Source organism: Pseudophryne corroboree, chromosome 7, assembly GCF_028390025.1.
Source record: "Pseudophryne corroboree isolate aPseCor3 chromosome 7, aPseCor3.hap2, whole genome shotgun sequence".
In the NCBI taxonomy this organism is placed as follows: Eukaryota; Metazoa; Chordata; class Amphibia; order Anura; family Myobatrachidae; genus Pseudophryne; species Pseudophryne corroboree.
In genome coordinates this window covers 295376382-295448470 of record NC_086450.1, presented here as the reverse complement: position 1 = coordinate 295448470, position 72089 = coordinate 295376382, and positions in this window count along the sequence as shown.

Below are 72089 nucleotides of genomic sequence, written 5' to 3'. Positions count from 1 at the left end.
AAAGTTATTATAGCAATGAACATGGGTTTGTACAAAACTTGTAGAAAACTGTTAGACTAACCAACAATACTAAGCATAGAGATCCTTTTTAAAGGTACCTGATAATTATTATAGGTTGGTGGTGCTCCCAGAGTCAGTAATAAATTGAATGGGAAAGAGAAAAAAGAAAGACTCTGTGTTGGGGCACACTTTGACATTTATAAATGTATTAAAACTTAACTTTTAATTTAGTTCCGCATAAGAAAAGGAGGTTTGATACAGAGAAATGTTCAAATACACAAAATATACATATATTGGTAACAATCTTCACAGAAAATGTGTTCAAATGTATAAAGTATATAAATAAATAAAGTAGTAGATAAATTCCACACAGGGAAAGAAGAATCTGATTCAAAATTAATTAGCAAAAATCAGGATAAGCCTGATAACAAATTAGAAGCACCAATGGTGAAAAATATATGGAAAACAAATATATGCCTGGTTGATCAAGGTAAAGGGCACAAATAGATGAAAATGAAATGAAATCACAATTGTAGTGACAATAGGTTATTAGAAATCTATTGGCCTAATTGATCAAGATAGAGGACACAGGTAAGTATAATTATAAGTATAATTCACAAATGAAATGATAATTAACTGATGGTAATCCCCTGGTCGAAGCTATGTTTGCTACCGAGAAGATCCTTGTTAGAATTTGATTCCAAACGACATTCATAAGAAAACAAAACCAAGATTGCCAAAATAGTGGTGATCTAAGGTTATTGGGGAGTAGCCAAGAAATAGGTACAGACTTTGAAAATTCGGAAGTTGCTCTAACACTTCTGCTGTTTGTGATCAGAGGTTAAATCTTTACTGCACCTGATATTCCCAAGTGGTCACCCAGCTAGGTACTAATCAGGCTTATCAACGCTTAACCACTATTTTAGCAATCTTGGTTTTGTTTTCTTATGAATGTCGTTTGGAATCAAATTCTTACAAGGATCTTCTCGGTAGCAAACATAGCTTCGACCAGGGGAAAACCATCAGTTAATTATCATTTCATTTGTGAATTATACTTATAATTATATTTACCTGTGCCCTCTATCTTGATCAATTAGGCCAATAGATTTCTAATAACCTATTGTCACTACAATTGTGATTTCATTTCATTTTCATCTATTTGTGCCCTTTACCTTGATCAACCAGGCATATATTTGTTTTCCATATATTTTTCACCATTGGTGCTTCTAATTTGTTATCAGGCTTATCCTGATTTTTGGTAATTAATTTTGAATCAGATTCTTCTTTCCCTGTGTGGAATTTATCTACTACTTTATTTATTTATATACTTTATACATTTGAACACATTTTCTGTGAAGATTGTTACCAATATATGTATATTTTGTGTATTTCAACATTTCTCTGTATCAAACCTCCTTTTCTTATGCGGAACTAAATTAAAAGTTAAGTTTTAATACATTTATAAATGTCAAAGTGTGCCCCAACACAGGGGTAAATTTACTAAGGTCCCGATTTTGACCGAGATGCCGTTTTTTCATCAAAGTGTCATCTCGGTAATTTACTAAGCAATAATCACGGCAGTGATGAGGGCATTCGTAATATTTTGGAAGTAGTTGTAAAAAAATACGAATGAATACACCATCGGTCAAAACGCGGCTGTTTAAGTATGAATCTCGGTAATTTACTAAGAAGTGCAAAGCAAAAAACAAACAAACACTGCCGTGAAAAATTACAACTCGTAAAAAAGTGCTAAAAAAAAACAGACCTGCTTTTTTAATCCGTGATTGTATAGGCATGCAGGGATCCATGAGATCCGTGCATGTATATCAGTGGGAAGGGGTGGGAAAGTGGTTATTTTATTTAAAAAAATTGCGTGGGGTCCCCCCTCCTAAGCATAACCAGCCTCGGGCTCTTTGAGCCGATCCTGGTTGCAGAAATATGGGGGAAAAATTGACAGGGGTTCCCCCATATTTAAGCAACCAGCATCGGGCTCTGCGCCTGGTCCTGGTTCCAAAAATACGGGGGACAAAAAGAGTAGGGGTCCCCCGTATTTTTAAAACCAGCACCGGGCTCCACTACCTGGACAGATAATGCCACAGCCGGGGGTCACTTTGATATAGTGCCCTGCGGCCGTGGCATCAAAAATCCAACTAGTCACCCCTGGCCGGGGTACCCTGGGGGAGTGGGGACCCCTTCAATCAAGGGGTCCCCCCCCACAGCCACCCAAGGGCCAGGGGTGAAGCCCGAGGCTGTCCCCCCCCATCCAATGGGCTGCGGATGGGGAGGCTGATAGCCTTTTGTGATAATGAAAAGATATTGTTTTTATTAGCAGTACTACAAGGGCCAGCAAGCCTCCCCCGCATGCTGGTACTTGGAGAACCACAAGTACCAGCATGCGGCGAAAAAATGGGCCCGCTGGTACCTGTAGTACTACTACTAAAAAAATACCCAAAAAAAGACAAGACACACACACCGTGAAAGTAAAGATTTATTACATACATGCACACAAACATACATACATACTTACCTTATGTTCACACGAGGGTCTGTCCTCTTCTCCAGTAGAATCCAAGGGGTACCTGTTGAATAAATTCTACTCACCAGATCCCGGGTCCCAGGGTCCTCGGGGCAACCATTTGTAATCCAGGTACTTGCATAAAATAACAAAACGGAAAGCCGAGCCACGAACTGAAAGGGGCTCCATGTTTTCACATGGGACTCCTTTCCCCGAATGCCAGAAACCCACTCTGACTGATGTCTAAGTGGGTTTCTTCAGCCAATCAGGGAGCGCTACGTTGTAGCACCCTCCTGATCGGCTGTGTGCTCCTGTACTGTCTGACAGGCGGCACACGGCAGTGTTACAATGTAGCGCCTATGCGCTCCATTGTAACCAATGGTGGGAACTTTCTGCCCTGCGGTTGACCTAAAGTGACGTCACCGCTGAGCAGAAAGTTCCCACCATTGGTTACAATGGAGCGCATAGGCGCTACATTGTAACACTGCCGCGTGCTGCCTGTCAGTCAGTACAGGAGCACACAGCCGATCAGGAGAGTGCCACAACGTGGTGTTCCCTGATTGGCTGAAGAAACCCACTTAGACAGAAGTCAGAGTGGGTTTCTGGCATTCGGGGAAAGGAGTCCCATGTGAAAACATGGAGCCCCTTTCAGTTCGTGGCTCGGCTTTCCGTTTTGTTATTTTATGCAAGTACCTGGATTACAAATGGTTGCCCCGAGGACCCTGGGACCCGGGATCTGGTGAGTGTAATTTATTCAACAGGTACCCCTTGGATTCTACTGGAGAAGAGGACCGACCTGCGTGTGAACATAAGGTAAGTATGTATGTATGTTTGTGTGCATGTATGTAATAAATCTTTACTTTCACGGTGTGTGTGTCTTGTGTTTATCTGGGTATTTTTTTAGTAATAGTACTACAGGTACCAGCGGGCCCGTTTTTCCGCCGCATGCCTTTACTTGTGGTTCTCCAAGTACCAGCATGCGGGGGAGGCTTGCTGGGCCTTGTAGTACTGCTACTAAAAACAATATCTTTTCATTATCACAAAAGGCTATCAGCCTCCCCACCCGCAGCCCATTGGATGGGGGGGGACAGCCTCGGGCTTCACCCCTGGCCCTTGGGTGGCTGGGGGGGGGACCCCTTGATTGAAGGGGTCCCCACTCCCCCAGGGTACCCCGGCCAGGGGTGACTAGTTGGATTTTTGATGCCACGGCCGCAGGGCACTATATCAAAGTGACCCCCGGCTGTGGCATTATCTGTCCAGCTAGTGGAGCCCGGTGCTGGTTTTAGAAATACGGGGGACCCCTACTCTTTTTGTCCCCCGTATTTTTGGAACCAGGACCAGGCGCAGAGCCCGATGCTGGTTGCTTAAATATGGGGGAACCCCTGTCATTTTTCCCCCCATATTTTTGCAACCAGGATCGGCTCAAAGAGCCCGAGGCTGGTTATGCTTAGGAGAGGGGACCCCACGCAATTTTTTTTTGGGATTTTACAGTGTTTAAATTAAAAAAAAAAAAAAAAGAACCCCAGCACGGATCACACAGATCCGGCCGAGATTCATTGTAAAAAAAAGTCGGCAGTGTTTTGCTAATCACTGCCGTAAAAAACAGAAAAAAAAAACGAATGACATCGACATCGGAAAACCCGAAAAGGCTAAATACGGCAGCTTAGTAAATTAGACGTAATCAATTCAAAAAGTTGCAATTTTACACTGTCAATGTCATTCGTGATTGAACTTTGACCTGAAACGGGAAAATACGAATCTTAGTAAATTTACCCCACAGAGTCTTTCTTTTTTCTCTTTCCTATCCAGGGTGCATGCGCAAGATCTCACTACTCTTATGAGATGTCACATGCTGCCTGGAGCCGGCACCTGCCTCAGTCAGTGAAAGTACAGTCTCTGCTGTGGAGATAGGGCATCGACACCTGCAGCTGTCGAAATCAATAGCTGCAGGTGTCAGAATGGGTGTCAGAACTGTTCATACATTTCCCCACAATGTCAGCATGCAATCTTTTAAATAGCAGTGCTGATATGGACAGGGGCCAAGGGCATAGCTACCGTAGGTGCAAGGAGTGCAGTTGCTATGGGGCAACTTCTGCAGAAAAGTGTCTCTTTAGAAGCACTGGGATGGAGGCCGCTTCAAAATGTTGCTGTGGGGCCCACAAAGTTCTGGCTATGCCCCTGAGAGGGGCGCACACTGCTGCTGTCATACATGGTGAAGAAGCGGTATCAGTGTACATAATGTGTGCTGATACCATTTCTACATCATAATGAAGTTTAATACATATACCCCTTAATTCTTTGTAGTATGGATTCAGCAAGGTGGTGGACACACTGAACAAAACATCATCATCTAGAGATGGTTCCACACACACAGCAACAAGTTCACTGTAAACCTATAGTGGAACACGGAATGAATTAATATAAGAAGTTTAAGTGTGTTTAAGTGAATTATCACAGGCCCAATGTTACCGATTGTTGGCCGGATCCAGTCTTGCTCCGGCACTCTGTCCTTGTTAGCACTGTTGCTTCTTCCATCTCTCACGTCGCAGCAGAGAGGCAAGGAAAAATGTATGCAGAAGGATTTTGGAATTTATTTCCCTATAAAAGCTAAAATATGTCCCTTCCATTAAATGAACAGATGGCAAGAATTTCTTACTAGCATCAAATACAGCATTCACTCATGCCTACTTAATGGTTCATTATCATATCTACACAGCAGTTATTATTATTATTTCTTTATATGGTGCCACAATGTTCTGCAGCATGTAACAAAGTACATAGACAAATGAGCAAAACAAGAAAACAGTGACCTACAGTACAAGACAGTGTAAGAGAAAGATGAGGGCTAGGTGCTGCTATAGGAAGAATGGAGTAGAAGATAGTCTAAGGGTGGGATGTACTAAAGGGTTTTTACCCTATTTTCATATGTACTAAGGGGGTAATTCAGAGTTGATCGCAGCAGCAAATTTGTTAGCAGTTGGGCAAAACCATGTGCACTGCAGGTGTGGCAGATATAACATTTGTAGAGAGAGTTAGATTTGGGTGGGTTATTTTGTTTCTGTACAGGGTAAATACTGGCTGCTTTACTTTTACACTGCAATTTAGATTTCAGTTTGAACACACCCCACCCAAATCTAACTCTCTCCGCACATGTTATATCAGCACCCCCCCTGCAGTGCACATGGTTTTGCCCAACTGCTAAAAAATTTGCTGCTGCGATCAACTCTGAATTAGGCCCATAGCCCTTGACACCCACTTACTGATGCCAAGGGTAATGCCTGCTTCTGCTGATAGTGAGAGGTAGAGAATTCTAGAGATAGGGAGCAGCATGTGCAAAATTTTGGAAATGGAAATGGGAGGAAGTAATCAGTAGGCAGGAGAGGCGCCGTCAATTTGTGGAGTGAGGAGAGTGGGTGGGGGTGTAAAAGAAGATAAGGCCAGATATGTAAATGGGAGAGATATGGATGAGGGTTTGGCAAGTGAGTATGAGTAGTTTGAATTGGATTCTGAAGGGCAAGGGGAGCCAGTGTACAGTTTGTGTAAGAGGGGAGGAAGATGTAGCACCTTTGGAGTGGAAAATGCAGCAGCATTGAGGATAGATTGAAGTGGAGAGAGGTGGTAGTCACGGAGGCCAGATAGGAGGAGATTACAGTATTCCAATCTGGAGATGACCAGTGAGTAGATGAGGGTCTTAGTAGCATCCAGGGTGAGAAAGGGTCTTATCCTAGAAGATCTTTAAGATGGAAATGTTAGGACTGCGAGAAGTACTGAATGTGTGGTTTGAAGCAGAGGGAAAAGTCAAGGATAACTCCAAGACAGCGTACTTGGGTGCTAATGGAGATAGTTGTGCCGGCAATATATGATGACATTGTGGGAGGTGAGCTTATGCGGGAGGGTGGGAAGATGACCAGCTCAGTCTTAGACATATTATGTTTAGAACGTGCTGAGACATCCAAGAAGCGATACAGATGGAGCCGCGCTCATCTGAGGCGGCTCCATCACAGGCATGCACTCCCGGTGTGACTAGGCGATCCATCCGCATAGTTACGCCGGGAGTACACAGAGATGCTCCCCATTCTATGAATGGGAGAGCGTCTCTGTCCAGGCGTGCATGCCCACCCAGACGGAGACACTCTCCCATTTTAGCAAATGCGGCATGTCACCGTCACGGGCGTGTACGCCCGCCCAGATGGAGATGCTCTCGTCGATAGTCATGCCTGGGTGGGCGTGTCCAGGCACAGATGGAACCACGACTAGCGTGGCTCCATCTGTAGCAGAGAAACAGTTGGAGATATGAGTGTGGAGAGACGGGGAGAGGTCAAGGGAGGAAAGGTAGATTTGAGAATTATCAGCATAGAGATGATATTAGAAGTCAAAATAACTAATTAGCTCACCTAGGCCGGGATGTACTAACACTGATTGCGGGTCATCGCCGGTCATGGCAATGATGCCAATCGCATATGTACTAATATATGCGATTAGTATCGCAGTGCGATGCCGGGGGTGCCCTGAGATAAGTGTTAAGGGCCCCATACACTAGGACGATAATGCCCGATTTCATTCGCTTTCGGGCTTTCGGCCCGATATATCGGATGAAATCAGGCATTTTGGAGGTGTTTCCGATCCGATGCGTGTTCCCTTGAGCATCGGATCAGATCCTCCAAATTGAATGCGCTACACATTCAATCATGTCCAACCCCGCAGGCATGGCTGGGATCACCCATGATCGCCCAAGATACATCGTATGCAAAAGGACAGCATACAATGTATCTTGGGCAATCCTGCCCCCGCGGGAGGCTGCCCGGGTGATCACCTGCGACATGTCAGACGGACATGTTGGATAAGTGTATGGGGCCCTTTACTGCCGAGGAGAGGCTTTTTCCTGGCCTCCGTCACCTCCACGCAGCGGGAGGTGACGTGTGCTGGGAGTCCCTGGGCTCCTCCCCCCTGCAGCCGGAAGGAGACAAGGCTGTGCAGTGGGGGAGAAGGAGGAGGGGAGCCACACCAGCTTACTGCACATAGGTATGCTGGGGGGTGGGAGGTCATCGTGAGTGGCGCAGGGCGACGGCGAAGAATGCGGCGGCATTGGCAGCGGTAAGAAGCCCATAGGCTTCTATAGGGTATCGCCATCAAAAGATGGCGATAACCTCGGCGGCGTAAACCCAGCAGCGTGGTCTTAGTACATTTGAAAATGCGCAAAATCACCAGAAAACGGGGAGTTTATCGCATTTTTCCCTTTAGTACATTCCGGCCCTAAAGAGGTTGTAAAGAGAGAGAAAAAGAAAGGTCCAAGAACAGAGCCTTGGGGGACACCAACTGTTAGTGAGTTCACAGTAATTTCTACTCAAGCAATTAACAATTTAGGGATCTATTTACTATGCCTTGTATGGAGATAAAGTGGACGGAGATAAAGTGTCAATTTTCAAACCCAGCCGGTGACATGGTTGTTATGAGCTCATTGGGTGGTCATTTATCGCAATCCACTTTATCTCCATCCAAGGCTTAGTAAATAGACCCCTATAGTCACATAGATTCCTATACACTTCATTACTGTTTGGTTTAGAGAATGTACTCCTTAAAAAAAATTAAAATCTCTCATTCTTGATGTCAAAGCTGGATGTATGCATACAATAAGATTTGTATTTAAATGATTTAGTTGTAGCACTGTTATATGTATTAGAAGCGATGTCTATAACAAATCAATGTAACTTCCAGGCAGTGGCTTACCCTATGTTGCTGGGCTACTGGGGCTGGTGGTAGCACCACAGGTACCAGGATCTGAGCACGTCTCTCCATGGCACTTTGCTGCTGGATCACTGGAGCTGCAGTCTCTGTAGTGTTCTTTCTATGGCATTCTGCTGCTGGATCACTGAAGCTGCAGTCTCTGTGGTGTTCTCTGCATGGTATTCTGATGCTGGATCACTGGAGCTGCAGTCTCTGTGGTGTTCTCTGCATGGTATTCTGATGCTGGATCACTGGAGCTGCAGTCTCTGTGGTGTTCTCTGCATGGCATTCTGCTGCTGGATCACTGGAGCTGCAGTCTCTGTGGTGTTCTCTGCATGGCATTCTGCTGCTGGATCACTGGAGCTGCAGTCTCTGTGGTGTTCTCTGCATGGCATTCTGCTGCTGGATCACTGGAGCTGCAGTCTCTGTGGTGTTCTCTGCATGGTATTCTGCTGCTGGATCACTGAAGCTGCAGTCTCTGTGGTGTTCTCTGCATGGTATTCTGATGCTGGATCACTGGAGCTGCTTTCTCTGTAGTGTTCTTTCTATGGCATTCTGCTGCTGGATCACTGGAGCTGCAGTCTCTGTGGTGTTCTCTGCATGGCATTCTGCTGCTGGATCACTGAAGCTGCAGTCTCTGTGGTGTTCTCTGCATGGTATTCTGATGCTGCATCACTGGAGCTGCAGTCTCTGTGGTGTTCCCTGCATGGCATTCTGCTGCTGGATCACTGAAGCTGCAGTCTCTGTGGTGTTCTCTGCATGGTATTCTGCTGCTGGATCACTGAAGCTGCAGTCTCTGTGGTGTTCTCTGCATGGCATTCTGCTGCTGGATCACTGAAGCTGCAGTCTCTGTGGTGTTCTCTGCATGGTATTCTGATGCTGGATCACTGAAGCTGCAGTCTCTGTGGTGTTCTCTGCATGGTATTCTGCTGCTGGATCACTGAAGCTGCAGTCTCTGTGGTGTTCTCTGCATGGTATTCTGCTGCAGGATCACTGGAGCTATTTCTGTGGGGTTCAATGCATGGCACTCTGCTGCTGGATTACTCTAGCTGCTGTTGCTTTGGGATTCTCTGTGGCTGGGTAACTGTAGTTGGCTGCTACTCAGTCCCCAGCAGAGGGAAAGCCACTGGTGCGGCACAACTTTCACATCATACTGTACAATACATGGGAAATGCCTGATCAGTGCATATGCTTGTCCCAATGGCACAGATTAAAGACTATGCTTTTTTTTTAAAGTGTCCCTGCACTAATGGAGCAGTACTTGTTCTGGGTGCTTTAAGAGGTGGCCGGTCAAGGCACCTGGTCCAGCATCATAGACATGATGTAATGACATTATGATGCTCTCGGTCAGAGAGATCAGGAGAGGACCACATTACAGAACATACAGGTTTTTTGGTGGGGGATCTAGAACATAATACAAAACAAACTGCTGAAGGGGGGGAGAGCAGAATACATGATATACAGATGTGGGGGAGCACATCACAGGTAAGGGGGCACAATACTGGACACCCGATGAGTGGGGATGTGCGGGCCATATAAAGGACACATGGGAAACACCTTTTTTCATGTTCGATCCCTCTCACGTCAAAGGCCTACTCCTGCAAGCTTTTGACATGAGGGGGAGAAAGACCTTATCAGGAGGGCCCAGACTTGTCGATAACCCTAAAATGAAGTAACATAATGAAACTTTGATGTTTCGCTGCAAAATTTTCTGTGTATATCTTACCACGGTTCTTCAAGCTCATTATATTGACCTGTATATGCTTATTGTATCTTATTTCCCTCACAGTAATTGATTTCTTACTGAAGCCACAAAACCTATATAGAAAGAAATGTTTGCATTCTGGGTAATACTGAATAATAAATGAAAAACTGTTCAGTATGTGCAAATTCCAAATAACTTATGACATCTATCTGTATTAACAAAGTGCTTTTCAGACTTGTTTGAAGCAGAAAGGCTTTTAAGACACTGCAATGAAATGTAATCAGCAAATACAGTCACAAACTAACTTGAAATACACTGATACAAAGGTAGTTAGAGCAATCATAGAGTAAGACAATGTATTACAAATAAATATTACACTATTAAAACAATGTCTGCCTTTCTATGTTGGATGAAATTCAGTTTGTTGACTGATGACATAATACTGACAATTTTTACTTGAGAACAATTCTTGTAATGTAAAATTAAGGAAACAATCATTTCTATTTTAAGCTGTTTTAGAATGTGTCTGTACTTTATTGCAATACATTCTTTTCAGCATTCTTAAAATCTAGTTATAACTTTGGCTGCAAGGGAAAATTGTTCATTGTAGACTGCTAAATTAAGTTTTGTTACTGTGAAAAAAAATACAAATTCAATTTCTTTGATATTTAGATATTCTTGGTTACTGCAAATCTTAGCTAACAGAATAAAAGAGGAAATTGTTTCTTATTATCATACAATTAATAATTTATGAAAAAAATGCATAAACAACTAAACATTAGTTTATCACAAAAGTTTTTGGACTATATTGTATTTAGAACCATAATAGTCTATGGGTTGTTTTTTTGCATCTAAGTTGAAATACTGTACTTTGTAGATTTGCTCTAAGATAAAAAAAATTAAAAAAAAGGTAGCAAGTGCATCGCCGCCCAAATATTAAAGGTATTCTTACTTCTGGAAATAACCGCAGCATCTTAACTCAAATTCATCATCACTGATTCACAACACTATAACTGGACTGGAAAGGTTTACATGGCCTTTGGGTTTATACCTCTATAGCAGACTTATAGTCAAGTGGAGCAACAGCAGTGAAACTGACTTACTAATAATTATTTGTCTCCTTCTGCATTTCAATGACCTACTGTACTTGTATTTATGTATTTCCAACACACTACAAAGCAGAAAAGAACTCATTACAGAATAAACTAATCAAATGTTAAATAGATGAATTTATATTTGAATAATTCATTTAAAACCAGCCTAATGCAAAGAAAAGAGATGTCTACTTTTGGAAAGATACTAACCACTTTAGCTCACATCCAATGTTGACATTGCTGAACATTAAAGTAATGCTGCAGATAAAAAAAAAAACTATTTTTATTTTCAGACACCACTATTTAGTATTGTGAAGTGCTTTATAAACAGGAATTTAATTGCTTTAATGTTATTGTTTCATATTAGCCATTTTCTGACAGGATTACACTCTTTGAAGTTGCTAATGTGTGTGGAAAACAGTGTTAATAATTGAATGTATTTATATTTGTAAGCAAAAGATGTCTCCTTTGTGATTGTAGGTAGAGGGGAGACTTTATTATATTTTAGCAGAAAGCCATTTATTTTGTAAACCAGTTTATATCAAAGGGACATATATATGTTCCTCAGTGTCCCAGCATTCCCCTCTCTCCTCTGTATCTTAAGTAGTACTTCAGCCAATCACCTCACTTCTCATACACTGACTGCAAAAAGCAGTGCTAATGATTTGTCTGGAATGAACCAGATGTTTCAATCTGTAGCAAGTGGTCCATTTTGCGTTAAACAGGGCTTTCTCTGCTTCCTGCTATTAACAGAGCAATTTACTGCAGTTAAGTTCCTGACTTCTCCAGCGGCACCACCACTCCGTGCCTGAATCGCATCACCATACTTTAGTATGGTGAGCGTGATTCATGAAGAAACGGAAAGCTCAGCTTACCGCTTCTCCATGGAGTTCAGGTTCACCATCTTAGGAAGGCATAACCTGAACTTTGGTGCGGAAACTGCAGGGAATCTTAATGCTTTCCTGCTCTCTGTCTGGCACCCATGCTGGCTCTTCCCTCCTGACCTCCCAGCAGCCACTGCGGCCTGCCGATGGGTCATCAGGAAGCGCATGCACAGAAGGACCCACCAGCTTACTTCAAGACCACAGGGCAGGGCTCCAGCGGCGCTGTCTGGTGTAGGCACATTGCTTTGCCGGAAGGGAGAGTATACATAAATTGATACTTATAACATCTGTATATCACATCAGACTAATGCGATATATAGGGTTACAGTAAGTTTCAATTCATTTTTCGATTCCTACATGAATAGACCCCATATGGAGGGAAGGGGGAGGGGTTGTAAATTGAATGTGAGGGCATATCATAGCCTGCTATAAAATATGGCCTATTTTCAGTGACCAAAATAAGTGATGTTTAGAGATACCAATGACTGAAGAAGTACAGTTATTCTGGGAGGAAGGTAGGGAGATGAGGGGTAATAATGATAGGACAAAGATGCTGTAAAGTATATTTTAGTAAATAGAGCACTGTGAGTAGTATGTAGTGAAGAATGTCTGATCTCTTTTGACAGATTCTTAATTTATTTAGCTAATAATTGGTATAGATAGCTCCCAGGTGCATTTCCCACGCTAATTAATAAGGGCTCTTGTCAGGGCCATCTTAACATATAAGCATACTGGGCAGTGCCCAGGGCTCCATGATTTTAGGCTCCTTTGAGCAGGGGTGGGCTGGCCCATGGGGAATCTGGTGCTTACGGACTAGGATTACCACCTCATCCCTTTATTTCTGGACACATTAATTACACAGGTTCTGTTGCTGATTAAAACCAGGTGAAATGGAGTCTTGAAGTCAGCCAGCCACAGAACCTGTGTAATTAATATGTGTGCAGAATTAAAGGGATGAGGTGGTAACCCTACTATGGACCTTCATGGAGGCAGGTAGAGAATGCTTTGGTTGTGAATTGCACGCAATCAGAGGACAGTGAACGGCTATAAGCAAGCTGATTGATGGATGGCTGAAGATATCCAGCAATCAAATGCTTACAGCCATTCACTGTATAGAAGCATGTGGAGATATGGCATGAGACAGTAGGAGGGGCAATTTATGTTTGTTTTTGTTTTAATTCATTCCTGTGAATCGAATGATAGGGGCCCCATTGCATCACTTTGCCCAGGACCCACAATGCTGTTAAGATGACCCTGGTTTCTGTGAACTGGAGCTATAGGTCAAGGATTGTTGTAGAATCAAAGATCCCCAAGGGTTAAGATGTCTGCGCATTAAGCGCTGCTTAGTAACACTATTATTAGGTTTTAATTAAAGGAATTGATAGAAACACTATCATAAAAATATGGAGTTTCTCTTGCAATTTTGAAAATGTAGCCAGTGAGTGATATTATTTAGAAATTTTAACCACATCTCAGCCAGGACGCAGTGATAAAAAAGAATGTACTGGCGAACAATACGGATTGTTAAAAATGGCATGAGAGGACTTGGAAAGGGAGCTGCAATAAGTTGAAGCATTGAATAACAAAGTACCATATAGCTAAAGCATGTCAAAAATTCTGGAGTGTGCTAACTGACTTTGTATGTATGATATCAAGGAATCCACAGAAATGCTCACAGCCTTTACAGGAAAAACACTGAATTGATCCACTATCTAGACGCGATATGAATAGTGTAAAGAGATGAGCGTAATTGAAATGAAGTAGTTTCTGATGATGATTGGTAATTTGAATGCCAATTTATGCAATCTTAGATCAATGCCATTGAACCAGCAATGTGTGTGAAGAGTGAATTGGGATTGAATCCTAAACAATCTCAAGAAGTGGGGGCGGGGAGTTAATTACTTGGATCTGTGATTTCTAAGAGAATAGTATCTGCACAAAGAATAATCTTGTGAGTCTCAGTACAAACAGAGACTCCATAAATGTTTTGGTTAGCACAGATTGTAAGATTGTAAGTGGTTCAATTATTCAGAGAAAAATAAAGTGCAAGAGGAGGTTTACCTGCTGAGTGTTATTAAAAATGTTGAACAGAAAAATGTAACATAGCTAGTGGTCAAGACAAGTAACAGGTAGCATACAGTATTCCAGCAAACCTAGCCATGGTCAGGACAAGGCAGAAATCAGCAGCAAATCATAACAACAGTTTTGCTTAGTGTGTAGGAGTAAGGCGGCATGAATGCCTTCACCGGCAGTGAGGCTCTGCACTCCGTTCTATTTGAACCCCAATTTACTAATCTGAATGCTCCTTTGGAGGTGGGTGAAGCTGGAGCTGCAAGGTCCCCATCAAAGAGTAGGGTTACTTGGCAGCTCTTATCCCAATCTGTGGTATCCAGCTATGGGTTTCCTGGTTAGCGGCAGCAGAGTGAACCTCGTGGTGAAGGTTGGCAGTGTGACAAGTCCGGCTGGCAGCAGGAGTCGGCAGAGCCATTGGTAGGCAATGCTACCTGACAGCACACTTCAGCTGCTAAAATGAGAAAGAAACACTTGTCTCTTCGTCTAGACAGGATCCATTGGTCAACAATAGCAGCTGAGTAAAGAGACAGGGCTGTGACAAATTTCTAAAGGGCTCAGAGCATCAGCCATAGACTGACAGTTGAGAGAAGGTAGAGTGCAGCCCCGGCAGTTGGAGACCTGGCTATGGTGAGAAAGCTTTCCCTGCACACACATGCAGTACACCACAGCTGAGGGAGGAATAGCGGGAGAGAGCATCCACTGACTACCAATAGGAGCTTAAGGGGTTGGGTCAGGGGAGTGGCCAGCCTTTTATTTCTAAAGCTGGGCAATGTTTAAAGACAGCAGTAGGAGCTTTAACTGAGCACATTACAGCAGGCACAGGCATGGTAACTGGTAGGAGAGGAATGCAACCGCTGCAGCTGTCATAACACACTAACTCAGTATGCTTTGTAACGTGGAGGGATTGCTATATCATTTAAGCACAAAGCCACAGCTGCATTAATTATTTACGCCATTTATCTCATTAAGCGGGCAGTAATTAAAGTTGGTGCACTGAATTACTAGCACCAGTTTCATGGACTACTGCATATCTCCCAACATGATCCTCTCCAGGAGGGACAGATTGCTCTGATTCAGGACTTTTCTCTTAATCTATGATTGGTGGCACCTGTTTTAAACAGGTTAATAGATGAGAAAGGTGTTTCAGCACAGGTGATGACAATCATAAATTAAGAGGGAAGTCCAGGAGCAGAGCAATCTGTCCCTCCTGAAAAGGATCATGTTGGGAGGTATACTACTGTACTAAAAAGAAGCACCATGTGGTGGTGATGATAGAGGTGTGTAGGTGTAAGTCAACTAAAAAGTCCAGGAGTAAGGAGGAGAAACTGAGTATTGTATATTAAAGCTGAAGTATGGAGCAACAAAATACATGTATTTCTGAGAAGACTATTGCAAAACAGGAGTTAACTTCCTTTATTCAAGCCTGCAACAAGACACCATAGGCATGTGATGGGGACACTAAAGGGCCCCATACACTACAATGATATATCCTGAGGCTGAAGTCGGAGGTGATTTCCCTTGAACTCTCCCGGGAGCTTCCCAGGAGTGGTTTTGTACGATTCCGTACGATTTGGTACATTTTGCATGTGATACATCGTATGCGATCCCAGCCATGCCTTGCGGGAACTGAAATATCACAAGTGCAGCACTAACGATCTAGGGGAGCCGATCCGACCCTCACGGGAACTCGGATCAGAAACACCTCCAAAATGCCCGATTTCACTCGATATATTGGCACGAATGCCCGAAATTGGATGAAGTCGGGCATTATCGTTCTAGTGTATGAGGCCCTTTAAAGTTCTGTGACCATATGCATCCTAGTGACTCAAAGCAGCAGATATTTACAGATGATGGAGGAGTTTTCACTATTCTTATAAATACTTTGGAGCCATAGGAATCTTGTTCTCTGTCACAGCAGAATCACCTTATCAGCCTGTCTATTAACTGGAGCTCTACCATAACTTTGTACATTATATAAAGTATATTATAACAAGACATCACATATACAGGATGAAAAGTCTGACACTCGTTATTACCAGCACAGTCAGATTACAGCTTCATACACCAGGCTTGCAGTTCAGGTTGTTAGGCAGTTCTCCATACAGTATATGTTACAGTAGTACAGGTTCATATCAGCATAGCAACACAGGATCATATCACAGGATCAGTATAGCAGTACAGGATCATATCACATGATCAGTGGCCTTGACATCCCTACACCCCCTTCTGGATGCTAGTCACCATCAGAAGCCCAGTCCCTGTGCCCTGAACACATATTTAAAGGCTGATCACAGGTGCAGTTTAATTAACTATCCTAGCTCCTGGCTGACAACTGATTGAGGCAACACCTGAACTGGACCCCTCAGTCCTGCTGATTTTGCTCTGCTAAACCTGGACATTCCACAGTAACTTAATGTGGAAAAACATTGTCCCTGCCACAATATGCATATTCTGTATATTCACATTAGTGATGAGCGGGTTCGGATCCTCGGAAACCGAACCCCCCCGAACTTCACACTTTTTACACGGGTCCGAGGCAGATTCGAACCTTCCCGCCTTGCTCGGTAAACCCGAGCGCGCCCGAACGTCATCATCCCGCGGTCGGATTCTCGCGAGATTTGTATTCTATATAAGGAGCCGCGCGTCGCCGTCATTTTTCACTCGTGCATTGGAAATGATAGTGAGAGGACGTGGCTGGCGTCCTCTCAGTTTTATTCAGGTGGCTGCAAATATCTGTGCTCACTGCTTTGTGGGCCTGGGGACCACCAGTATTATATAGGAGGAGTACAGTGCAGAGTTTTGCTGACCAGTGACCACCAGTATTATACGTTCTCTGCCTGAAAAACGCTCCATATCTGTGCTCAGTGTGCTGCATATATCTGTGCTCACACTGCTTTGTTGTGGGGACTGGGGACCACCAGTATTATATAGGAGGAGTACAGTGCAGAGTTTTGCTGACCAGTGACCACCAGTATTATACGTTCTCTGCCTGAAAAACGCTTCATATCTGTGCTCAGTGTGCTGCATATATCTGTGCTCACACTGCTTTATTGTGGGGACTGGGGACCAGCTGTATTATATAGGAGGAGTACAGAGCAGAGTTTTGCTGACCAGTGACCACCAGTATTATACGTTCTCTGCCTGAAAAACGCTCCATATCTGTGCTGCATTGTAGTATATAGTAGGAGTACAGTGCATAATTTTGCTGACCACCAGTATATAATATATAGCAGTACGGTACAGAAGGCCACTGCTCTACCTACCTCTGTGTCGTCAAGTATACTATCCATCCATACCTGTGGTGCATTTCAGTTTTGCACAGTTTGCTGACCACCAGTATATAATATATAGCAGTACGGTACAGAAGGCCACTGCTCTACCTACCTCTGTGTCGTCAAGTATACTATCCATCCATACCTGTGGTGCATTTCAGTTTTGCACAGTTTGCTGACCACCAGTATATAATATATAGCAGTACGGTACAGAAGGCCACTGCTCTACCTACCTCTGTGTCGTCAAGTATACTATCCATCCATACCTGTGGTACATTTCAGTTTTGCACAGTTTGCTGACCACCAGTATATAGTATATAGCAGTACAGTACAGAAGGCCACTGCTCTACCTACCTCTGTGTTGTCAAGTATACTATCCATCCATACCTGTGGTGCATTTTAGTTGTGCGCAGTATATATAGTAGTAGGCCATTGCTATTGATACTGGCATATAATTCCACACATTAAAAAATGGAGAACAAAAATGTGGAGGGTAAAATAGGGAAAGATCAAGATCCACTTCCACCTCGTGCTGAAGCTGCTGCCACTAGTCATGGCCGAGATGATGAAAAAACTAGAGATGAGCGCCGGAAATTTTTCGGGTTTTGTGTTTTGGTTTTGGGTTCGGTTCCGCGGCCGTGTTTTGGGTTCGACCGCGTTTTGGCAAAACCTCACCGAATTTTTTTTTGTCGGATTCGGGTGTGTTTTGGATTCAGGTGTTTTTTTCAAAAAACCCTAAAAAACAGCTTAAATCATAGAATTTGGGGGTCATTTTGATCCCAAAGTATTATTAACCTCAAAAACCATAATTTCCACTCATTTTCAGTCTATTCTGAATACCTCACACCTCACAATATTATTTTTAGTCCTAAAATTTGCACCGAGGTCGCTGTGTGAGTAAGATAAGCGACCCTAGTGGCCGACACAAACACCGGGCCCATCTAGGAGTGGCACTGCAGTGTCACGCAGGATGTCCCTTCCAAAAAACCCTCCCCAAATAGCACATGACGCAAAGAAAAAAAGAGGCGCAATGAGGTAGCTGTGTGAGTAAGATAAGCGACCCTAGTGGCCGACACAAACACCGGGCCCATCTAGGAGTGGCACTGCAGTGTCACGCAGGATGTCCCTTCCAAAAAACCCTCCCCAAACAGCACATGACGCAAAGAAAAAAAGAGGCGCAATGAGGTAGCTGACTGTGTGAGTAAGATAAGCGACCCTAGTGGCCGACACAAACACCGGGCCCATCTAGGAGTGGCACTGCAGTGTCACGCAGGATGTCCCTTCCAAAAAACCCTCCCCAAACAGCACATGACGCAAAGAAAAAAAGAGGCGCAATGAGGTAGCTGACTGTGTGAGTAAGATAAGCGACCCTAGTGGCCGACACAAACACCGGGCCCATCTAGGAGTGGCACTGCAGTGTCACGCAGGATGTCCCTTCCAAAAAACCCTCCCCAAACAGCACATGACGCAAAGAAAAATAAAAGAAAAAAGAGGTGCAAGATGGAATTGTCCTTGGGCCCTCCCACCCACCCTTATGTTGTATAAACAAAACAGGACATGCACACTTTAACCAACCCATCATTTCAGTGACAGGGTCTGCCACACGACTGTGACTGATATGACGGGTTGGTTTGGACCCCCCCCAAAAAAGAAGCAATTAATCTCTCCTTGCACAAACTGGCTCTACAGAGGCAAGATGTCCACCTCATCATCATCCTCCGATATATCACCGTGTACATCCCCCTCCTCACAGATTATCAATTCGTCCCCACTGGAATCCACCATCTCAGCTCCCTGTGTACTTTGTGGAGGCAATTGCTGCTGGTCAATGTCTCCGCGGAGGAATTGATTATAATTCATTTTAATGAACATCATCTTCTCCACATTTTCTGGATGTAACCTCGTACGCCGATTGCTGACAAGGTGAGCGGCGGCACTAAACACTCTTTCGGAGTACACACTTGTGGGAGGGCAACTTAGGTAGAATAAAGCCAGTTTGTGCAAGGGCCTCCAAATTGCCTCTTTTTCCTGCCAGTATAAGTACGGACTGTGTGACGTGCCTACTTGGATGCGGTCACTCATATAATCCTCCACCATTCTTTCAATGTTGAGAGAATCATATGCAGTGACAGTAGACGACATGTCCGTAATCGTTGTCAGGTCCTTCAGTCCGGACCAGATGTCAGCATCAGCAGTCGCTCCAGACTGCCCTGCATCACCGCCAGCGGGTGGGCTCGGAATTCTGAGCCTTTTCCTCGCACCCCCAGTTGCGGGAGAATGTGAAGGAGGAGATGTTGACAGGTCGCGTTCCGCTTGACTTGACAATTTTCTCACCAGCAGGTCTTTCAACCCCAGCAGACTTGTGTCTGCCGGAAAGAGAGATCCAAGGTAGGCTTTAAATCTAGGATCGAGCATGGTGGCCAAAATGTAGTGCTCTGATTTCAACAGATTGACCACCCGTGAATCCTTGTTAAGCGAATTAAGGGCTCCATCCACAAGTCCCACATGCCTAGCGGAATCGCTCCGTGTTAGCTCCTCCTTCAATGTCTCCAGCTTCTTCTGCAAAAGCCTGATGAGGGGAATGACCTGACTCAGGCTGGCAGTGTCTGAACTGACTTCACGTGTGGCAAGTTCAAAGGGCATCAGAACCTTGCACAACGTTGAAATCATTCTCCACTGCGCTTGAGACAGGTGCATTCCACCTCCTATATCGTGCTCAATTGTATAGGCTTGAATGGCCTTTTGCTGCTCCTCCAACCTCTGAAGCATATAGAGGGTTGAATTCCACCTCGTTACCACTTCTTGCTTCAGATGATGGCAGGGCAGGTTCAGTAGTTTTTGGTGGTGCTCCAGTCTTCTGTACGTGGTGCCTGTACGCCGAAAGTGTCCCGCATTTCTTCTGGCCACCGACAGCATCTCTTGCACGCCCCTGTCGTTTTTTAAAAAATTCTGCACCACCAAATTCAAGGTATGTGCAAAACATGGGACGTGCTGGAATTTGCCCATATTTAATGCACACACAATATTGCTGGCGTTGTCCGATGCCACAAATCCACAGGAGAGTCCAATTGGGGTAAGCCATTCCGCGATGATCTTCCTCAGTTGCCGTAAGAGGTTTTCAGCTGTGTGCGTATTCTGGAAACCGGTGATACAAAGCGTAGCCTGCCTAGGAAAGAGTTGGCGTTTGCGAGATGCTGCTACTGGTGCCGCCGCTGCTGTTCTTGCGGCGGGAGTCCATACATCTACCCAGTGGGCTGTCACAGTCATATAGTCCTGACCCTGCCCTGCTCCACTTGTCCACATGTCCGTGGTTAAGTGGACATTGGGTACAGCTGCATTTTTTAGGACACTGGTGACTCTTTTTCTGAGGTCTGTGTACATTTTCGGTATCGCCTGCCTAGAGAAATGGAACCTAGATGGTATTTGGTACCGGGGACACTGTACCTCCAACAAGTCTCTAGTTGGCTCTGCAGTAATGATGGATACCGGAACCACGTTTCTCACCACCCAGGATGCCAAGGCCTCAGTTATCCGCTTTGCAGTAGGATGACTGCTGTGATATTTCATCTTCCTTGCAAAGGACTGTTGGACAGTCAATTGCTTGGTGGAAGTAGTAAAAGTGGTCTTACGACTTCCCCTCTGGGATGACCATCGACTCCCAGCAGCAACAACAGCAGCGCCAGCAGCAGTAGGCGTTACATGCAAGGATGCATCGGAGGAATCCCAGGCAGGAGAGGAATCGTCAGAATTGCCAGTGACATGGCCTGCAGGACTATTGGCATTCCTGGGGAAGGAGGAAATTGACACTGAGGGAGTTGGTGGGGTGGTTTGCGTGAGCTTGGTTACAAGAGGAAGGTATTTACTGGTCAGTGGACTGCTTCCGCTGTCACCCAAAGTTTTTGAACTTGTCACTGACTTATTATGAATGCGCTGCAGGTGACGTATAAGGGAGGATGTTCCGAGGTGGTTAACGTCCTTACCCCTACTTATTACAGCTTGACAAAGGCAACACACGGCTTGACACCTGTTGTCCGCATTTCTGGTGAAATACTTCCACACCGAAGAGCTGATTTTTTTGGTATTTTCACCAGGCATGTCAGTGGCCATATTCCTCCCACGGACAACAGGTGTCTCCCCGGGTGCCTGACTTAAACAAACCACCTCACCATCAGAATCCTCCTGGTCAATTTTCTCCCCAGCGCCAGCAACACCCATATCCTCCTCATCCTGGTGTACTTCAACACTGACATCTTCAATCTGACTATCAGGAACTGGACTGCGGGTGCTCCTTCCAGCACTTGCAGGGGGCGTGCAAATGGTGGAAGGCGCATGCTCTTCACGTCCAGTGTTGGGAAGGTCAGGCATTGCAACCGACACAATTGGAGTCGGACTCTCCTTGTGGATTTGGGATTTCGAAGAACGCACAGTTCTTTGCGGTGCTACTGCTTTTGCCAGCTTGAGTCTTTTCATTTTTCTAGCGAGAGGCTGAGTGCTTCCATCCTCATGTGAAGCTGAACCACTAGCCATGAACATAGGCCAGGGCCTCAGCCGTTCCTTGCCACTCCGTGTGGTAAATGGCATATTGGCAAGTTTACGCTTCTCCTCCGACAATTTTATTTTAGGTTTTGGAGTCCTTTTTTTACTGATATTTGGTGTTTTGGATTTGACATGCTCTGTACTATGACATTGGGCATCGGCCTTGGCAGACGACGTTGCTGGCATTTCATCGTCTCGGCCATGACTAGTGGCAGCAGCTTCAGCACGAGGTGGAAGTGGATCTTGATCTTTCCCTAATTTTGGAACCTCAACATTTTTGTTCTCCATATTTTAATAGGCACAACTAAAAGGCACCTCAGGTAAACAATGGAGATGGATGGATACTAGTATACAATTATGGATGGACTGCCGAGTGCCGACACAGAGGTAGCTACAGCCGTGGACTACCGTACTGTACTGTGTCTGCTGCTAATATAGACTGGTTGATAATGAGATGTAGTATGTATGTATAAAGAAGAAAGAAAAAAAAACCACGGGTAGGTGGTATACAATTATGGACGGACTGCCGAGTGCCGACACAGAGGTAGCTACAGCCGTGGACTACCGTACTGTGTCTGCTGCTAATATAGACTGGTTGATAAAGAGATGTAGTATGTATGTATAAAGAAGAAAGAAAAAAAAACCACGGGTAGGTGGTATACAATTATGGACGGACTGCCGAGTGCCGACACAGAGGTAGCTACAGCCGTGGACTACCGTACTGTACTGTGTCTGCTGCTAATATAGACTGGATGATAATGAGATGTAGTATGTATAAAGAAGAAAAAAAAAACCACGGGTAGGTGGTATACAATTATGGATGGACTGCCGAGTGCCGACACAGAGGTAGCTACAGCCGTGGACTACCGTACTGTACTGTGTCTGCTGCTAATATAGACTGGTTGATAATGAGATGTAGTATGTATGTATAAAGAAGAAAGAAAAAAAAAACACGGGTAGGTGGTATACAATTATGGACGGACTGCCGAGTGCCGACACAGAGGTAGCTACAGCCGTGGACTACCGTACTGTACTGTGTCTGCTGCTAATATAGACTGGATGATAATGAGATGTAGTATGTATAAAGAAGAAAGAAAAAAAAACCACGGGTAGGTGGTATACAATTATGGATGGACTGCCGAGTGCCGACACAGAGGTAGCTACAGCCGTGGACTACCGTACTGTACTGTGTCTGCTGCTAATATAGACTGGATGATAATGAGATGTAGTATGTATAAAGAAGAAAAAAAAAAACACGGGTAGGTGGTTTACAATTATAGATGGACTGCCGAGTGCCGACACAGAGGTAGCTACAGCCGTGGACTACTGTACTGTACTGTGTCTGCTGCTAATATAGACTGGATGATAATGAGATGTAGTATGTATAAAGAAGAAAGAAAAAAAAACACGGGTAGGTGGTATACAATTATGGACGGACTGCCGAGTGCCGACACAGAGGTAGCTACAGCCGTGGACTACCGTACTGTACTGTGTCTGCTGCTAATATAGACTGGTTGATAATGAGATGTAGTATGTATAAAGAAGAAAGAAAAAAAAACCACGGGTAGGTGGTATACAATTATGGATGGACTGCCGAGTGCCGACACAGAGGTAGCTACAGCCGTGGACTACCGTACTGTACTGTGTCTGCTGCTAATATAGACTGGATGATAATGAGATGTAGTATGTATAAAGAAGAAAAAAAAACCACGGGTAGGTGGTATACAATTATGGATGGACTGCCGAGTGCCGACACAGAGGTAGCTACAGCCGTGGACTACCGTACTGTACTGTGTCTGCTGCTAATATAGACTGGATGATAATGAGATGTAGTATGTATAAAGAAGAAAGAAAAAAAAAACCACGGGTAGGTGGTATACAATTATGGATGGACTGCCGAGTGCCGACACAGAGGTAGCTACAGCCGTGAACTACCGTACTGTGTCTGCTGCGACTGGATGATAAATAAAGATATAAAAAATATATATATATATCACTACTGCAGCCGGACAGGTATATATTATATAATGACGGACCTGCTGGACACTGTCTGTCAGCAGAATGAGTTTTTTATAGAATAAAAAAACACCACACAAGTCACACGACGAGTGTTTAACTTTTTCAGGCAATCACAATATAGTATACTATACTGGTGGTCAGTGTGGTCAGGTCACTGGTCAGTCACACTGGCAGTGGCACTCCTGCAGCAAAAGTGTGCACTGTTTAATTTTAATAATATGTATGTACTCCTGGCTCCTGCTATAACCTATAACTGCTCCCCAGTCTCCCCCACAATTAAGCTGTGTGAGCACAGTCAGATATTATACATAGATGATGCAGCACACTGGGCTGAGCACAGATATGGTATGTGACTGAGTCACTGTGTATCGTTTTTTTCAGGCAGAGAACGGATTATATTAAATAAAACTGCACTGGTGGTCACTGGTCAGTGGTCAGTCACTAGTAAACTCTGCACTCTCTAGTACTCCTAAACTCCAGTAAATCAAGTGTCTCTGTCTCAATCTCACTCTCTCTCTTCTAATCTAAATGGAGAGGACGCCAGCCACGTCCTCTCCCTATCAATTTCAATGCACGTGTGAAAATGGCGGTGACGCGCGGCTCCTTATATAGAATCCGAGTCTCGCGATAGAATCCGAGCCTCGCGAGAATCCGACAGCGTCATGATGACGTTCGGGCGCGCTCGGGTTAACCGAGCAAGGCGGGAAGATCCGAGTCGCTCGGATCCGTGTAAAAAAAGCTGAAGTTCGGGCGGGTTCGGATTCCGAGGAACCGAACCCGCTCATCTCTATGAAAAACCATCAACGTCGTCTGCCAAGGCCGATGCCCAATGTTATAGTAGAGAGCATGTAAAATCCAAAAAACAAAAGTTCAGTAAAATGACCCAAAAATCAAAATTAAAAGCATCTGAGGAGAAGCGTAAATTTGCCAATATGCCATTTACGACACGGAGTGGCAAGGAACGGCTGAGGCCCTGGCCTATGTTCATGGCTAGTGGTTCAGCTTCACATGAGGATGGAAGCACTCATCCTCTCGCTAGAAAACTGCAGTGCCACTCCTAGATGGGCCAGGTGTTTGTGTCGGCCACTTGGGTCGCTTAGCTTAGTCACACAGCTACCTCATTGCGCCTCTTTTTTTCTTTGCATCATGTGCTGTTTGGGGACTATTTTTTTAAGTGCCATCCTGCCTGACACTGCAGTGCCACTCCTAGATGGGCCAGGTGTTTGTGTCGGCCACTTGTGTCGCTTAGCTTAGCCATCCAGGGACCTTGGTGCACCTCTTTTTTTCTTTGCATCATGTGCTGTTTGGGGACTATTTTTTTGAGGTGCCATCCTGCCTGACACTGCAGTGCCACTCCTAGATGGGCCAGGTGTTTGTGTCGGCCACTTGTGTCGCTTAGCTTAGTCACACAGCGACCTTGGCCGCGGAACTGAATCCAAAACCAAAACACAAAACACAAAAATTTTCCAGTGCACATCACTAATTCACATACATGAACCTGTTTACAACATTTCTGAGCTCAGCAGAAAGGGTTATAGTGAAATAATTAGTTAAATCCTTAAGGCTGTTTTATGTGAACCAATTGTTATGACATTTGATGTGCATTGGTTACCTGTTATGTATTATCCTTTTATGTATCCACATAACCTTGAACTTTATGCTATTACATTTCTACTGGCTTAAGGTGAAGTAATAGACATTACAATCCGGATTGGTGTAAGTGAATGGCTGTACAGTATTCTGTGACCCACACAACATCCTACCTTAGGACAGGGGGTATAGACCCACGCAACTTTACATTTTCCAAGAGGCTGCTCTTCTCTGCAGCTGCCGGGTGAACACAGAGAAGGTGAGGACTGCTTTTTTACATTTTCCCTTCCACTGCTAATCTCTGCAGCAGGGTGATGGGGAGCCGCTGGATTGCCCGATCAGCAGTGATTGGCTGCATGGCAGGCACTCAGGGAGAGACCCAGGAAGCAGAGGGACTGGGAGTTCCCTCTGAGAGTGGCAGCTGCTGGAAGATTATCTTTCAGCAGCCACACAGTGTTTCTGACTGGTCGCAACAGATGCAACCATGTCATGGAAAACCCAGTCTGTTGTGGTGGCATCTGATGCTCCATGCCAGGAAAGTGGTTAAAGATATATTTAAAATATATATACTGGTTCTCAATGTCATTAATTTTCATGTTCCCCATAAATCAACTTTATATGGACTAGCAAACTATATTGGACAAAAAGAAATCACTCCACCAAATAACCCCAAATTTCAATGTGGTAGATAATGACCATTTGCCCCACTGAATATAGTACCCCTTTCACATCTCCAATGCCGGATCCTACCCAGGAATTGGAAACGGGTCCTTCCCAGGTGGGATCCAGCATTGGAGACTATCTGCTGGCTTCCCGACATGGCAAACTGCCGGGTCGGTTACCATAGCGGCCAGGGGCGGAGCCGGCACTGGGAGATGAGCTCATCTCTGCACCGCCTCTCCCTATCTAGTAAACGGGTCCCGGGTTGCCTCAACCCGAGAATCTGTTTACGCTGCCACTGACCCAGTATTCAACCCAGGAATAACAGTGCTTTATTCCTGGGTTGAATTACCGGGTCAGGCGACCCGAGAATTCGGACATGGTCCTTTCACACCACACACTGACCCGTGTCGACCGGGCAATATGCCGTCGATACCGGGTTATTTGTGCAATGTGAAAGGTGTATTCGGAGTGTACTGGATAAATCACAGCTATTGGGTGGTATATATTATGAAAACCTACAATAAGATTTGCATTGGTATCTGCAGTATCATATGGAACTCCTAAATCCTTGTTTTGTTTTTAAACTCAAGGTGGGTACACACTAGGCTATGTGCTCTATGAGCGACGTCGCCTAATGTGTTCCCTTCCCTGCCGGGACGGTTGGCGGCAGTGCGTACCCACCGAGCGATATGACAACGATATCGCTCAGTGACGTCACGCTGCAGCCGGGCCGTGCATGCAGCTCTTGGACGATAGTCCGAATTGAGCTGCATGCATGGCTGACAGTGAGGGTCAATAACGCTAAGATTTAGCCACTAAGTAGATAGTCCTTGCAAAAATTATTTTAGAGTTTATCTGACAAATAATTACACATACTGTAAATACACAGGGCACAGTGCACATTCCTTTGAGCTTCATCATTGAGGTGCAGCTGACCAGTACAAAATGTGTTCTATTAAAGCATAAGACATGGATTGATCTCCATCATCAAATAGAGCACACATCAGTGTAAAAATGACTCTGTGTCAATCTTGAAATAAGATACACCTCTAATAATGTACATACAGGGGTGTGGCGAGGGTGGCTCCGATGGAGCACGAGCACCGGGCTTGGAAAAGTTTGAGAGCGCGCTGCCGTCTGACTCTTCCCTCTCTTCACCCACTAAACCTCATGCCACTTTACAGACAGTCACAGGGCTCACACATGCAGCTGCAGCTGCTCCTACCTCTTTAACTCTTTATTTGTATCACTCTTGCGATGCCCTGGGGTTGTCTGGCTGGGTGGCTCTGGGGTGTCCTGCCCCCCTGACCTGAACCCCTATAGTTAGTGTTAGGGACTTACCCAATGAGAGGGTACCTTTATGCGGTGGGTAAGCTCATAGCCCTGGCCAGGAATATGCTAAGTGCCTCTGGTTATTACAGGTTGAGCTAGTGTGAGACAGTGCACCTGCTACTTTTTCCCTCTGTACATTGTATTAAGTCTCAAGCAGAGTAGAACCTCATTACATAATTAAGGTGTGCAAATTAGGGCCCTCTTCCCCCAGTAGCAAAAGAAGCAGAGGGGCGCACACTGACTCAGACTCAGAGACTAGGTGGGGAACAGGGCAGGTCAGAGGCCACAGCAGGAGACACTGACAGCTAGCACATGCTAGATCTCTGCCGCCCTCTTTACATGTCTCATAGTCTGCTTGTACTGTGAAGCAGAGTTAAGTCTGTCCTGCTACACCACTCTCTGCAGCACCTCTTTCTGCCCCAGCTGCTGCAGCAGCACCTCTCTCTATGTCCCGGCTGCTGCAGCATCAATCCCTGCCATGACTGTTGCAGCACCGCTCTCTGCCCCGGCTGCTACAGCACCTCTCTGTGTTGTGTAACAAGTATAAGGGGCTCTACTGTGTTGTGTAACGTGTAAAAGGGGCTCTACTGTGTGACGTAATGTGTGTAAGAGGCTCTACTGTGTGGCTTAAAGTGTATAAGAGGGGTACTACTGTGTGGTGTAATGTGAATAACAGACACTACTGTGCGGTGTAATGTGAATATCAGATAAAACTGTGCTGTGTAATCTCAAATGGTACTATTCTGTGGCCACGCCCCTTCCACATGAAGCCACACTCTTATATTTTTAGGTGTCCCTACGTTAATCATAAGGGCGCCAAAGGAAACTTTCACCCTGAGCACCACAAAGTCTAGAACTGGCCCTGCCACCAATTTAACCAATTTTTTATATTTCTTCTTTTCAAATGTAACATTCACCCAATTTAGTAGAGGGGAGGGGGTGCCGAAACATACCCTTGCTCCGGGCACCATGGCACCTGGCTACACCTCTGTGTACATATCCAAACCTTATCTAATTTTAATGTTCTTGTTATACAAAATTAATTGTGATTTTGCTAGTGTTCTAAACTAGGGGCACTGATGCGCAAACTCTGTATTTAGCAAGATGGTCTGATCGCTGCTGTGCGAAAATGCACAGCAGCGATCAGATCTGAATTACCCGCTTAGTTCCCAAACCCCTGCTCTTTGGCTGAGACCCAGGTGCATAAATTAAAGTCCAAAAGACCACCAAGAGGATTTCTCACTGTGTCTCGGCTCCTTTACGTTTTTGTAAGTGAGGTGCATAGAGGGTCTGATTCAGATGTGGTTGTTATTGCTTCTGCTGTTGCTATCTTTTGCCATATGCAATTGCGATTATATGCTAATATGGACAGAAGCTAACCTGAGCATAGGGATGCCCACTGCTATTGCATCATTTCCGTCCGACAGTGTATAAATGCTGATACATCGGTACTATCGCCGCAAATCGGAAAATGTTGCAAATTCAGAGTGCCTCCGTAGACACGCAGGCTGAGTTGCTCTCCAGCAATGCAGAGGGCTCTCCAGTAGCAAGTAAGAAACTGCCAATTTATGCACACCCACAAAACGCCGCCAATTTATGACCACCTCCCGAACGCTGTCTTCCTGTCACTCAATTTGCGAATAAATCCTTGGTGTGACAGCAATTGCTATTCACTTGCTGCACGTGCGCAGTGTTGCTCAGACGCATGCGCAGGAAGAAAATATTGTCAGATTTGCGTACAATAGCAGCTTTGTGACCGCATTTGTATTAGGCCCACTGTCTGAACATGAAAATAATACATCATGTGTTTCCTTTCAGGCACTGGAAGAATTCTAAAGACAGGTGGAGGCAGGCAGCTTGATTGAAACCATCAGGGGACTTGCTGGATGTTCACTTACTGTATGTTACTTTGTTTTTTTCTTACAATGGGGGTCATTTCCGAGTTGTTCGCTCGTTGCCGATTTTCGCAACAGAGCGATTAAGGCAAAAATGCTCATGCGCTAAGTATTTTAGCACAAAACTTAGTAGATTTACTCACGTCCGAATGAAGGATTTTCATCGTTGAAGTGATTGGAGTGTGATTGACAGGAAGTGGGTGTTTCTGGGCGGAAACTGAACGTTTTCTAGGAGTGTGCGGAAAAACGCAGGCGTGCCAGGATAAAACGTGGGAGTGTCTGGAGAAACGGGGGAGTGGCTGGCCGAACGCAGGGCGTGTTTGTGATGTCAAACCAAGAACGAAACGGGCTGAGCTGATTGCAGTGTAGGAGTAAGTCTCGAGCTACTCAGAAACTGCTAAGAATTATTTATTCGCAATTCTACTAATCTTTCGTTCACTATTCTGCTAAACTAATGGGCCCTACACACTGGCCGACCCGCCGCCGAGCTGCCCGACGGCGGATACGGCCGACGAGCGACCCGGCGGCGGGGGGGGCAGTGACGGGGGGAGTGAAGTTTCTTCACTCCCCCCGTCACGCGGCTCCATTGAAGTGCAGGCAAATATGGACGAGATCGTCCATATTGGCCTGCATGCACAGCCGACGGGGGACCAGCGGTGAACGAGCGCGGGACCGCGCATCGTTCATCGCTGGAGCCTCCACACTGAAAGATATGAACGAGTTCTCGTTCATTTATGAACGAGATCGTTCATATCTTTCAAACAAATCGGCCAGTGTGTAGGGCCTATAAGATACACTCCCAGAGGGCGGCGGCCTAGCGTGTGCAATGCTGATAAAAGCAGCTAGCGAGCGAACAACTCGGAATGAGGGTCAATGTTATTGACAAAACACTCCACACAATGGCTCCTTCATTACCTCTTTCCTATGACTAAGTGAAATCCTTGTGTTTTCAATACAAAGAATCCAAATCAGAGTTAATGAAACCGAGTATTCTGAGCACTGCTATTGTGTAATATCACACACTTTATTGTACATGTTCAAACACTTATTGCTGCTGATAATACTAGAAAAATCCAATACAAAATATCAAAGCAGCCAAAACGGCAATAACTGTTTTCAAGCCCATAGCTCTTAGGCTTTCATGATTGTCTTTAGTTGATAAATTGATTTTAAATTAACAACTGTTTATATATGTACTTTACAGTGTTTGTTTGTTTTTTTTGCTTTGCATAACATACATTGCACGTTCAGTCCATTAGTTTTATCATAAAAAACAGACTAGAATGTGTCTTATAGTGATGCTGAAACTCATGCTGCATTTGGCTATTGCTTTAGAATATTATAATAGTCTTTTTGTGTTTGGTCTGGGAGTGATGAGGAGGAGATGAAGAAGAGAAATAAGAAAAGCAAGGGTAATGGGATAGAAATTTCCCCCTGAAGGCTTTTCATCGCCATGCACACAGGTATGATTGCCAATGAGCTCAGGTGCATTAAAAATGCTAGTAAAATACATGCAGTTAATGCCGGTGGGCACCAGTATGTACAATGGGTTCTTCAGGATTAAAGGCATGCTTTTATTATCTATTAAATATGCCAGGAGTTACTTCTAATTATTTTTACATATACGTGCACTTCTCTTATCTCTGCATCAGCTTTCCATTCATCCTGCAGTAATATTTGTCAAAACTCCTTTGCTTGTGTTGCACCAATTTGCATTCTGTCTTCATGATATATAGTAAGAGCAGATAGTGTGTAGTGTCTTCTCATTTTATCTGTATCCAATAATGCAGTTAATGGTTCCTAAACCTTCAGCTCTTCCATAGACTTATTCTGAAGAATCTTGTTTACTGATATTATTACAACAAACCTTGGGGTTTTTTCAAAAGAAGTAAAGACTTATTTCCAGTTTAAAGCATGTTATATATGGGGTGAGGCAAAAAAAAAAAAAAATTCCCAGATTTTAAAGGTTAACAATAAAAGGCATGGTAAATGCAATTCAAAATGTTAGTACATAATCTAAAAGTACATTGAATATAGATGATTTTCAATTGGTTTTGAATATGATATCGTAAGTACTTAGTGTCGGACTATGGCATGAAGGGCCCACCGTGGGAATGCAGTGGTAGGGGCCCATGCTTAGGGGAGTGGCCGGTCTCCAGAGGGGGTGTGGCCAGGTGCCACATTGGTTTGCCTAACCATTAGAGAGTGCATGGGCTGGGCCCTTGCTAGTGCATGCATGATAATGTTCCAGGATAATAATAGCAAAGCACTGTAGAGACTGCACCATAGTCCTGTGCAGTATAAGGTAACATGTATAATTCAAGTGCACAGTCTTGAGCCTGTTCCCTTGAGGAGGAGCGCGGGGTAAGGGGGCGGGGGCACCGGGGCTTTCCCCTGTGGGCCAGACCAGCCCTGATTGCAGCCTTAAGTTCATTTATGGTTCTTGGTCGATGTTTGTAGACCTCAGCTTTCAGGTGGCCCTGTTGACTGTGTAGAGGCCTTTTGTGAAGCTTATGAAAATTGTTTTTAGTCCAGTAAAGTTCTGCGTGTCAATGTAGCCAGACAAATGATAGTAATCTTTGTCTAGAAAATGCAGTGATAACACCGGAAATGACCCGTCAAGTGATTCGAAACTTCAGAACAAATGTGTATCACGAATGAAGGCCACCATCTGGATTATATCATATTCAAAACCAATTGAAAATATGCTGTATTTCATTGCCGCTTAGATTATGTACTAATTTTTTGAATAGCATTTACTGTACCACACCTTTTTTGTTAACCTGGAATTTTTTTTTGTTTGCAATTTGTATTGCTAGGAAACAGAACTAATTTCTATTAATTAATGAAAAGCCATTGCGGGAAATTCTGAAGTGGAGACTATTTTAGTGCAGAAAGATCCTCTATGGCAAAAAAATGTATTTGCATCCCTAGCATTGCAATATGTTGTTTTCCACGTACCATACAAAGTGACTTGCTGTTTTTGCTTTGCTCCCAACTCGGGAAATTTATTAAAGCTTCTAAAACAGAGAATTGGTGATGTTACCCATACAGTAGCATCCAATCAGATACTGTCTATTATTTTGTAAAAGGCAATAGAGAAATGATAGAGAGCATCTGATTGGTTGCTAAGGGCAACATCACCAATTAGAAGCTTTAGTAAATTTACCCCTCAAAATCAGCCTGAGTGTAAGTGAGATTCCATGTTCAGCTTTTATTGTTTGTGTCTTTCTAATTCTCATGTGGTGTGAATGTTTATTCTATACTCTGAAGGTCCATTTACAATAGTTGCAATCGTGACTGGCCCTTTCTTGGAAATTGAAAACTGTGATTGCTTATATTTGTTATTGTGGGTACAGTACTATCTTCAAGAACCAAAAAACATGTTGATTATATTTCTTGCTTAGGGATCTCAAAAATGAAATATATATTGTCCTCATCATATCTGCAACACACACTTGTGAAGAATTCAGAATGATAGTAATTCAAATATTGAAAGAAGTTTTTAGATCATTGCCATTGTAGCAGAAGAATTGAAATAAATAAAAAAGATGATATTTTTATTTAAAAAAAAAAGTATTTTAACTGTATAAATATGGAGGAAGAAAATGAGTTTTGTGGTAGGAATGCATGCTTCATCATATGCTGGAGAAATTAGTTGGCTCTTAGTCTGCACACCTGGCAAGCTCACCACTGAGGGCCAGCATCTACAAATCAGCTGGGCCCCAAAAACTATCTGGACTAGCTTGATTATTTGCCCCCTTATCTGCCTGCTTGACACTGCTTTTCCCACTTTGGCATCCCGTGTAATTAATGTTGTTACTCTTGCCTAGAACTGCCACACTAGAGCACTAGATGCCTCCCTGTGGCTTGCTCTTTCCTGCAATCAGGCATATGGTTCTTTCTCCACAACTTCAGTCCCAGGAAATGATGGCTGCTGCCTTGACCCTACATACAAATCTCTGGCTTGCCTCTCCAACTCTTTGCTCCTCGAAGCCTACTCCAGCCTTCTGGTGCTGTTACCTGTGTTTCCCTCTTTTTCCTTTGCGTTCCTAGTAGTCAATCCCCCATCCTCTTGGCATGCTGCCTGTCCGAGTGACTTGGCTGATTTTCCTACATCCTGCTTCAACTTGCATTTAAGGCCTTCAGCAGAGTAACAGCGCTGGCTCCCAGTACAAGAAAGGGCAGGAAGCTAACAAATTTTGATTCTCAATTGATTCTCCTCTTTCCTATCTAATAAGGACCAGGACATTCAGCACCAACATGGTAAACCATTTGAGACTCTGCTCCATCTAGAACCCTGCACTGTCATGACTTCATCTAATTTCCTGCACCATCCTGGCTTCAGGATATTCTTACCTCAATCCCAATATGCCTATACTGCAATTACTCCTCTACCCTATGTATTATTCCTGTCCATTCTCCGTTGCACCCTTTTGTGTTTCCCCAAGGTCTATCATTTCCCCACATACAGTATTATGTATCCCACCCATTGTAACCTATATAGTGGGCCCAAAATGGCTGCCTTGCTTAGGTCTAGGTCTTTTACAGAGGCAAGTGGATCAAATAAATCTATTGGTTAACCTGTATTTCATATGTGATATTTTGTCTTTTCCCACAAAGTGTATCAGTATTAATTTGATAATATCTCCATGTATCACTTATCCTGCCCATTGTAACCTTTGTATTGTATCCAAGGCAGCTGCACCACTAAGTACTTTGTAAGTAGTATTAATATTCTATGTAATTTATAATCTTAATTGTATCTTGGTGTTTTTCTATTTTTCTATTTCATACTTTGTATCTCCCCAAAATATGATCATATCTCCATGTATTGCTTGGCTGCCTCACTTGGTAGCTTTGTGAGCAGAATGGACAACCAATGAAATTTATGATTTGGTTATGTATCTTGCATTTTGTACTTCATATTTTAAAATTTGCTTTACACCCAGACAGTGTTGTAATGTATCTAGGTATCTAGGGGTGTCACAAACTAAAGGATGGATTATAGATGCAAACCCATTGTGAGGAATTGAGGTCTGTGACAATTAATATAGCTATGCCTCATTTCCCATGTCAAATATGTACTTTTTATACCCATACCCATAAATATCCAATTCATCTGTTTGTTCATTCTCCATAAAATGTTCATTGCTGCTCACCCAATACTGTGTTTAAATCAACCTAAATATTGTTAATATATCCAATTGTGTTTTGTTATCTGTTACCCTTTAGATAATGTATTTGTTAGACCTAGTTTCCTATTGTTTTCATACACCACAGTGGACACTCAAAGGTTGAGTCATATAAGGTACCATTGTCCATTTTTGTCTACTCCCTATTGTCCAAAAGTGAGCTGACCAGACAGGGTGGCTCTCTGACTGATGTAATTACCTTGATTAGAATATGTATTGTATTCCAATGCTATAAGATCCTAAGACACAGAGGCCACCCCCCCCCCCCCCCCCCAGCAATATGAAGCTTCTGGAGGTATAAGTAGAGCTACCCAGAGAGCTGAAGGGAGATTCTTCGATCCCAGGCTAAGAAATAATGTTCTGCCAGGGATCTGCTTGGGGACCCATTATATTGAATTTATCTGGGACTCTGTGTTTCTAGAAGAGACTCTCTGCTCCCAGACTAAGAAGTAATGTTCTGTCCGGAGCTTGTGGTGGGAATTGTCAGGTGAAATTGGATTACAGAAGTGTGCTGAACTGTGTTATAACCTATTCTGTCAATAAACCAATAAACCCCGGATGGTTTTTCGTCTACTACCAAGCTTGAGTGATTTGGAACCCGGTATCTTCACACCCATACTGTGGGATTGGTGGAGATCGTGAAAAGAGGTGTGGAATCTAACATGCCAGGGACCCCTGCATGGATGTTTGGACTTAAACTCGACACTCCAGTCGGGGAGCTCAGTCTGGGTTTCCAGGTACAGGGGCTGGTATGCACTGGAGCAGTCACTGGAATATGCTGAATGGTGGGCAGACACTGGAACTGCAGACTGAAGAGAAGCCGATTGGTGAAACACAGAGTGAAGCACGGAGAGACGGGTACCAGAAAAACAGGAACCAGGAATGGAGCTTGGATTACAGAAATCCAGGACAACACTGGGAACAGGAACCAGGAATGTAGTTTCACGAAGAACACAAGTAGCACAAAGGCTGACATTGGAGTATGGATTGGGAGCATATACTCTGGCACAATAGAACACTCAGGGACTTCCTTTTAAAGGTGGATAATATGGTCATTATTGCGTGGCATGCATGTCCCTGGGCACGCCCGGCAAAGTGAAGAACTTCCCAATATTTCAAAAGTAGGTTACTACAAAAACAACATAGAGGTTGCCTATTCATACAAATAAATTAAACACATATTTCGGACCATAAGACGCACATATTTTTCGGACCATAAGACGCACCTGACCATAAGACGCACCTAGTTTTTAGAGGAGGAAAACAGGAAAAAAAATATTCTGAACCAAATAGTGTAATATAAGATTTTTCTGGGACAGAGTGTGACAGAGGCAGCCACACAAGCACAGCCATAGTCACAGTACAGAGCAGCTTTTTAAGGTAGATGAGAACCTTTTTACCTCACAACATACAGTATAAGGAACTTAAAAAAAAATCCCCATTCATTATAAATTGAAGCAGCAGAAATATTGCTCATCATGGCTCTTCACTTACTACCACTAATATACCAATACTGTATGGTAGTATATGGGTACCTTATTACGGCAAATATTACGCTGCCCAAAGCACTCTGAGGAAGAAGGAGGTGAGGGGGGGGGAGTCACTTTATTGTGGCAAATATTATACATGTACTGTGTATACAAGGTTCCCCGCACCCAGCCTGTCAGTTTACGCTGCCCGAGGACTCGGAGGAGGTGAGGGGAGGGAGCGGGGGAGTCACGTGATGCCGGCGCTCTGCTGCCGCGCTCTCAGATGCCGGGCTCTGAGATGACGGCAAAGCAGCAGCAGCAGGACTCGGAGGAGGTGAGGGGAGGGAGCGGGGGAGTCACGTGATGCCGGCGCTCTGCTGCCGCGCTCTCAGATGACGGCAAAGCAGCAGCAGCAGACAAGACCCGCCGCTACCCGCACTCGATAACTGCTGCCTCTCCCACCCAGTGCGCTCCCACCCAGCGCATTGAGAGCGCTCCATAAGGTTTTTATTGCTCTGCATATGTATTATTCGGACCATAAGACGCATGTACTTTCCCCCCCACATTTTTGGGGAGAAAAAGTGCGTCTTATGGTCCGAAAAATACGGTAACTGTGCAGAAAACATCTAATAGCTTGGCAATATGTATCTAATATGCTGAACATGCTTATTTTTACATGTATTATTTGCCTCACATGTTCAATTAATTAACATAAATTCATCATTATGAAAAAATGATTTAACACAAAATACAATACTCTAGAAATACTTTTAAATACAAAGAGTCTGAAAAGGAATGAAGGTTACTCCAGATATATTAAATAAACACATATAGGGAGAGAGCCTATCCCTGCAATGTGTAAAAGTAAAGTGATTACTAATGCGATCACTTTATGGTTTGAGGGCTAACCCTGCTACTGCATGCCTGCGAGATGTATAGTTTTGCGTTTCCTTCACACCACCTCCCAGACACTTCACCATAATGCCAATTACTTTGCCTCTCCTGTTCTTATTTGCAGCTCTCCTGCTTGCAACAGAGTATTTGTATGTTCACTTAGGGCACCACATGCGCTGTGGGAGTTTCCATGTAATTGCACACATAGTCATTACGTGTGGTTTGCATGTACCTCTGACTCAGGCCTAGTTAGCAAAGGAGGAGGTCGAGCCAGGTGCCAAGGGCCATAATTAGTCAGGTGGGCAGAACAGTGGCCATCACCAGAAGTTGAAATTAAACTAAAAGGAGGAGGGCATAGCAGCCTCTGGTCAGTCCAGCTGTGTAATGTAAATGCTAATTGATCAATTAATGTAATAAAAAGTGATGGTTCTTATGGTAACCCCCTGCTTGACCTGAACCCCTATCAAGTGACATCCTGGCCAATCTCTGTTATGACCCTACACCCAGCTGCATACCTCCTAACTTTTCAGAACCTTCAAGTGGGACTCTCGGCATGGACTCAGATGGGAGGGGTGTGGCCTTGGACAAGTGGGCATGGCCCTGCGTCACTGACCCATTTCTCTGCATTTTTGGGGTGTGCCCAGTTTTTCTTGAGCAGCTGGGTAGTCCCCTGATCGCTTCCATGTACTGAATAGATGCCACGTGCACAGCATCTATTCAGAGATCAGCGGGTGATAAAAGGATCTCCCAACTGCCAGCCCATCCTCCCCCCCACCCCGCACACGGAACACTGCTGTCCACGGGTGGGACAGTGTCCGAATAGCAGGACTGTCCTACTGGAATTGGGACATTTGAGAGGTATGTAGCTGTAACCATTGCAGTGTGCCCAAAATTGCTGTCTCCTTTGTAATTCTGTTTCCTGCTAATTAAAACATTTTAAGTCCTAATGAAGAAAAATGCTATAGAAACATAATTATTATTATTATTATTATTATTATTATCATTACTACTATTATTATGTAAGCATCATACTGTAAATATATTTCTGCATTGTGAATGTAAACAGTATTTAAAATATATGTATACTGTTTCTCAATATCTTATTTTATAAGACACTTATCTTTATGTTCCCTATATCAGGGCCGTAACTAGGTGTGTACAGAGTGGGCACCGTTCAAAGTGCTGCAGGGTAGGGGGTGCTGTTGGCAGCACTTGTCAATTATCTGTTTTAATTACTTTCACTTGCAGTTTCCCCACTTTTTGAAGCCCAGCATCTCCTGACCACACCTGTCTCCTTCCCCAACCCTTCTGTCGCTAATACCTATACAACATTCATGAACTCATCTTGAGATTTCTTTGTTATTCAGTCATACTGTCCTTTATTACATTTCAAGATGCTGACATAATCGGGATTCAAATCCATTGCCTGTGGCATTGCTGTCAGACAATCTATTCATTGAGCTATATGCCCTTGCATAGAAAGGTAGATCATTCTAAGCTAGATAATTCTAACTATTTGAAGTTTACCTTGTACTTTGTGAAAAATATTATCAGAACTGTGGCTGAGCAGATCTATGTAGTGTGTGGCTGCAAGAGATACACTACATAGATCTGCTCAATTGCAATGCTGATTATTTTAATACAAAGTACCAGGAGCTTCATATAATGTTCATAGTTTTTTATGTAGGATCAAATAGCTAAATGTGTAGGGTGTTTGATTAGAATTCAGCAGGATATAGATTTAAATCTTGGTTACGGCAGTGTATTGAAATGTGCTCTTTAACCACTTGCCTGGCATGGTTGCATCAGATGTGACCATACCAGAAAGTGTCTTGTCTGACCTGGTCGCACAGGATGCGACCAGTCACATAGAGAGTGTTTGCAGCGGCAGTGAAGAGAAACTTCCCTCCACTGCTGCTGTTAGAGGAACCGTTACGTCCCTCTTCCTCCCTGCACCCTCCCCCAGTGTTTGCCATGCTGCCGATCACAGCTTACCGGTCAGTATGGCAGAACACCCCACCCAGCGGCTGCAAACAATAGCAGCCGCTAGGAAGTGTAAATTAACCCCCCCCAAGCACCCCTGTGTACCTGGTGGCTGTCCCGGCTTTCAAAATGAAAGACAAAATGTTTCTGATGGTCGCAATGTTCCGATGTTGGTGACCGATGTTCCGATGTTTGGGGTGACGATCAATATATATATCTTCTTGTCTTTGTACAAGATGTAACATATAGGGCCAAATGTAATAGAGTGAGAGTTTCAAAAAGTGAGAGATTTGGTAAGGTTTTGCAGGTTTTTTTTTTAAGTGGCAATCATTTACACAGCAAGATCAACTTTGTTTTGCAGTGTAAATGATTGCCACTTTAAAAAAAAACTGAAAAACCTTACCAAATCTCTCACTTTCTGAAACTCTCACTCTATTACATTTGGCCCAGAGCCTTCACTTGTAGGGCCCTTGACACACACACACGCACACACACACACACACACACACACACACACACACACACACACACACACACACTCACTCCAAAAGATAGTTGTCAAAGATGAAACAGGACTCAATAAGTAAAATGCAGATGTAGCATATTGCTATTCTTCTTCATAATAATAACAACAATAATAATGATATTATTATTATTATTATTATTATTATTATTATTATTATTATTATTATTATTATGTTGTTGAAATAACTTATGTCATGTTTATCTGAACTTTTGCTAAATTGATATCTTGTAAATTGGATTATTTTACTACTTGCTTTAGGGGTTGGATACCTGGAGGTCATGGCTGCTTAAGGTGAGACTAGTTAACATTGCAAAATACCATCAGAGTGCCAACTATTTTCTCCATTATGTTTTTTTGTGGGAATCTGTGTTTGACATGTATTATTTTTTATTATTGACAGCAAAATTCATGTTACAGAAATGCCTGAATTGTTTGTCTGGAAGGTGGAATAACAATTCTGCATTATTAATATAGTGAATTATATTTTCCTTACCACTTCACTTTACTAGCAACTATGCATAACAAAAATCAAGTTATTGAGTGCTATGATGGATATTTAAAATGTCATCTACAAAGAAAAAGATTTAGAGTTACAGAATGCAAAGACATGTAGCCTGATTCAGAGTTCTACACTAATGCATTCACAGCTGCGATCCTGTCTCAGCCTCCAGGATTGGTACTGAGATGCCCAAAGGCTGATTCGCAGATCCAATAATCTGCGTACAAACATGCATCAGTTGCAGATCATTGGATTGTCAGGATCTGAGTAACTTTAAAGTTGCACAAATTACTGCAGGCACTGAGACGATGGTGCCATATTATCAGCATATGGGACCACAGGCAAGGGCTGAGACATACCCACAAAACTGTTATGACATGTTCTTTCTCAGTTACCTCCCACAAATGGTTCCTGCCAGTCAATCCCTTTGTGAATAAATCCTGTCTGCAACCGCCATCGCTAGTAAATCACTGGATATGCGCAGTCTGAGCATGATGCATGTGCAGTCAGGAAATAATCTCTGTACATCTCTGTAAATATTGGCATTACGTGCACCTTTTAATCCTGCCCATTGTGCATTCACATTTACCCTAACTTTTACTGCAGCTCTTTTTAAAAGTTACATATCTACTCTTCACCATAAACAAAAATAAAATTGTATGTCATGTAGCCATTATACTGAAGGATACTGAGATGGGTCACAAATCTAGAATTGCAATGTACAGTAGATTACTAACAATATAGGATATAACTTCAGATTTCCAGAATTCTCTTTCTTTTTGTAAAGCAAGACAAAGAAGACTAACTTTTCTCATAATCATTTTTGTAAAATCTAGGGCCGTAACTAGGTGTGTGCGGGAGGGGCACCACACATAGAGCTGAAGGGTTGGCGGCACATGTCAATTATCTGTTTTATTTACTTTCACTTGCAGCTTCCCCACTTTTTGAAGCCTAGCATCTCCTGACCGCCCATGTCTCCTTCCCTGACCCCTTCTGTCACTAATACCTATACAACCATTCATAAACTCAACTTGAGATTTCTTTGTTTTTTAGTCATACTGTACTTTATTACATTTCAAGATGCTGACATACCCAGGGATTTTAACACATTGCCTCTGGCATTGCAGTCAGACAATCTATTCATTAAGCTATATGCCCTTGCAGAGAAAGTTAGATAATTCGAAGCTAGAGAATTCTAGCTATTTGAAGCTTACCTTGTACTTTGTGAAGCGGTAATCAGCATTGCGGCTGGGCAGATTTATGTAATGTGCTGCTGCAAAAGATTGGATGTGTGCAGAGCTGGCGCTTCCATCAGGCAGCTTTAGGCAGCTGCCTATGGGCGCCGGGACCTGAGGGGGGCGGCCCACTGAGACTGCCTAGTAGAAAAATTAAGGATATCTCTGAAAGAGAGACACCCTTGTTTTTAGATTAGGGGTCGGCGGGCATAGGAGCAGCGCATGTGTCATCAGCTAAACAGGGAGTCAGGCACAGGTGACTCCCAGTCCTAGAGATCGGCGCCACTGCCAGCAAGAGAGGATGTAGAGCTGACAGGCAGGTGCCAGGTACAGAGGAGGACAGTGCATTACCTGCCGCCATAACTTCCAGGTTCCCTGCAGGCGTCTAAGCGGCATTGCGCTTGCACAGAAGCTGCAACTGTACCTGGCCAGCGCTTTTAGCTGCATGTACTGAATTCTTGGCAGCAAGGACGGCCGGACAAACAGCGCTTGACCTGAGCCGCCCCCACAGCACAGTATAGTCGCCGGGCAGAGGAGGAGAAACGAATCTGAGGTGAGGTAAGAATCTTCCCTCAGCATACACAACACTGAACTGTCAATGCAGTGGGGGATCTTGTATCCCCCCGATGCTCTCCTCCTCCACGATGTTCCCAGGTGAGGTCCTGTGTCCCAGCTCCCCCTCTGATGTCCCTAGGTCCAATGTACCTCTTCCCCCCTGATGTCCCTAGGTCCTATGTACCTCTCCCCCCCTGATTTCCCTAGGTGGTATGTACCTCTCCCCCCTCTGATTTCCCTAGGTCCTATGTACCTCTCCCTCCCCCCCTGATTTCCATAGGTCCTATGTACCTCTCCCTCCCTCCCTGATGTCCCTAGGTCCTATGTACCCCCCCGATATCCCTAAGTTCTATGTACCTCTCCCACCCCCAACCCCCCACCCCCGATGTCCCTAGGTTCTATGTACCTCTTCCCCCGCCCCCTGATGTCTGTAGGTCCTATGTACCTCTCCCCCCCCGATGTCCCTAGGTCCCATGTCCCTCCTCACCCATCCTCGTCTTGCCCAATGTCCTGTGTCACCCTTTCCCCCTCGTGTACTGTACATGTCCTGTGTCACCTCCCCCCATGTCCTCAGTTCCTGTGTCCCTCCTCTCCCTCTCTCCACCCTCATGTGCCCAGGTACTGTCACATTCTCCCCCTCATGTGTAAATGTCCTGTGTCACCTCCCCATGTCCCCAGGTCATGTGTCCCACCTCCCCCCGATGACCCTAGGTCCTATGTCCCTACTTCCCTTTTCCCCCATCTTGTGCCCATGTCCTGTGTCAACCCCTCCCACTCATGTTCTCAGGTACTGTCACCCCTTCCCTCTAATGTGTCCGGGGCTTGTGTCACCCCCCCTCCCCCATATCCTGTGTCACCCCCCCCATGTCCCCAGGTCCTGTGTCCCTCCTATCCCTCTCTCCACCCTCATGTCCAAGGTCCTGTGTCATCTCCTGCACCTCATGTGTACTGTATTTGTCCTGTGTCACCTCCCCCTATGTCCCAAGGTTCTGTGTCCCCCCTCTCCTTCATGTGCCCAAGTCCTGTGTCACCCCCCAGGTCCTGTGTCACACCCCCTCATATCCTTAGGTTCTGTGTCCCTCCATCCCCTTCTACCCACCTCATGTCCCCATGTCACCCCTCATGTGCCCATGTCCTGTATCACAGCTTCACCGGGCTCCTCCATCCCTTCAGGGGGGCAGAAAGCTCAAATTTTGCCTAGGGTGCTTAGAAACCTTGCACCGGCCCTGGATGTGTGGCTGCACACTACATAGATCTGCTCAATTACAGTACAATGCTGATTATTTTTTATACAAAGTAGCACTAGTTTCATATAGTGTTCATAGTTTTTATGCAGGATCAAATATGGAGGGGGTACAGCGCCACTTATGACGTGTCCTCTAGCAGCAGTATGGGTTATTAAAATTTGTCTATTGGATAGACACACCCTAAATTTAAGTGCGTCAGCTAACCTCTAAATGTGCAGAAATGGTAGGTTACTGTACAAATGGACCATATACCAAGTGAATAGAGGTATCAGCGACTGGTTGTGTCAGGTCTATAGCAAGAAAATATTGAGGTAATAGAAAAATAGGTTAAAAAGTAAATCAGATATCTGAAGTAAAATTATAATAAATTGTATTTAAATAAAAGTTGGACATATAAAAATGGGAGGACAAAGAGTTTACATGTAGATATTTAAAAAGATCCATACACTGCAAATACTGTATGTACATAAAAATTGAAAAATTATAAAAAATTATGAAATTTATAAGAAGATATAAGAAGCAGCAACAACATAAAATGGAATCTGGCGGTAGCTTATCTGTAATGCAAGAGGTCAATAGGGAATGGCCAACACGTTTTGTATCTGCAGACTTCATCAAGGGGTAATATTCTGCTGGGAATGGGCTCGTATTTATACCCCAAACACTTCTGAACCAGGTAGTGACATCACTTCCTGTTGGGGAATGGGATAAAGTGCTAAACGTGTAGTATTGCTGATATGCAGCCTACATATGTATATGGTGATTGAAAGGCTAATATGTACATGCAAACCAAGTGTTTGTTTACATAAAACACTGTTTAAAACAGTATTTTTGGAGCAGAGTTTGTCTAAGTGTGGCACTTCTGCCACACTTCCTGTGTCAGTGGAGGTGTCCTGGGCATGCTCAGTGCTCCTCACATCAGACTTCCTGTGATGCACTTCCTTTCTGTCACAGTCTGCCTAGACTCTAGTATGAGCAGCCATTTTCTTGTGAGGAGGATATTTTTGTGCATGATTGATGCTGGGAATCAGCTCCATATACATCGAAAAAACGGAAGAGAGAAAAAAAAGTTTTTTCAGTGTTAATTACTACTGCAAGTTTATTTGTATACATTTTCTTTAGTAGCTATATAATGGTCTTAAGCCCACAATTTGGATTTCTTTAGTCATATAAGCCACATGTTATTGTAGTAATGGGTGATATAGAAAGGACTAGTGGGGGTGGCTAATGGTTTATTTGTGCATTTATTATTAGTGCTGTGATAGTGCATGTGAGATGCAGTTTCATTTTATTTAAGGGTGATATATATTGCAATTAAAATTTTTATATGTGAGGGATATTAGTCAGTATATATCGTAATTTACGTGGGTGTGGTCTATGTCTTTTGGATATTGGTTGGATTAATAGTGACTATACTGTATGTGATCACATCAGTAAAAAAGTTATTATATATCTATGTGACTATTATTTATGCTATTATAGCTATTGCTATTAAAGTTATTTAAGTTATTATTCATACTACAGTACCTGATCTTCCCAGATGGTCCCCTTCCCTGGAATAGGCCAGGCTCCATACTACTTAGCTTCCACGATCGGACAAGATTGAGAGTTGCCAGTAACGTTGTGACTGTAGAAAGTTAATTTATAACTTTGCTGTAACAAGTGTTAGGCTGTTTTACGTGTGTCAATATTAAAAGGTGGTTATCGTGAAATCTATATAGTGGAAGACAGGAGTGGGCGGAAAGGGGGGAGCAGAGATAGAAAGCAGTGGAGGAGTTTGTTTCTGATGGACAGCACTTTTACAGAAATGGGGTAATCTCGTAGCTTTCCTTGAGGTCCATTGGATGCAAGGTCTTTAACTGGAATATCCAGTGCATTTCACGTCTGGATAGTTGATTGGCCAAGTTTCCTCCTCTTTCTCCTACTTTCACCAATTCGATGGCCTTAAAGGTCAAGTCATCGGGATTAGAGTTGTGTTGTAGGTTAAAGTGTCTTGAGACTGCATGGCTCTCTCTTATTCTTTATATTTTAGACACATTCTCGAATTCACATCTTAAGAGGTCTTTTGGTTTTTCCCATGTACTTCATCTCACATTTGCATTCCAAAAGGTATATGACCGAGGAAGTAGTACAGTTTATGAAATCTTTGATTTTGAAATCCTTATGTTCGCCAACGTCACAAAGACTGTTTGGATGTAGATATTTGCAGACGTTGCATCGTCCACACTTGTATGAACCTGTGCATTTTGGCATTGATGTGTTGTCTATTGTCCTTTCTCTCAGCATGCTTGGTGCTAGTATATCTTTAAGGTTTCTTGATTTCCCGAAGATGATTTCTGGCTTTGGAGGGAGTATGTCTTTGAGGACCGGATCCATGAGTAGGATGTCCCAGTGGTTCCTAAGTGACTTCTTTATCATGCTTTCATTGCGATTGTAGGTAGTTATAAATGCTATGGGGTCTTTCTCATTTTCCTTGGTCTTATATTTGAGTAGATTGGTCCTATCCAAGTTTTTAGTTTTCTCGATGGCTTCTTGCAGGATGCTGATTGGGTATTGCCTATCCTCAAACCTCTTCTTGTATATTTCCAGTTGTTCCTCACACTCTACCCTTTGACTGCAATTCCTTTTGATTCTGTGGAACTGGGAGTATGGTATGTTGTTTTTGCACCTTTTCTGATGGTTACTTTTTTAATGCAGGTAGCTCTCTGTGTCCACTTTTTTAATATAATTTCTGCTGCGGGGTACACTGGGCTCCACAAGGATAGACATTGGGGTGTAGAGTAGGATCTTGATCCGAGGCACCAACAGGCTCAAAAGCTTTGACTGTTCCCAGAATGCACAGCGCCGCCTCCTCTATAACCCCGCCTCCCTGCACAGGAGCTCAGTTTTGTAGTTGGTGCTTGCAGTAGCAGGCATGTCAACAGAGGCTGATCCAGGCAGTCTAAGAAAAGAGCTTTTTTTGAAGAAAAGAGTGAAGTCTACAAGGGCTGCAGCAGAGGTTAGATGTCAGGGACATTCTCTGCTGTGGCTCCATCTCTCCCACAGCGGCGCTGTAGACTTCCGCGCCCTGGTTGCCGGGTACACACAGCAGGAGGCTCCGGTTTTCTTCTTGGTCAGACACACACGGCTGGGGCTCTCCGGGATCGTGTGGACGCATTTCGGGAGGTGGTAAGTGGGTCCTGCTCGCGGGACCCGCGCTTTATCACGATCCGGCACAGCCAGTGGGAGGAGGGCCGCGTGCGCTGGCGTGGACACTGTGTCAGTACATGGACCCCACTAGGCCACCAGGACAAGGGCACAGGTCGGTTTCTCTCATAAACTGTTTCTCATGCAGCCCACAGTACCGGTGGTTAAGTCCAGCAGGGGGAAAGGCTTAGACCTGTAGTCCCTCCCCCAGCCCCAGGGCGCCATTTAGAGTAAATGTTCCCGCCCTGGGACTGCATATCTCTCTCTCTCTCTCTCACTCCCAGCAGTGTTTGGGCGCCATTACACTCAGCTACACTGTTTCTGGGACTGTTTGGGCAAATCCTCCTCTGTAAAGCCGCCTGCATGTCAGCTCTGTGCATCTTACAGGACACTTAAGTATTCTACATGTCTGTTGACAGTGCTAGTTAAGAAAGAGTTGTCACGATCCGGGTATCTGGACGCCATTTCTTACCCATCAGATGCCTCCTAAGGCTGGCTCAGCGCTCCAGGACCGGATCCCATCTGTTATCCTGATGTGTACATTCCTGTATCCTCTCCTGTCACTCTGGGACGCTGTCACAGTAAACGCCATATTACACCTGGCATGGCGTCTCCCGCGGCCTCCGCCGCCGTCCCTGAACTTCTGCATGCAGAGTGTCTGAGTGGCAATTACGTCAGCCGCGGCCTCCGCTGTGTCCGCGTGGTTGGATGTGCATCTGTCAGCCTGGCGCCTCCTGTCTCCGGTGGCCGGCGCCGCCATTACTGTTTTCATTACCACATGGATTACAAACCAAACTTCCCTCCAAGTGTCTGCATGGGCGCAGCCATCTTGGATTCTGTCAGCTGATCATTTCCACCAATCTGTTCTCAGTATTGATAATCTGCATAATTGCCTAGCCAATCCCTTCCTTGCTGCAGGTATAAATACACTGTGCCTGAGCAAGGAAGGCGTCAGTGCTTTGGTTGTCAAACCTAGTTCCTGTTTGTCTCTCTCCTGTGATTGTCTTCCAGGTTCCAGCTCCTGTCTCAAGACTTCCACCATAGAGACCCGCACCAGCATTCCACCTGCGGTGTAGCCTGACTCTCCAATCCATTGTGGATTCATCTGTTTCCAGCTACAACATTACCTGCTTCCAGCTCAGCTTCCAGCAGAGTACAGCTTCCCTTAAAGGGCCGGTGTCCTTTCTACACTTTACCACTCTCCACCGGTATTATTATTTCTCCGCTTTCAAGTTCTACATTTCAGTTCATATTTCATCGCTCCCAAGTTCATTTATTATTTAACTGGTTCCAGCCAGTATCCACTCCGTGCTAACAACAGTCTGGTTCCAGCCAGTATCCACAGCAGCTGTTTTATCTTCAGCAACCCAGCTTTTCCTGGAACACCAGCTGGCACAATCCTGGGTTATCTCCATTGCTACAGTCGGGCCTGGTAAGGACTTTCCATCTAGAAGATCATAAGAACTATCTCACACTACCAGTGCCCTGTGGCTCCTGCCATCCTGTAGTACCCAGGAACTGTATTTATTCTTTGCTGACTTTTTCGTTTTCTTTTACTGCTGCTGTGTTGCGGAGTTGTCATAATAAACATCATTGACTTTTATCCAAGTTGTCGTGGTCACGCCTTCGGGCAGTTATTATTCATGTTACTTACATGTCCAGGGGTCTGATACAACCTCCCAGGTTCCGGTACATCTCAGCCCCTACAACTGAGGCTGCCTCCCGTCAGCTCAGGCCCTCAGTTGTGACAGTAAGCACTGACCTAATGAATCCAGCCGGAGACCAGGATCAAGCGGCCAGGCCGATGCAAGAACTGGCAGCCCGACTAGAACATCAGGAGGCTGCACAGGGCCACATCATCCGCTGTCTCCAGGATCTCTCTACTCGGCTGGATGGGATTCAGACAACTCTCCGTGGATCAGGCGCGTCTGGTGCGTTAACCACAGTGACTCCAGCTACAACCCCATCCACCTTACCCATTTCTGCTCCACGTCTTCATCTTCCAACGCCAGCAAAATTTGACGGATCTCCAAGATTCTGCAGGGGATTTCTCAACCAGTGTGAGATTCAGTTTGAGCTACAACCTGGCAATTTTCCCAGTGACCGTACAAAAATTGCCTACATTATTTCTCTTCTCAGTGGCTCAGCCCTTGATTGGGCATCACCGTTATGGGAGAGGTCCGACACCCTGCTATCTTCCTACACTGCCTTCGTGTCAACATTCAGGCGCATCTTCGACGAGCCAGGCCGGGTAACCTCAGCTTCATCCGAGATTCTCCGTTTACGCCAGGGGTCACGTACTGTAGGACAATATCTGATACAGTTCCAGATCCTGGCATCCGAACTGGCATGGAACGACGAGGCCCTGTATGCTGCATTCTGGCATGGCTTATCTGAGCGTATTAAAGATGAGTTAGCTACCAGAGACTTACCTTCTAAGTTAGATGAGCTAATCTCACTCTGCACGAAAGTTGATTTACGTTTCAGAGAGAGAGCAACTGAGCGTGGAAGATCATCTGCTCCAAAATTTTCTGCTCCTCCTCCTCTTCAACTGTCACCATCTAAAGATGAGCCCATGCAACTTGGCCGTTCCCGTTTAACTCCTGCTGAGCGCCGAAGACGTCTCTCCGAGTTTCTCTGTCTCTATTGTGCAGCTCCGTCTCACACCATTAATGCCTGTCCCAAACGTCCGGGAAACTCCAAATCCTAGCTCGCCAAGGAGAGGGCCGGCTAGGAGTAATGATCTCCTCTCCATCTCCTCAAGATTGTAATCTCCCAGTCTCGCTTCAAGTTGCTCAACGTTATCGGAACGTCATTGCCCTCCTTGATTCCGGAGCAGCTGGGAACTTTATTACCGAAGCCTATGTTAAACGGTGGTCCCTACCCACGAGAGACTTCCTTCGTCCATTTCTTTAACTGCCGTGGATGGCAGCAAAATTTTTGATGCAGTTATTTCTTTAAGGACTCTACCAGTTCGTCTGAGAGTGGGAGTTCTTCATTCCGAACTTATTTCTTTTTTAGTGATTCCAAGAGCCACACATCCTGTGGTCCTGGGCCTTCCATGGCTCCGTCTTCACAATCCTACAATTGATTGGACGACTACGCAAATCCTGGCATGGGGTTCCTCCTGTGCTGAGACATGTTTGTTTAAAGTATTGCCTGTCTGTTCTTCCTCCCCCAGGTCGTCTGATGTTCCACCTCCTCCATATCAAGATTTCACGGATGTGTTCAGTAAAGCTTCTGCTGATATCCTTCCTCCTCATAGAGAATGGGACTGTCCGATTGATCTCGTTCCAGGGAAGGTTCCACCTCGAGGCCGAACTTATCCGTTGTCTCTGCCTGAGACGCATTCTATGGAGGAATATATTAAAGAGAACCTAGCAAAGGGGTTCATTCGACCTTCTTCTTCTCCAGCCGGCGCAGGCTTCTTTTTTGTAAAAAAGAAAGATGGTGGTCTGCGGCCGTGCATCGACTACAGAGGTTTGAACGACATTACCATCAAGAACCGTTATCCTTTACCCCTGATTACTGAGCTCTTTGACAGAGTTAGCGGAGCTACCATCTTTACAAAGCTGGACTTGCGAGGTGCATACAATCTCATCCGGATCCGTGAGGGTGACGAGTGGAAGACCGCCTTTAACACCCGTGACGGACATTATGAGTACCTCGTCATGCCCTTCGGATTGAGCAATGCTCCAGCTGTCTTCCAGCATTTTGTCAATGAGATCTTCAGAGACATTCTATACCGTCATGTCGTGGTCTATCTAGACGATATCCTCATTTTTGCCAACGATTTAGAGGAAATTCGTTTTTGGGTTAAAGAGGTTCTGTCCCGTCTCCGTGTCAATCATCTCTATTGCAAATTAGAAAAATGCGTCTTTGAAGTCAAGTCCATTCCGTTTCTAGGGTACATTGTGTCCGGTTCCGGACTAGAGATGGATCCTGAGAAACTACAAGCAATCCAAAATTGGCCGGTACCCTTAACCCTCAAAGGGGTCCAGAGGTTCTTAGGGTTCGCCAACTATTACCGAAAGTTTATACGAGACTTTTCCACCATTGTGGCGCCTATTACTGCTTTCACTAAGAAGGGTGCTAACCCGTCCAAGTGGTCTGAAGAAGCCATGCAAGCATTTCATCTTTTAAAACAAAGGTTCATCTCTGCGCCTGTTCTGAAACAGCCTGACATCGACTCTCCTTTCATCTTAGAGGTGGATGCCTCCTCCGTTGGAGTAGGAGCGGTGTTATCTCAGAGGGCTAAAGATGGCCATTTACACCCTTGCAGTTTCTTCTCCCGGAAGTTCTCCCCAGCTGAGCGCAACTATGCCATTGGCGACCAGGAGTTGCTAGCCATCAAGCTCGCTCTAGAAGAGTGGAGGTATCTGTTGGAGGGAGCTTCTCATTCAATCACCATACTTACAGACCACAAGAACCTTTTATACCTGAAGGGCGCACAATGTCTCAACCCTCGTCAGGCCAGATGGGCACTTTTCTTTTCCAGGTTCGACTTTAAACTCCAGTTCTGTCCGGGCTCTCAGAATCGCAAGGCCGATGCCCTTTCCCGCTCATGGGAGCAAGAAAATGAGTCAGAGTCTTCAGACAAGCATCCTATTATAAATCCGTTGGCATTCTCCACGGTAGGGATGGACTCTACGCCCCCATCAGGGAAAAGTTTTGTGAAGCCGATGCTAAGGAAGAAGCTCATGCATTGGGCCCATGCTTCCCGTTTTGCCGGACATACAGGTATCCAAAAAACCCTGGAGTTTATCTCTAGGTCCTATTGGTGGCCAACTCTGAAAAAGGACGTCTTGGAGTTTATTGCATCTTGCCCAAAGTGTGCCCAACATAAAGTATCCCGCCAGTCGCCTGCGGGGCAACTGGTTCCACTATCCGTTCCCCGTCGACCATGGACCCACTTGTCGATGGATTTCATTACAGACTTACCCATGTGCAACAAGTTCAATACCATCTGGGTGGTAGTTGACCGGTTCACCAAGATGGCACACTTCATTCCTCTCACCGGTCTTCCGTCAGCTTCCAAGTTGGCTCAAGTATTCATACAAGAGATCTTCCGACTCCACGGTCTTCCTGAAGAAATTATCTCAGATCGAGGAGTTCAATTCACAGCCAAATTCTGGCGAAGTTTATGTCAAGTCCTCCAAGTCAAGCTAAAGTTTTCCACGGCTTACCATCCTCAGACCAATGGTCAAACCGAGAGGGTGAATCAGGACTTGGAGGCCTTCCTCCGCATCTATGTGTCCTCCTCTCAAGATGACTGGGTTCAATTACTTCCCTGGGCCGAGTTCTGTCATAACAACCAGTATCATTCTTCATCTGCTTCAACACCATTCTTCACTAACTTTGGATTCCACCCTAAAGTCCCTGAGTTCCAACCGCTTCCAGCAACTTCTGTTCCCGCAGTGGATATCACCTTGCATCAGTTTGCCAATATCTGGAAGAGCGTACGATCAGCTCTGCTCAAGGCATCGTTCAGGTACAAGAAGTTTGCGGATAAGAAGCGTTGAGCAGTTCCTGCTCTCAAGGTGGGTGATCGGGTATGGTTATCCACGAAGAATTTGAGGTTAAGAGTTCCCAGTATGAAGTTTGCACCTCGCTATATCGGTCCTTTCAAGATTGAACAAGTCATCAATCCTGTTGCTTACAGACTCCAGTTGCCTCCCTTCTTAAAAATACCCAGGACATTCCATGTTTCCCTGTTGAAACCGCTGATCTTGAATCGGTTTCATTCCTCACTTCCTCCAACTCCAAAAGTCCAAACTCAACGAGGCGTTGAGTATGAAGTGGCCAAGATCCTGGACTCACGTCACCGTTACGGTCAACTACAATATCTTATTGACTGGAAGGGTTATGGTCCTGAGGAACGTTCATGGACCAATGCTTCTGATGTCCATGCTCCTGCCTTGGTCCGGAGATTCCATTCCAAGTTTCCTCAAAAGCCAAAGAAGTGTCCTGGGGCCACTCCTAAAGGGGGGGGTGCTGTCACGATCCGGGTATCTGGACGCCATTTCTTACCCATCAGATGCCTCCTAAGGCTGGCTCAGCGCTCCAGGACCGGATCCCATCTGTTATCCTGATGTGTACATTCCTGTATCCTCTCCTGTCACTCTGGGACGCTGTCACAGTAAACGCCATATTACACCTGGCATGGCATCTCCCGCGGCCTCCGCCGCCGTCCCTGAACTTCTGCATGCAGAGTGTCTGAGTGGCGATTACGTCAGCCGCGGCCTACGCTGTGTCCGCGTGGTTGGATGTGCATCTGTCAGCCTGGCGCCTCCTGTCTCCGGTGGCCGGCGCCGCCATTACTGTTTTCATTACCACATGGATTACAAACCAAACTTCCCTCCAAGTGTCTGCATGGGCGCAGCCATCTTGGATTCTGTCAGCTGATCATTTCCACCAATCTGTTCTCAGTATTGATAATCTGCATAATTGCCTAGCCAATCCCTTCCTTGCTGCAGGTATAAATACACTGTGCCTGAGCAAGGAAGGCGTCAGTGCTTTGGTTGTCAAACCTAGTTCCTGTTTGTCTCTCTCCTGTGATTGTCTTCCAGGTTCCAGCTCCTGTCTCAAGACTTCCACCATAGAGACCCGCACCAGCATTCCACCTGCGGTGTAGCCTGACTCTCCAATCCATTGTGGATTCATCTGTTTCCAGCTACAACATTACCTGCTTCCAGCTCAGCTTCCAGCAGAGTACAGCTTCCCTTAAAGGGCCGGTGTCCTTTCTACACTTTACCACTCTCCACCGGTATTATTATTTCTCCACTCTCAAGTTCTACATTTCAGTTCATATTTCATCGCTCCCAAGTTCATTTATTATTTAACTGGTTCCAGCCAGTATCCACTCCGTGCTAACAACAGTCTGGTTCCAGCCAGTATCCACAGCAGCTGTTTTATCTTCAGCAACCCAGCTTTTCCTGGAACACCAGCTGGCACAATCCTGGGTTATCTCCATTGCTACAGTCGGGCCTGGTAAGGACTTTCCATCTAGAAGATCATAAGAACTATCTCACACTACCAGTGCCCTGTGGCTCCTGCCATCCTGTAGTACCCAGGAACTGTATTTATTCTTTGCTGACTTTTTCGTTTTCTTTTACTGCTGCTGTGTTGCGGAGTTGTCATAATAAACATCATTGACTTTTATCCAAGTTGTCGTGGTCACGCCTTCGGGCAGTTATTATTCATGTTACTTACATGTCCAGGGGTCTGATACAACCTCCCAGGTTCTGGTACATCTCAGCCCCTACAACTGAGGCTGCCTCCCGTCAGCTCAGGCCCTCAGTTGTGACAAGAGTGCATTTAGTCAGGGTTATTTAGTACAAGTCCCCTGTGTTATACATCCAGTCTTTACTGTGCATTGTTATATCTATCTTCTATATAGCTATATAGCTAGTCCAGTGCAGTATTATTGCATGTCATAACTTCTGCATTGTACAACTGTGACTATTGTGTGTGCATTTGCCTGCTGTGTGACATCCATTTCGTGTTTCTCACTCAGCTTGCTATCCATATATTCTATAACCTGAGGGGGTTAGGTGCGTCAGGTTTATAATATCAATATAGGTTATTCACAAGATATACACAGTGTGTATTTTTCTATGAGATTTTAGTCACCGTATCTATCCTAAATTCCTGTTCGTGCTGACTACACTGCGCAGGGGTTTGGGTCAGGTATTGTGCTGCTGATACTGTACTGTGTTACCTTGTATTGCGATATATCATGTCCTCCAAAAAGGGTAACAGTTCTGGGGCTGAACCCATTGGGAGTGGTGATGAAGTCGCAGATACATTTGAGGAAAATGTAGCAGCTGAGGGTTCTGGTTCTAGGGGTTCCTTTCCCCCCAGTGGGACAGTAGCAACTGGGGTTCAGAATGACCCACCGTGGGCTACCTTCTACATGCTACTGACTACACTAGCTACCAAACTAATGTCCCCGCGGCTAATCCGCCATGGGCAGATGATTTGTCCAGTCAGTTACAGCAATTGAACCATTCCTTGACTACTAAGAAGTCAAACCCTCGCCCGCCTAAGACCAAAGGATCCTCTAAGCGGGCCATTACTTCCTCACAATCCACTGCTGTCCCTGACACCTCATCTGATGAGGATGGCGTTTATACTAGAGATGAGCGCCTGAAATTTTTCGGGTTTTGTGTTTTGGTTTTGGGTTCGGTTCCGCGGCCGTGTTTTGGGTTCGAACGCGTTTTGGCAAAACCTCACCGAATTTTTTTTGTCGGATTCGGGTGTGTTTTGGATTCGGGTGTTTTTTTCAAAAAACACTAAAAAACAGCTTAAATCATAGAATTTGGGGGTCATTTTGATCCCAAAGTATTATTAACCTCAAAAACCATAATTTACACTCATTTTCAGTCTATTCTGAATACCTCACACCTCACAATATTATTTTTAGTCCTAAAATTTGCACCGAGGTCGCTGTGTGAGTAAGATAAGCGACCCTAGTGGCCGACACAAACACCGGGCCCATCTAGGAGTGGCACTGCAGTGTCACGCAGGATGTCCCTTCCAAAAAACCCTCCCCAAACAGCACATGACGCAAAGAAAAAAAGAGGCGCAATGAGGTAGCTGTGTGAGTAAGATTAGCGACCCTAGTGGCCGACACAAACACCGGGCCCATCTAGGAGTGGCACTGCAGTGTCACGCAGGATGTCCCTTCCAAAAAACCCTCCCCAAACAGCACATGACGCAAAGAAAAAAAGAGGCGCAATGAGGTAGCTGACTGTGTGAGTAAGATTAGCGACCCTAGTGGCCGACACAAACACCGGGCCCATCTAGGAGTGGCACTGCAGTGTCACGCAGGATGTCCCTTCCAAAAAACCCTCCCCAATCAGCACATGATGCAAAGAAAAAGAAAAGAAAAAAGAGGTGCAAGATGGAATTGTCCTTGGGCCCTCCCACCCACCCTTATGTTGTATAAACAAAACAGGACATGCACACTTTAACCAACCCATCATTTCAGTGACAGGGTCTGCCACACGACTGTGACTGATATGACGGGTTGGTTTGGACCCCCCCAAAAAAGAAGCAATTAATCTCTCCTTGCACAAACTGGCTCTACAGAGGCAAGATGTCCACCTCATCTTCACCCTCCGATATATCACCGTGTACATCCCCCTCCTCACAGATTATCAATTCGTCCCCACTGGAATCCACCATCTCAGCTCCCTGTGTACTTTGTGGAGGCAATTGCTGCTGGTCAATGTCTCCGCGGAGGAATTGATTATAATTCATTTTAATGAACATCATCTTCTCCACATTTTCTGGATGTAACCTCGTACGCCGATTGCTGACAAGGTGAGCGGCGGCACTAAACACTCTTTCGGAGTACACACTTGTGGGAGGGCAACTTAGGTAGAATAAAGCCAGTTTGTGCAAGGGCCTCCAAATTGCCTCTTTTTCCTGCCAGTATAAGTACGGACTGTGTGACGTGCCTACTTGGATGCGGTCACTCATATAATCCTCCACCATTCTATCAATGTTGAGAGAATCATATGCAGTGACAGTAGACGACATGTCCGTAATCGTTGTCAGGTCCTTCAGTCCGGACCAGATGTCAGCATCAGCAGTCGCTCCAGACTGCCCTGCATCACCGCCAGCGGGTGGGCTCGGAATTCTGAGCCTTTTCCTCGCACCCCCAGTTGCGGGAGAATGTGAAGGAGGAGATGTTGACAGGTCGCGTTCCGCTTGACTTGACAATTTTGTCACCAGCAGGTCTTTCAACCCCAGCAGACCTGTGTCTGCCGGAAAGAGAGATCCAAGGTAGGCTTTAAATCTAGGATCGAGCACGGTGGCCAAAATGTAGTGCTCTGATTTCAACAGATTGACCACCCGTGAATCCTTGTTAAGCGAATTAAGGGCTGCATCCACAAGTCCCACATGCCTAGCGGAATCGCTCCCTTTTAGCTCCTTCTTCAATGCCTCCAGCTTCTTCTGCAAAAGCCTGATGAGGGGAATGACCTGACTCAGGCTGGCAGTGTCTGAACTGACTTCACGTGTGGCAAGTTCAAAGGGCATCAGAACCTTGCACAACGTTGAAATCATTCTCCACTGCACTTGAGACAGGTGCATTCCACCTACTATATCGTGCTCAATTGTATAGGCTTGAATGGCCTTTTGCTGCTCCTCCAACCTCTGAAGCATATAGAGGGTTGAATTCCACCTCGTTACCACTTCTTGCTTCAGATGATGGCAGGGCAGGTTCAGTAGTTTTTGGTGGTGCTCCAGTCTTCTGTACGTGGTGCCTGTACGCCGAAAGTGTCCCGCAATTTTTCTGGCCACCGACAGCATCTCTTGCACGCCCCTGTCGTTTTTTTAAAAATTCTGCACCACCAAATTCAAGGTATGTGCAAAACATGGGACGTGCTGGAATTTGCCCATATTTAATGCACACACAATATTGCTGGCGTTGTCCGATGCCACAAATCCACAGGAGAGTCCAATTGGGGTAAGCCATTCCGCGATGATCTTCCTCAGTTGCCGTAAGAGGTTTTCAGCTGTGTGCGTATTCTGGAAAGCGGTGATACAAAGCGTAGCCTGCCTAGGAAAGAGTTGGCGTTTGCGAGATGCTGCTACTGGTGCCGCCGCTGCTGTTCTTGCGGCGGGAGTCCATACATCTACCCAGTGGGCTGTCACAGTCATATAGTCCTGACCCTGCCCTGCTCCACTTGTCCACATGTCCGTGGTTAAGTGGACATTGGGTACAACTGCATTTTTTAGGACCCTGGTGAGTCTTTTTCTGACGTCCGTGTACATTCTCGGTATCGCCTGCCTAGAGAAGTGGAACCTAGATGGTATTTGGTAACGGGGGCACACTGCCTCAATAAATTGTCTAGTTCCCTGTTAACTAACGGCGGATACCGGACGCACGTCTAACACCAACATAGTTGTCAAGGACTCAGTTATCCGCTTTGCAGTAGGATGACTGCTGTGATATTTCATCTTCCTCGCAAAGGACTGTTGAACAGTCAATTGCTTACTGGAAGTAGTACAAGTGGGCTTACGACTTCCCCTCTGGGATGACCATCGACTCCCAGCGGCAACAACAGCAGCGCCAGCAGCAGTAGGCGTTACACGCAAGGATGCATCGGAGGAATCCCAGGCAGGAGAGGACTCGTCAGAATTGCCAGTGACATGGCCTGCAGGACTATTGGCATTCCTGGGGAAGGAGGAAATTGACACTGAGGGAGTTGGTGGGGTGGTTTGCGTGAGCTTGGTTACAAGAGGAAGGGATTTACTGGTCAGTGGACTGCTTCCGCTGTCACCCAAAGTTTTTGAACTTGTCACTGACTTATTATGAATGCGCTGCAGGTGACGTATAAGGGAGGATGTTCCGAGGTGGTTAACGTCCTTACCCCTACTTATTACAGCTTGACAAAGGGAACACACGGCTTGACACCTGTTGTCCGCATTTCTGGTGAAATACCTCCACACCGAAGAGCTGATTTTTTTGGTATTTTCACCTGGCATGTCAACGGCCATATTCCTCCCACGGACAACAGGTGTCTCCCTGGGTGCCTGACTTAAACAAACCACCTCACCATCAGAATCCTCCTGGTCAATTTCCTCCCCAGCGCCAGCAACACCCATATCCTCCTCATCCTGGTGTACTTCAACACTGACATCTTCAATCTGACTATCAGGAACTGGACTGCGGGTGCTCCTTCCAGCACTTGCAGGGGGCGTGCAAATGGTGGAAGGCGCATGCTCTTCACGTCCAGTGTTGGGAAGGTCAGGCATCGCAACCGACACAATTGGACTCTCCTTGTGGATTTGGGATTTCGAAGAATGCACAGTTCTTTGCTGTGCTGCTTTTGCCAGCTTGAGTCTTTTCATTTTTCTAGCGAGAGGCTGAGTGCTTCCATCCTCATGTGAAGCTGAACCACTAGCCATGAACATAGGCCAGGGCCTCAGCCGTTCCTTGCCACTCCGTGTGGTAAATGGCATATTGGCAAGTTTACGCTTCTCCTCCGACAATTTTATTTTAGGTTTTGGAGTCCTTTTTTTACTGATATTTGGTGTTTTGGATTTGACATGCTCTGTACTATGACATTGGGCATCGGCCTTGGCAGACGACGTTGCTGGCATTTCATCGTCTCGGCCATGACTAGTGGCAGCAGCTTCAGCACGAGGTGGAAGTGGATCTTGATCTTTCCCTAATTTTGGAACCTCAACATTTTTGTTCTCCATATTTTAATAGGCACAACTAAAAGGCACCTCAGGTAAACAATGGAGATGGATGGATTGGATACTAGTATACAATTATGGACGGGCTGCCGAGTGCCGACACAGAGGTAGCCACAGCCATGAACTACCGCACTGTACTGTGTCTGCTGCTAATATATAGACTGGTTGATAAAGAGATAGTATACTCGTAACTAGTATGTATGTATAAAGAAAGAAAAAAAAACCACGGTTAGGTGGTATATACAATTATGGACGGGCTGCCGAGTGCCGACACAGAGGTAGCCACAGCCGTGAACTACCGCACTGTACTGTGTCTGCTGCTAATATATAGACTGGTTGATAAAGAGATAGTATACTCGTAACTAGTATGTATGTATAAAGAAAGAAAAAAAAACCACGGTTAGGTGGTATATACAATTATGGACGGGCTGCCGAGTGCCGACACAGAGGTAGCCACAGCCGTGAACTACCGCACTGTACTGTGTCTGCTGCTAATATATAGACTGGTTGATAAAGAGATAGTATACTCGTAACTAGTATGTATGTATAAAGAAAGAAAAAAAAACCACGGTTAGGTGGTATATACAATTATGGACGGGCTGCCGAGTGCCGACACAGAGGTAGCCACAGCCGTGAACTACCGCACTGTACTGTGTCTGCTGCTAATATATAGACTGGTTGATAAAGAGATAGTATACTCGTAACTAGTATGTATGTATAAAGAAAGAAAAAAAAACCACGGTTAGGTGGTATATACAATTATGGACGGGCTGCCGAGTGCCGACACAGAGGTAGCCACAGCCGTGAACTACCGCACTGTACTGTGTCTGCTGCTAATATATAGACTGGTTGATAAAGAGATAGTATACTCGTAACTAGTATGTATGTATAAAGAAAGAAAAAAAAACCACGGTTAGGTGGTATATACAATTATGGACGGGCTGCCGAGTGCCGACACAGAGGTAGCCACAGCCGTGAACTACCGCACTGTACTGTGTCTGCTGCTAATATATAGACTGGTTGATAAAGAGATAGTATACTCGTAACTAGTATGTATGTATAAAGAAAGAAAAAAAAACCACGGTTAGGTGGTATATACAATTATGGACGGGCTGCCGAGTGCCGACACAGAGGTAGCCACAGCCGTGAACTACCGCACTGTACTGTGTCTGCTGCTAATATATAGACTGGTTGATAAAGAGATAGTATACTCGTAACTAGTATGTATGTATAAAGAAAGAAAAAAAAACCACGGTTAGGTGGTATATACAATTATGGACGGGCTGCCGAGTGCCGACACAGAGGTAGCCACAGCCGTGAACTACCGCACTGTACTGTGTCTGCTGCTAATATATAGACTGGTTGATAAAGAGATAGTATACTCGTAACTAGTATGTATGTATAAAGAAAGAAAAAAAAACCACGGTTAGGTGGTATATACAATTATGGATGGGCTGCCGAGTGCCGACACAGAGGTAGCCACAGCCGTGAACTACCGCACTGTACTGTGTCTGCTGCTAATATATAGACTGGTTGATAAAGAGATAGTATACTCGTAACTAGTATGTATGTATAAAGAAAAAAAAAAACCACGGTTAGGTGGTATATACAATTATGGACGGGCTGCCGAGTGCCGACACAGAGGTAGCCACAGCCGTGAACTACCGCACTGTACTGTGTCTGCTGCTAATATAGACTGGTTGATAAAGAGATAGTATACTACTAATATTATATATACTGGTGGTCAGGTCACTGGTCACTAGTCACACTGGCAGTGGCACTCCTGCAGCAAAAGTGTGCACTGTTTAATTTTAATATAATATTATGTACTCCTGGCTCCTGCTATAACCTATAACTGGCACTGCAGTAGTGCTCCCCAGTCTCCCCCACAATTATAAGCTGTGTGAGCTGAGCAGTCAGACAGATATATAATATATATAGATGATGCAGCACACTGGCCTGAGCCTGAGCAGTGCACACAGATATGGTATGTGACTGACTGAGTCACTGTGTGTATCGCTTTTTTCAGGCAGAGAACGGATATATTAAATAAACTGCACTGTGTGTCTGGTGGTCACTCACTATATAATATATTATGTACTCCTGGCTCCTGCTATAACCTATAACTGGCACTGCAGTAGTGCTCCCCAGTCTCCCCCACAATTATAAGCTGTGTGAGCTGAGCAGTCAGACAGATATATATAATATTATATATAGATAATAGATGATGCAGCACACTGGCCTGAGCCTGAGCAGTGCACACAGATATGGTATGTGACTGAGTCACTGTGTGCTGTGTATCGCTTTTTTCAGGCAGAGAACGGATTATAAATAAAACTGGTGGTCACTATCAGCAAAACTCTGCACTGTACTGAGTACTCCTAATGCTCCCCAAAATTAGTAAATCAAGTGTCTCTCTAATCTATTCTAAACGGAGAGGACGCCAGCCACGTCCTCTCCCTATCAATCTCAATGCACGTGTGAAAATGGCGGCGACGCGCGGCTCCTTATATAGAATCCGAGTCTCGCGATAGAATCCGAGCCTCGCGAGAATCCGACAGCGTCATGATGACGTTCGGGCGCGCTCGGGTTAACCGAGCAAGGCGGGAAGATCCGAGTCGCTCGGACCCGTGAAAAAAAACATGAAGTTCTGGCGGGTTCGGATTCAGAGAAACCGAACCCGCTCATCTCTAGTTTATACTGACCCAACAGATTCCAATCCTGATCAATCTGATGGGGAGGGTGTTTCACAAGTGGATGTTCCTGATTTATTGGAGGCTATATGGTCAATTCTTCAGATTACAGATGAACCGGAACCGTCCGTTCCTCATAAGAAACCGGATAGGTTTAATCGTCAGAATGTGGTTAAACTAGTTTTACCTCACTCTGATCATCTGGTTGATATACGTCAGCAATCCTGGGAAAACCCAGGAAAGAAGTTCACGCCTCATGAGAAGCTACTTGCTCGCTATCCTGTCGCGTTCGCGAGTCTTTACCAAAGTCATGGCGGTGACGGCTGTACTCCGCCGTCAAGGGGTCAGGATCCTACCGTACCTGGACGACTTGTTGATCCCGGCAAATTCCCTAGAAATTCTCTTATGTCATCTGGATCTGACTGTCCGGTTTCTGCAAACCCACGGGTGGCTCATCAACTGGAAGAAATCATCCCTGGTCCCTGCTCAGAGCATGGTGCACCTGGGAGCGTTATTGGACACTCGCAACCAATGGTTGTTTTTGTCTCAGGAGAAAGTCCTGAAGCTTCAGGACAGGATTCAATACTTTCTATCTCGTCCACAAGTGTCGTTACATTCGGCGATGCTAGTGCTAGGCCTCATGTTGTCGGCATACGACATGGTGGAGTATGCTCAATTTCATTCTCGCCCCCTCCAGAGGCTGATTCTGGCCAAGTGGGACGGCCTGCCTCACCGGATCAGGTCTCAATTGATCTCCTTGACACCGGAGGTCCGTCTGTCACTGAGCTGGTGGCTTCAGGACCAATGATTGTGCAGGGGTCGTCCCTTCTGGATACCCGACTGGGTCCTGCTGATGATGGATGCTAGTCTGAGAGGTTAGGGTGCAGTGTTGGAACAACACTCTCTTCAGGGTCGGTGGACCGTGGAGGAGTCTCGCCTCCCAATCAACTTTCTGGAATTACGGGCGGTATTCAACTCATTGAACCTGGCCCAGCATTTAATACAGAACCGACCTGTTCAAGTACAGTTGGACAACGCCACCACAGTCGCTTACATAAATCATCAAGGCAGAACTCGAAGCCGCTTGGCAATGAAGGGAGTATCACGGATTCTTCAATGGGCGGAACGCCATCTACCGGCCATATCGGCAATATTCATTCCGGGGGTCCTGAATTGGGAAGCGGACTTTCTCAGTCGTCAGGACGTACACGCCGGAAAGTGGGGCCTCCATCCTGAAGTGTTTCAACTCCTAGTGGAAGGGTGGGGCCTTCCAGACGTGGACCTGATGGCGTCTCAACACAATCACAAGGTTCCGGTCTTCGGAGCAAGAACAAGGGATCCTCAAGCAGCGTTCGTCGATGCGCTGGCGGTTCCGTGGAATTTTCGGCTGCCATACGTGTTCCCTCCGTTGTCACTCCTGCCCAGGGTAATACGGAAGTTCAAGCAGGAAGGAGGACTTCTGCTTCTCGTAGCTCCAGCGTGGCCCAGAAGGCACTGGTTCTCAGACCTCCGGAGCCTCTCGCTAGTGTCCCCTTCTACTTCCACAGTGACCAGACCTCCTTGTTCAGGGCTCCTGTGTCCACCAGGACTTGGCCCGGCTGGCTTTGATGGCGTGGCTCTTGAAGCTTCCGTCTTGAGGGACAGAGGTTTTTCTGAGTCGGTCATTCAAACTATGCTGCGGGCCCAGAAACCGACTTCTGTTCGAATTCACCATAGGGTCTGGCATTCTTACTTTGTTTGGTGCGCATCTAACAATTATGATGCATCCAAGTTTAGTACGGCCAAGCTTTTGGCTTTTCTTCAGCAGGGCCTGGACATTGGCCTGCGTCTGGCTTCCATCAAAGTTCATATTTCTGCCTTGTCGGTTTGGTTTCAGAGAAAAATCGCAACCTTGCCTGATGTACATACCTTCACTCAGGGTGTGTTGCGAATCCAACCTCCCTATGTCCCGCCTATGGCTCCTTGGGATTTGTTGGTGGTTTTGGAGGCATTGCAAGATTCTCCATTTGAACGTCTTGAATCGGCTGACCTTAAGTGGCTTTCCCTTAAGGTGGTGTTTCTGCTGGCTATTGCCTCTGCTAGAAGAGTGTCGGATTTGGGCGCCTTGTCCTGTAGTTCCCCATTTCTGATTTTTTACCGTGACCGGGCGGTTCTGTGGACTCGTCCTGGGTATTTACCTAAGGTGGTGTCTTCGTTCCACCTTAATCAGGAAATTGTGGTTCCGGCCCTTGCCTCTCCTGATTTGTCTCCCAAAGAGCGGACTTTGGATGTGGTACGGGCTCTCCGTATCTATGTGAAGAGGACTACTTCCATCCGGAAGGCTGATTCTCTCTTTGTTCTGTTTGGTTTTCACAAATGTGGCTGGCCTGCTCACAAGCAGACCTTGGCCAGGTGGATTAGAATGGTGATTGCACATGCTTATGTGAGGGCTGGTCTGTCCGCTCCTGCTCACATTAAGGCCCATTCTACTCAGTCTGTTGGACCTTCTTGGGCGGCTCGCCGTGGTGCGACCCTTGAACAATTGTGCAAGGCGGCTATGTGGTCCTCAGTGAACACGTTCATAAGGTTCTATGCCTTCAATACGACTGCTTCCCAGGATGCTTCCTTTGGACGCCGGGTTCTCATGCCCACTACAGTGCATCCCCTCCCATGAGGAACTGCTTTAGGACATCCCCAATGTCTATCCTTGTGGAGCCCAGTGTACCCCGCAGCAGAAAATTAGATTTATGGTAAGAACTTACCTTTGTTAAATCTCTTTCTGCGAGGTACACTGGGCTCCACAAGGCGCCCACCCTGACGCACTTAGTTTTTTGGGTTGGTGTGGTATTAGCCACTGACACTTTCTCCTGGGGTGAAATTGTGTTGTCTGTGGCTACTAACTGTTGTTGTCTCTTTTACTTGCTACTGCTTTGGGCTGGTTAACTAAAAACTGAGCTCCTGTGCAGGGAGGCGGGGTTATAGAGAAGGCAGCGCTGTGCATTCTGGGAACATTCAAAGCTTTTGAGCCTGTTGGTGCCTCGGATCAAGATCCTACTCTACACCCCAATGTCTACCCTTGTGGAGCCCAGTGTACCTCGCAGAAAGAGATTTAACAAAGGTATGTTCTTACCATAAATATCGTTTTTGGTAGTTACAATACCATCTGCTCCTGTTAGAACCAAGTCCAGAAACTCAATTGAGTATTTGTTTGTGTTTTAAGTAAAAGAGAGGTTTATCTCATTGTTGGATAAATATGTTAAAAACTGATTAAAACAATCCACTGTACCATCCCAGATAATTAAAAATAGGATTTTAATTACCTACCGGTAAATCCTTTTCTCGTAGTCCGTAGGGGATACTGGGAATCCAATTTAGTACCATGGGGTATAGATTGGTCTGCTTGGAGCCATGGGCACTATAGAGGTTTGATTGTGTGTGCTGGCTCCTCCCTTTATGCCCCTCCTACCATCTCAGTCTAGGAAACTGTGCCCGAGGAGACGGACATACTTTGAGAGAAGGATATAGAAAAGGAAAGTGGTGATAATTTGAACCAGCACAACCAGAACAAGAGGAAAGCCATGCTAACCAAACTTGAAACAGTAACAGCAATAGCTGAAACAAACAATTGTACTTAAACAAGTAACCATGCAGGAAGAATGAAGCATCGGGTGGGCACCCAGTATCCCCTATGGACTACGAGAAAAGGATATACCGGTAGGTTATTAAAATCCTATTTTCTCTTACATCCTTTGGGATACTGGGAATCCAATATAGTACCATGGGGAAGTACCAAAGCTCCCAAACCGGGTGGGAGAGTGCTGAGGTTCCTGCAGAACTGATTGACCAAACTGAAGGTCCTCAGAGGTCAAACTTAGCAAACATGTTCGAACCTGACCAAGTAGCTGCTCGGCTGAGCTGTAAAGCCGAGACACCCAGGGCAGCCAACCAAGAGGAACACACCGACCTAGTAGAGTGGGCCTGTATAGATTTTGGAATTGGAAAGCCTGCTGTGGAATAAGCATGCTGGATAGTGAGCCTGATACAGTGAGCAATTGACTGCTTTGAAGAAGTACACCCAATCTTGTTGTCATCATATAGAATGAACAGCGAGTCTGATTTCCTATGTCAAGCTGTTCTCTTCACGTAGACCTTCAAAGCCCTTACAACATCCAAAGACTTTGAAGTAGCAGAGGCATCCATAACAACTGGAACCACTAAAGGTTGGTTGAAACGCGGACACCACCTTATGAAGAAATTGCTGATGAGTCCTGGGTTTAGGTCTGTTCTCATGGAAAATTAAGTAGGGGCTCTTGTAAGCCAATACCCCCCAACTCCAACACACGTTTTGCTGAAGTCAAGGCCAACAGTGTCTTCCACGCAAGATACTTTACGTCTATCTCCTGCAATGGTTCAAACCAATCCGATTGAAGGAACTGCAGTACCAAATTGAGATCCCAAGGTGCCATAGGAGGCACAAAGGGAGGCTGTAAGTGCAGAACACCCTACAAGAACGTCTGGACCTCAGGGAGAGAAGCCAATTGTTTCTGAAAGAAAATAGACAAGGCCTAAATCTGAACTTTTATGGAGCCTAGGCATAGGCCCACATCCACTCCCGACTGCAGAAAAAGCAGGAAACATCCCAGAGGAAATTCCACCGTAGAATATTGTCTGCTCTCACACCAAGAGACATATTTCTTCCACATCCGATGGTAATGTTTTGACGTTACCCCCTTTCTGACTTTGATCATAGCTGCGTTGACCTTGTCAGGAATCCCTATCCTGGCTAGAATCAGCATTCAACTTCCATGCCGATAAACGTAGCCGTGGTAAGTCTTGATAGACAAATGGGCCCTGCTGCAGAAGACCGTCTCAAAGAGGCAGAAGCCATGGATCTTCGATCAGCATCTAGAGAAGATCTGCATTCCAGGACCTTCGAGGGTTGCTTGAACCTTTTCCCTTTTTATTCTTTTTAGAATTCTTGGTATCAGAGGAATGAGAGGAAACACGTACACCAGCTGGAAAACCCACCGGAGTTGTCAGGGAGTATACCGCTACTGCCTGTGGGCCCTTCGACCTGAAACAATACCACTTGAGCTTCTTGTTGAGTCGAGAGGCCATCATGTCAATTTTTGTGGACACCCCCACTCACATGTTAACAACTGGAACACCTCCAGGTTGAGGCCCTATTCCCCCCGGGTGCAGGCTGTGTCTGCTAAGGAAGTCTGTTTCCCAGTTGTATACTCCCGGAATGAATATCGCAGACAATGCCACGGCTTGTTTTTCCGCCCAGAGGAGAATTCTTGACACCTCTGCCATTGTGGCTCTGCTTTTCATTCCGCCCTGTCGGTTTATGTACGTTACCACCGTTACATTGTCTGATTGGACCTGAATGGCCTGATTCTGAAGAACAGATGAGGCCTGCAGAAGGGCATTGTAGGTAGCCCTGAGTTCCAGGATGTTTATTGGAAGGACGGCTTCCTGATTTGACCATCTTCCCTGAAACTGTACCCCCTGGGCGACTGCTCCCCAACCTATGAGGCTTGTGTCTGTGATTAGCAGAATCCAATTCTGAATCCCGAACCTCCGACTCTCGACTATGTGAGAAGTCTGTAGCCACCACAGGAGGGAGATCCTGGGTTTTGGTGACAGACGAACCCTCTGGTGCATGTGAAGATGTGATCCGGACCATTTGTCCAACAGATAAAGCTGGGCCTCGCATGAAACCTTCCGCACTGGAATGCTTTGTAAGACGCCACCATTTTCCCCAAAAGGCATATGTAGAGATGCACTGAGATTCGGGTCGGCTTCAAGACGGCCCGAACCATCGACTGGATTACCATTGCCTTTTTCAAGGGAAGGAACTCTTTCTGAGACTCTGTGTCCAGTATCATTCCCAGGAAATGAAGCCTCTGCATTGGTTCTATGTGATATTTTGGTAGGTTCAGAGTCCACCCATGATCCAGTAGTAGTCTGGTTGAGAGGGCAATGTTATCCAACAGCTGTTTCCTGGACGGTGCCTTTATCAGAAGATTGTCCAGGTATGGAACTATGTTCACTCCCTGTCTGCGGAGCAACATCATCATCTCTGCCATCCTCGGTGCCGTGGAGAGACCAAATGGCAGAGCCTGAAACTGGTAGTAACAGTCCTGCAGTGCAAATCATAGATAAGAGGGAAAAGGGCCCTAATTTGCACACCTTAATTAGGTAGTGAGGTGCTACTCTGCTTGAGACTTAGTAAAGTGTACAGAGGGAAAGGGTAGCAGGTGCACTATCTCACACTAGCTCAACCTGTAGTAACCAGAGGCACTTAGCATATTCCTGGCCAGGGCTATGAGCTTACCCACCGCATCAAGGTAGCCTCTCATTGGGTAAGTCCCTTACACTAACTATAGGGGTTCAGGTCCGGGGGGCAGGACACCCCAGAGCCACCCAGCCAGATAACCCCAGGGCATCGCAGGAGTGATAAAAATATAGGGTTAAAGAGGTAGGAGCAGCTGTTGCTGCATGTGTGAATAATATGAGGATTAAAAGAAAATTATGTGAAGGTGTTACATATATATAAAACAAACTATAAGGGCCATGGAGTGATGAAATAGTGTTAAATTGCGATGCCCCAGGGACACCCAGCCACGGCAGGCATAGAGAGCCCTGCACCCCAGAGAATTCCCCTCATTATGGACTGCCATAGTAAACAAAATGTAAGAGTCTTACCTCAGTGTGCTCATTCCAAATGTAAAGGCTATAGTGTTGGACTATTTAAAATCAGAGGGGTGGGTTAGGCAGGGTGCTAAATTAGGGTGAAGGTGTCTCCTACCTTCAAAAATTCTCTGGGGTGCGGGGCTCCCTGTGCCTGCCGTGGCTGGGTGTCCTTGGGGCATCGCAATTTAACACTATTTCATCACTCCATGGCCCTTATAGTTTGTTTTATATATATGTAACACCTTCACATAATTTTCTTTTAATCCTCACATTATTCACACATGCAGCAACAGCTGCTCCTACCTCTTTAACCCTATATTTTTATCACTCCTGCGATGCCCTGGGGTTATCTGGCTGGGTGGCTCCGGGGTGTCCTGCCCCCCGGACCTGAACCCCTATAGTTAGTGTTAGGTACTTAACCAATGAGAGGCTACCTTGATGCGGTGGGTAAGCTCATAGCCCTGGCCAGGAATATGCTAAGTGCCTCTGGTTACTACAGGTTGAGCTAGTGTGAGATAGTGCACCTGCTACCCTTTCCCTCTGTACAAATCATAGATAAGCCTGATGAGGTGGCCATATCGGGATGTGAAGGTATACATCCTTGACATCCAGAGATGCTAGGAATTCTCCCACCTCCAGACCGGAGATCACCACTCTCAGCGACTCCATCTTGAATTTGAACACTCGTAAGTATGGGTTCAATGACTTGAGGTTCAGAATCCGTCTTACTGAACCATCCGGTTTCGGTACTACAAACAAGCTGGAATAGTAACCCTTGGTTTGTAGATGAGGTGGAGCTGGAACAATGACCTGGGTCTGTAACAGTTTTTGAATGGCGTTGTGTAAGTTTATTCTCTCCTCTTGTGAAACTGGTATGCCTGATTTGAAGAATCTGAGGTGGGAGCTCCGGGAACTCCAGTCTGTAGCCCTGGGATATAAGGTCTATGACCCAGGAATCCTAGCACGATCCTGTCCAGATGTGACTGAAGAATTTTAGCCAGTCTCCCACCCACCTGTCTTCCAGGCATTGCAGTCAACCATCATGCGGAAGGTTTTGAGGAAGCAGAGCTCGAGGCCTGTTCCTGTGAACCAGCAGCCGCGGGTTTGCATGGTTTACCTCTAGCACCTCTGGCGGTGGTAGAAGAACCTCTGGCCTTGCCCCTAAAATTGGACGTCTGAAAAGACTGTATATTAGGTCCTGAGTAGGCCTTTCTAGCTGGCGGAGCTAAAGAAGGTAGGTATATGGACTTACCCGCAGTAGCTCGGGAGATCCATTTGTTGAGTTCATCTCCAAATAAGGCCTCTCCTGTGAAAGGCAGCCCTTCCACTCCTTTCCTGGAGTCCACATCAGCAGTCCACTAACGTAGCCATAACCCTCTCCGTGCCGACATTGCCATAGCTGTAGTGCATGCGTTAAGCAAACCTATTTCTTTTATGGCTTCCACCATAAAGTTCGCAGAGTCTTGTATATGTTGCAGGAGCAAAACAATTTCCTCTTGAGGTAATGTTTCTAACCCCTCAATTAAATTAACTGAAAATTTAGCAAAGGCTCTTGTAATCCACCCACATGCTATAGTGGGTCTCTGGGCCACCCCAGCAGCAGTACAGAAAGATTTGCATGTAGTCTCAACTTTGCGATCAGCCGCATCTTTTAGGGAGGCTGCACCAGTGACAGGTAATACAATTTTACGCGAGAACCCGGAGACTGACGCATCCACTATCGGTGGTTTTTCTCATTTTTTCCTATCCTCAGGAGAAAAAGGAAAAGATGATAACAACCGGCTAATAATTCGAAATTTCTTATCTGGATTAACTCACAGTTCTTCAAACAGGGTATTTAGTTCCTTTGACACAGGAAAAGTAGCTGAGGATTTTTTCTTAATATTAAAGTAAGATTCCTCACTCTCCTCTGTCACCTTGTCAGGGATATTTAGAATTTCTCTGATAGCCTCAACACCCTTTGACAGAGTACCATCCCCTTCCTCTATGTCCACCTCACCATCCTCCATTTCTGACCCTTCACTATCAGAGTCAGGATGCAGGATCTGGGCCAAAGTACGTTTTTGCGGACAAATGGTAGAGGACTGAGACTCTGGTCTGGGTACTGAGTCCATTTTCAGAAACTCAGCCATAAACAGCCTTAAGTATTGCATCTCTTTCTCATTACAAGAAAATTTTGTAGAAATGGTGGAAACCATTCCCCTAATAAAGTCCAGCCATGCTGGTTCTGCCCCACTAGCCTGGGAAAAGATATTACACTGAGTACACACTAGTGAATCTCCTGGAGAAGAGGAACACTGTGCCTTACATGAAACCCACTCTTTGTCTGACATACTGCAACAGTGACAGCAGACACACAGGAAAAGGTTAAAAGTACAATTAACCCAAAAGAACCCTTCCAGAGAGACACAGAGAGAGTATGGAATCAGCACACGGTGCTCTTATCACTAATGCCAAGCTTAGCCAGACTAAGTAACTAGATTAGGGATTTAGTACACTAGTAAACCACTCACCCCTGCTATAACCCCCTGGTACCGCTGAGGTAAACTGGAGGCTTTCCGGAGGAGCTGCGCATCCCTGTCAGTCAATGTCTGTCAGCTGCAGTAGGGAAAATGGTGCCTGTGAGCTGCTGGATCTGCTCAGAGTGAAGCCCCACCCCTTCAATTGCGTGCGGACTTCCTACTCTTCTTTATACTTGCTTTATGTGTCTGTGTGCATAAAATAGAGACATTCCTCTTTTATGGCTGTAGTGCCAGTCTGGGTACTGTGTACACTACAGTGTAGATAGTCAGGAGACTCAGTCAGCTCCATGTAGAAGCTGTGCATCTCCATACTCTCATGCCAACATAATGGCCGGTGACCCGCTAACCGGGACGCTGGCTTAGTACTCACCACTCTTCATTCTTCTGGCTCTGTTAGGGGTGGTGGCATGCTGCGTGAATGTATGCTCGCCGTGGTGGAGCTTGCGAATAGTTCCCTCAGGAGCTAGCATCCTGTCAGCGGGGAAGGGCACCATTAACCCTTAGTGAGGTTGGGCCATTCCCCCATTAAGTCTCACGAAGGAGGCAGGCTGGTGCCATCCAGTCCTGCCTGAAAATAACAAACTTTTAAAATAATTGTAGAAAACTTTTCAGGAGCTTCCGGAGATGTGACGGGCTCCTCCGGGCACATTTTCTAAACTGAGTCTGGTAGGAGGGCCATAGAGGTAGGAGCCAGCACACACAATCAAACTTATATAGTGCCCATGGCTCCAAGTGGACCAGTCTATACCCCATGGTACTAAATGGATTCACAGTATCCGCTAGGATGTAAGAGAAATATCATCAATGTATCTTTAATATTTTTATATCCAACTGTTATTTAAATAAAATATGTTATAGTTTTACTTGAGCTGTCTGATCCACTTATTAACCTATTTTCTATTATCTCAATATTTTCTTGCTATAGACCTGACAACCAGTTGCTGATACCTCTATTCGCCTGTATATATATATATATATATATATATATATATATATATATAAAAATATATATATATATATATATATATAAAGCACGATAAATCCTGCACTCACACATACAACCTAAACAGCAGTGGGGTGCTCCTAGTGGTGATCTCCCTCAATGGGTAGACCCACAATATTTAGGAAAAGTCCAACAATGTGGAGGGGCACTCATCCAATCAGAATGTCTTCAAAGGCTTGAGTTTCAAAATCACTTTATTTCGGTCGATATCAAACTTATTGTAGTCGACATTTCGATCCTACATCAAGGATCTTTATCAAGACAAGCTTCCATATACAAAGAATAATTGCAAAGCATCACACATTGATTGCTACAAAAAAACACAAATATATATATAAAAATAAAACACAAAAACAAGGACAAAAACAAGAACATATATATAGACTCCCAGGTCCCATAGATTATTCACCTAGAAAAATCCACACCAGGTAAGGGTGGGATCTGCACTTTAGGCCTTGCTCTATCAGTTAACATGTTCCACAGTGGTATATCAAACACCATAAATAAGGCTAGGTAGGCCTCTGTATAGTCAGAGACCCTAATCTTAATCCACCATGTAGTGTGACAACTGCATACCAACACCGACACCACGGTGACTACATGCCAATAATCTCATACACTTACTCCAAAGGATCAATGCGGCATATTCAGAGTAATGGCTGTGTGGTAAATATTTCACAATTCATCTCACAATTCTGTAGTGATAAATAGGAAACACTGCTAATGAGTAGAAAGACATATGCCACTCCACCACTGGACATCCACCCAAAGTGTAATACTCACACAGTAGTTAATAAACTCTCAGCAATAAGATAACCGAACAACTGGAGTCATCGCTGCAAACCAAAATAACACAAGTGCATGTAGCGATAAAACAGAAGCACAA